At 40.0% G+C, this 72,089-nt stretch overlaps 2 protein-coding genes and 1 pseudogene across 4 annotated transcripts; all 3 read right to left on the reverse strand.

The window, feature by feature from the left end:
• Positions 1-2,831: 2,831 nt before the first annotated feature.
• Positions 2,832-38,657, reverse strand: RPF2 (ribosome production factor 2 homolog). 3 transcript variants are annotated; one of them, XM_067702344.1, is made up of 10 exons: positions 38,505-38,657; positions 36,390-36,522; positions 35,407-35,444; positions 30,074-30,113; positions 26,576-26,657; positions 25,831-25,907; positions 19,986-20,085; positions 9,755-9,857; positions 4,785-4,929; positions 2,832-4,034 (listed from the first exon to the last, which is right to left on the reverse strand). In XM_067702344.1, exons 1-10 carry the CDS (start codon positions 38,525-38,527, stop codon positions 3,855-3,857), a joined length of 921 nt encoding a protein of 306 aa, XP_067558445.1. In that variant the 5' UTR covers positions 38,528-38,657; the 3' UTR covers positions 2,832-3,854. The 3 variants fall into 3 exon arrangements, with proteins under 3 accessions (XP_067558445.1, XP_067558444.1, XP_067558446.1); XM_067702343.1 differs by having other exon boundaries at positions 30,074-30,134; XM_067702345.1 differs by lacking the exon at positions 38,505-38,657 and adding an exon at positions 38,202-38,467 and having other exon boundaries at positions 30,074-30,134.
• Positions 23,288-23,916, reverse strand: LOC137204648 (ubiquitin-conjugating enzyme E2 D3 pseudogene; annotated as a pseudogene).
• A 3,707-nt stretch (positions 38,658-42,364) lies between the features above and the next one.
• On the reverse strand, positions 42,365-51,582 carry GTF3C6 (general transcription factor IIIC subunit 6). The gene is made up of 6 exons (XM_067702346.1): positions 51,302-51,582; positions 50,870-50,950; positions 48,830-48,893; positions 48,681-48,725; positions 47,128-47,241; positions 42,365-43,962 (listed from the first exon to the last, which is right to left on the reverse strand). The coding sequence occupies exons 1-6, from the start codon at positions 51,434-51,436 to the stop codon at positions 43,661-43,663; spliced, it is 741 nt and encodes a 246-aa protein (XP_067558447.1). The 5' UTR covers positions 51,437-51,582; the 3' UTR covers positions 42,365-43,660.
• Between the last annotated feature and the right edge of the window lie 20,507 nt (positions 51,583-72,089).

The following is a 72,089-nucleotide window of genomic DNA, read 5'->3' on the forward strand; positions in this document are numbered from 1 at the left end:
AAGGGATTGAGAAAATAAACTTCTCAAGTTGATGGGTGTGAATCTTCCAAGTCCATTCCAGATGCACCCGTTAAACAGGTTGTGCTCTGCCCTCCAGGAACCTCTTTCTGAGCTAACTTGCAGTGTTTGAGAAGGACAGAGGAGATCCCTGAACACAGTCTCTGCTTAAGCTCAACTCTGACTCTGGTTACAGGTCCTTTCCCCAGATCTGGCATCCAGAACCAGCACCTCTGCAGCTCTGGGTTCCAGCTTAGCCAGAGGGCATGCCTCACAGATCCAACACCTGCTACTCTGCTTCTAGCTGAGCCTGTTTTGAGCTTGAGGAATCAATCCCAATCCAGTAAAAGACTTAAAAGCTCAAGGGCTTTGATCTTTGCTTCGCAAAAGCCTTAACTGCTGAGTTCTAAAGGCTTTGCCATTTCCCTTTTTTTAACCTTCTTTCATATAGGCCTCAAGCCCACTAAGTAGCAGGTGCCTGCCCAGCGCCAGACCTTTCTCCCTGTGTTTAGAACCTATTTTCAGATGCTCAGAATGTGAAGGGTCGGGGTGGGGGGTGAGAATGCGTTGGGGAAAGGAGGAGGGAAGTTGTTTAAAGGACGCAGCAGAACAAGAACAAAATTAAAATGCATGTTGGTTATCTAGAACATGGTTGGCCATGTTCTAAAACTTTTTCCCTAAGGGTTTTGAATTGGAAAAATTGCAAAATGGCTCCAGTTCAAGCAAGGCAGTCAAACTTTCTAACATGGCCTAACATGGTCCACTTACAGGAAACTCAGTGTCATTTTCTCTGATTTTAAACTTCAACCACTCGTGTTGTTGGTATGAGAGGAAAACAACATACATTTAAAAGCAAATTAACTTTCTTCTCACAGCTGGCATAAACCTCACGCCAGCAAGCCTAATTTATCTTCTTGTTTACAGTAGTTTATTTAAAGGGATGTGAATAATAGTCTATATAATTTCATAATGTATATATATACTAGGATATATGTGCCTTTCATGCAATTATGGGATGTTTTGACCATTTCTATGATTAAAAGTGCATTAAGGACATGATAAAGACCCTGTATTTTTGCAGGCTCTTAATTTTATAATGGACAAAGTACCGATACCTGAAATTCCATTAAAAAACAAACCTTCTCTTCTTGGTCAAATTTAGCAGTGGTTTTAGTGATTTTAACTTCTTCCATTTTAAAGCTTCTGTGAATCCTTTCCTGGCCTCACCCTTGGGTAGGGGGGAGGAGAAGTGGCTAAAAATATAAATGAAAGGAAGGAGAGATCAGAAGCAGCTAGATAATCAGATAATTGAAAACTAACTTGGGGTAAGTTCTTTTTTGCCCTCTTTCTTTATTGATTTGGGTAATAACATCTCTACTTTGGATTATGTTCAATACCAAGAAAACAAATAGCAGCATTTAAGTTATTAAAAGGAATCAGATTTCATGAAATCATATATAGCTTGGTATTAGTATTAGCATCCTGAAAAATAGGAAAAATACAAAGGGAACGAAAGACGCCCACCAAACTGAGACAGGATCTTGAAACCGAAAAATGAGGCAGGCCACTCCATATAATCAGTGGATCAGCTTATTATAAGGCAGTTTGCTCACAGGGTGGGATAGGGTGGATGACATCCAGAAGCATCCATAACTGCCACTGGGAGAATTTTATAGTTAACCCAGGGTATGGGGGTACGTGCTTGGAAACAGGAAGTGAATTCCAAAGTCCAGATTTATGAACGGGTAACTAGTCTCATGGGCACCGGGAATACGTCAGCGAAGCTCTTCATTATTGTTTGGAGACTAACAGCACAGGGGCCACCTGGACCTAATGGTCATTAAACAACATCTATTAACTACAAAGCCCCTGACAACAGAGATTTACTACACAGTACAGCCCTAGGTAGGGTCAGCTGAAGGACGGGAGGAACTGGACAGGCCCAAGATGGCATCAGTTATGCTAACAGCCATACAGTGTGGCAGGGTCCTTCCTGTAAGTGGCTGGTGAAAAGGACCCATGGCTCTGCCTCCTGAATCTGCCTACCTTCATTATTGTTAGCTGGACCAGCCAGGGGTCACACATTGGGTAAGGGCTATGCATCCATCATTTCCTTTTTTTTTTTTTTTTTTGTCTGCGTTGGATCTTTGTTGCTGTGCACGGCTTTCTCTAGCTGTGGTCAGTGGGGGCTACTCTTCGTTGCACTGTGTGGGCTTCTCGTTACAGTGGCTTCTCTTGTTGCGAAGCACGGGCTCAAGGTGCGTGGGCTTCAGTACTTGTGGCTCACACGCTGTAGAGAGCAGGCTCAGTAGTTGTGGCGCATGGGCTTAATTTCTCCGCGGCATGTGGGATCTTCCTGGACCAGGGCTCGAACCCGTGTCCCCTGCATTGGCAGACGGGTTCTTAACAATTGCGCCACCAGAGAAGTCCTGCATCCATCATTTCTGATGCCCCTTTCATGACGCCCCTTCTCCCCAACTATTGTCCATTGTCCATCTACTTGCAGATGGCAGGATATGAATCATTTTAATTTCGCCCTCTCTCCCCATTTAGACATATAATGCAAATGCCTACTTCCGATCTAAAACCGTGTAGTCTTTGGTTAAATGTATAATCAAGTAACAAGTGTAAATGAGTGATACCAGCTCCCTCTTTTTTAAGAGACTATTAGCCAGGAAAGGGCTGGGGAGAAGGAAGGCTAAGGAATGGGTTTAAAAGAAAAGGGAAAGGATAAAAAAACTAAAATTGAGGTTCTAGCTTTTAGCAAACTCACATAAATGCATGCACACATAGACATGGAGGAGCTCCTTGACATGGAAATGAAAACAATAGCATTTCTACTTTACATAACACATCATGGTTTATGTATGTTTGTACTTTTACAGCATAATTGGCTTGTGCTTGTATAAAGGAGCCTCTTTGCCAGGGACTCAGTCAAGGAAACTAAATTGTACATTTAGGGAACGCAAGTTTGCAGTACGAGAAGCAGGAAGCAGAAAGCTTTCCCCCACTTTCCTAGGCACAGGGCCAGTCTTCAAGAAATTTCAAAATAAGCTGTTTGGCTTTGGCTTACTCCTACTCTGTATGCAAACACCCAGGGCCTTCATGTGACCTTTAGCTACCTACGGCTACCCAGTACCCTAAAATGTCGTGTGTCTTAACTTATCTAATCTCTCCTTTCTCACTTCAACCCTTATCAAAACTTTCTTTCTCCCAAAGAAGAGGAACAGGGCTCCTTTATTAGCAGAATCTCTTAAACTAATCAATAGTAAGGTAGCATGTCAATGATCAGGTAGTGGACATCTCAGAGATCTGTTTTAAGACACAGAGCTTAAAATCTCAAAATTAATCTCTAACTGGTAGAATTTCAGGTAAAACAACAGGAAAGTAAAAAAATAAAAGTCAGGTTATATGTATATGCTGGGAGATGGGGTCAACTTTCCAGGTAGCTCATACTGAGCATGTATACAGTTACTTTGGAGCATTGCTACTTTCCATAACTTCCTCCCTTTATCTAAAGCTTAACCCAAAATTCTCTAAAATACCAATGACTGTTCTGGAGATCCCTCCTCACTCACCCACCCAACGAGATAGGAGACTTTGTATGGGGTAGGCAGAGGGAAATGTCACATCACAGAGAGAAAACGGCATACCAGGGTGTAATGTCTCCAGTAAGAGCCTAACTTTCAACCTAATACTAGTATGTTACTGTTCACAATGTATATAATATATAATTTAGGTAAATTATCAAGTTATAAAAATATACAATAAAACCTTACAAGAAACTCTGAAATAACTGATGCTTGATAAGTCTAAGTAAAGACTACAATAAAAATGCAGTTACTGGCTATATTCCATCAATCCTTTTTAATTCTCTTTGATTTTTTCTCCTGGTCTTCTGCTTTCCTTTCTACAGGTCGCTTCTTCAACCCCTTCATTTTCCTGGTTTGTAGTTTGCTTAGGTCTTGCTTCTGCATATGAATTCTTCCATAAGTTGTACCAAAAGTATCATGAGAGACATTTTTCTTCTTCTTTGGCTATGAAACAAGAATATATTATATTTAGTTGGGTCTACTACCATGAACTGGTAAAAATCTAGTGTACAACAACTATCGTATCAACAATCTCCATTAATGAGCACACCTTTAATGATATAGAGTCTATAGCCCTACAGCCCTTTCTCCTCCAACTTAGGTATAAACAGATCACTCAGAGCTTGTTAAAATGCCAATTCTAATTCAGTAGGACTCCGGTGGGATCTGCAAATTCAGCATTTCTAACAATTCTCAGGTAAACTGTCAGACCATACTTTGAGAAGCAACACAACAGACTAATCACTGTCATGCACTGAGAGAATTTCCTGTGTTTAGCTTAAGGATTATAACTATCATTTCAATCTTTATTGGCATTCCAGAGATGCCATGTCTACTTGCTTTTTAAAACCATTCAAAAGTCAAAACACATTTTATGCAAGTATGGGTTACACATACTATGCTTGAAATTACATTTTCACAATGCCTAAAATGAGCCCCATTTTTGCTGAAAACTGGCAGTCTTGACTACTAGGAAGCTCTCAGCAACACCTGATGCCTGGTTTCTACAATTTTATTATCAATTATGGTTGGCTTATTTGCTTCTTCCTCCTTTCTTTGGCTCTGAGAGTCTAATTTTATCTATTTTATTGACCTCTTTATGTATGCTCTTCAATATAATATGCCACAAATCCTTTTTTGGAAAGAAGAATGGAATATACAAATAAACATGGCACCAAGCTACAAGCCATGTACCTTGAGGGCTTTGGGCATTTTCATAGATAACTTATAAAGGTCATCTGATGCTAGGTGTGTCCTCCTCAGAACCAGATCCAATGAGGGTCCCATCTCCTCCAATTCAATCCGAGGTGTTCTGCAGCCAGATTTCTTCAACAGCAACCTTTATGAAATAGCAAAAAAGAAATGTTGCTTTGACTTTGATAAAAGTCCTGCCACCCTCCCCACAAATATTTTTGTTCTAGGAGATTACAGTTCCATAAAATATCATAAAATGTTTAGAAAGGCTAAGCTTAGAGACTTCCCTGGCAGTCCAGTGGTTAAGGCTCTGCGCTCCCAATGCAGGGGGAATGGGTTTTATCCCTAGTCAGGGAACTAATATCCCAGATACCACATAGCATGGCCAAAAAGATTTAAAAAAAAAAGGAAAGGCTAAGCTTAATACTTTATATATTTAGACCAAGTGTTTTCTTTTTATTTTTTTTAAATAAATTTATTTATTTTATTTATTTATTTTTGGCTGCACTGGGCCTTCGTTGCTGCTTGCGGGCTTTCTCTAGTTGCAGCGAGCAGGGGCTACTCTTTGTTGCGCTGCGTGGCTTCTCGTTGCGGTGGCTTCTCTTGTTTCGGAGCACAGGCTCTAGGTGCATGGGCTTCAGTAGTTGTGGCATGTGGGCTCAATAGTTGTGGCTCGCAGGCTCAGTAGCTGTGGTACATGGGCTTAGTTGCTCTGCGGCATGTGGGATCTTCCCGCACCAGGGCTCGAACCCGTGTCCCCTGCATTGGCAGGCGGATTCTTAACCACTGAACCACCAGGGAAGCCCCAAGACCAAGTATTTTCTTTAGTCTACTTATTTTCAAAATAAAACATAAGAGTATGCAATACTGTTGAGAAACAGCAGGTGATATAGTTCTAAGAAGTGAAGTGGAATCCTTTTATTTGACTTCTTCATCTTACGCAAAATTTACATGATCATAAAAAAATCTTAATTGGGTTTTTGAAACATTATATTACATGATTGATTAACAAATTCTTATTTCTCTAAGACCTATTCAGAATCAACTTTTGTCCATAGCATAGACATTTACTGATCTCTATAGATTGGAATGAACTTAATATAACAAAACCACAACTTTCTAGATACCATATGTCCAAATAGCTCTGGATTTGAAAGCATATGAAGGATACAATGGGGAGGAAGGGAGAGTCACAAATTCTTTTTTTGTGAGAGATACAACAAGAACTGCTCAAAGACCTGAAGGTTTTTTGAGTTAAAAGACTCAATTTGTTACTGTGGCCAGATCTCCATACAGGGGAAAAAAAGGACTAAATAATAATGTTTTTAAAAGATCAGCCTTGGGCTTCCCTGGGGGCACAGTGGTTGAAAATCTGCCTGCTAATGCAGGTCACACGGGTTCGAGCCCCGGTCTGGGAAGATCCCATATGCCACGGAGCAACTAGGCCCGTGAGCCACAACTACTGAGCCTGCGCGTTTGGAGCCTGTGCTCCACAACAAGAGAGGCCGCGAGAGTGAGAGGCCCGCACACCGCGATGAAGAGTGGCCCCCGCTTGCCACAACTAGAGAAAGCCCTCGCACAGAAAGTTAAGAACTATTGCCCAGAACCTTTACACCCATGTAAATCTCCATTTCAGATCTTAACCTCAAGCTTTGTTTGTTTTGTTTCCCTATAAGCTCTAAATCAAAAGTGACATTCGGGCTTCCCTGGTGGCGCAGTGGTTGAGAGTCCGCCTGCCGATGCAGGGGGCGCAGGTTCGTGCCCTGGACCGGAAGGATCCCACGTGCCGCAGAGCGGCTGGGCCTGTGAGCCATGGCCGCTGGGCCTGCGCGTCCGGAGACTGTGCTTGCCTATTTCTTGAGAAAGACTGGCATTACCACTCTTGTTTAAATTGCGATTTCCTTATTTTTCTCCCTTCCATATCCCTCTCTTCTGTTGACATTCTGTGTTCATTACTTAACTCCTTGCCTAGAATGTTGTGTTTGCTTTTTAAGGTATGCTAATACTTCCTGTTTTGCATATTTCTCCCCATAAAACCTACCCAATGCCATGGCAAAGGCATACGTGGCAGTTACTAAAGATCTTCAGTTTCATATTAATAGCTCTGGCCCTATAGTGAATAAAATTCTCCAAGGAATTAATTATTATAGGATATACAGGAAGGTGCCAGTAACACTATGATTTATTTCCCCCAAACAGGAAAGGTCAAAGGTTCTATTAATGTAATTCCATGCTCAGAGTTCCTTTCATACAAGAAGCTCAAAACCATTTTATAAGCCTTACTGATCTTCACAAATTAATAAGTGTCAATATTAACTACCTTTAACCAACTGCCTAAGGGCTGGTTGGAAGAGGGCAGGACACCCAAGAGCAGCCTGTGAGAATGCCTGAGGAGCCACAGTAGGTCAGACACACTTCTATGGCACATTCCCACCTCTATCTGCACCCCTCTCCCTCTCATAAAGGAGAATTATCAGTCTCAGAGGGACCTCAGAATTACCTATATGATATTACTACACTTTGCAAAGGAAAAACAGGGGCCCTGAGAAGTGACTTGCCCATGTCATGTGGCAAAGCCTGGCAAAGAGCCAGGTCACTAGGCTCAGAGGTGATGCTCATTCCCGGGACCACCTCTTCCTTCCCCTCCCAAGCAGAGCACAGCCCTTGGAGGCTAAGCTAATCCACATCTAGGGATTTTCCCCAGTAGCAGCTTGCTCTCAATCACACTGTCCACTTTCTATTTCAAATCAATAGCTAGCAGGTATTACAGGATATAGATATGAAAAGCTGGGATTAAAATTTTACACTAGAAAAAAAAAAAAAAAAATTTTACACTAGGGGGGCTTCCCTAGTGGCGCAGTGGTTGAGAGTCCGCCTGCCGATGCAGGGGACACGGGTTCGTGCCCCGGTCCGTGAAGATCCCACATGCCGTGGAGCAGCTGGGCCCGTGAGCCATGGCAGCTGAGCCTGCGCGTCTGGAGCCTGTGCTCCGCAAGGGGAGAGGCCACAACACTGAGAGGCCCGCGTACAGCAAAAAAAAAAAAAAAAAAAATTTTACAATAGGGTTTCTGATCTTAAAAATTCAGATCTTGGGACTTCCCTGGTGGTCCGGTGGTTAAGAACCTGCCTTCCAATGCAGGGGACGTAGGTTCAATCCCTGGTCAGGGGAACTAAGATCCCACATGCCACAGGGCAACTAAGCCCTGTCACAACTACTAAGCCCATGGGCCTCAACTAGAGAGCCCATGTGCCACAAACTACAGAGCCCACGCACTCTGGAGCCCATGCAAAACTAGCGAAGCCTGCGTGCTGCAACTGAAAGATCCTGCATGGTGCAAAGAAGACCCTGAGTGCCGCAGCTAAGTCCCAATGCAGCCAAAAATAAATACATAAATACATAAATAAATAAAATAATTTCGTAAAAATTTCAAATCTTTTTTTTTCATTATGGCAGATGCCATGCTAACCTAACAGTGATTCCAGCAATTACATACTTCTTAAAGTAAGTGGACGGACGAATATGTGTAGTTACACTGCCAATTTATCCTTGTTCTTAAGACTGATTTGCTAATTTTCTGTCCATTTTGCTTTATTTCTCTGTATTTTCTTTCTTTCTTTACAAATTTATCTTTCTTTTCACTAAATACAAGTTCTGATACAAGAGAATACTTCCTTTGAAATTGTTCACCATGAGTTTTAGATTATTATTATTCATTTCTCATTCTCAAAGACTTTTATCTTTATTTTTTAGCTCCTTTGTATCCCAGGGTCTCCTTGTTTAACATAAGTTTTCAAAAAGATTTTTTTTTATGTTAGTGATTTTTCATGTTTTATCTCTTGCTCTATAAATAGGAGTCACCTACTTCATAATATTCTTAGCTGCCCCAAAATCAAGTTTGGAAATGAAAACAACAGATTATAGGGACTTTCAATCTCAACTAGTTAAAAATGATTATAAAATCCTTTGCCTGTTATTATTTAAATGAGAAAAAAATAGAAAAATAGAAATGGTGGTACCACTCATGTGGTGAAAAGAACCGAGCATCTCTGACTCCATACAGTTGAGACAAAGATGGACATTACTAACAAAAAAGAGGTGATTACTTAGTTCATTTGGATGTTCACTGGACACAAGCTGGTCAACCATGTATTCCATTATGATAAAAAAACAAAATTAAAACCATGGATGAAATGCTGAAGTCCACGAATGGTTGCACAAACAGCACCACTGCACGAAGACACTGTCAACACTGGGCTGCCGGTGCTCAGGCCGCACTGCCACGCCACAGCGCAAAGCAGATGTCAGGCTGAATTCAATGTACCAAGGGAGGCAGTTAGTGGGAGTCAATGTATTCTCTAGGAAAGTGTGTGCTCCATCAATCAGCGCTAACACTTTATTTTAAATAAGGGAAAAAACAAGTCATGCTTACCTCAAAAGGCAGTTGCAGCACGTCATTAAGGTTTTTATGAAAACAGAATGTGCTTGTTAGGATTTATATTTATATTGTGGTGGGGGTATGGGTAGAGGCCTGGGCTGGAGAAAGAAGGTAAAATGAATCTAGCCACTGAATCTTATTACTTTCAGACTCCATTTTTTAGACTCAGGACTTTGAGATTTGCTTTGGCTGGGCTAAGACTTGTGGCTTGGCGCTCTAAATTTAGTCAAGAAAAACAGGGAGATACTGCATAAAAGTATGGCAAGTTAGGACTGAATAAGCGTTCTAAGCTCAGAGGGAGTATACTGTTTGATGCCCCAGGGCCCTGGAAAAGCAGGGTTTCCGGGAGGCAGAAGTTAGCAGGGGAGTGACAGACCTGAGGATCAGCACAGAGCTACTTTGTCACTGCTATTCTGAAAACTCTCCAAATAAACTTTTGGCCAGACACCAATTCTAAGTCTGAGCTCTATAAAACAGTCACACTAAAATGCTAACCCTGAGGATTAACAAAAACATGCTAAGAAATGCACTTACTTATAGCTTCGAAAGTAAATCTTCCCATTCAGTGCAGTGAAGTGCAGAACATACTCTAAACCAGCCAGACGGACATTTGATACTGTGGGGCCTCTGAAGAAATCTAAAAGCACACATCAGGTTGTTTGGGGGAAAAAAAAAAGATTAATTAAGATTAATTAAAAGATCAATTAAAAATAATTAAAATAATTAATTAATTAAAAATTTTAAAAGATTAAGATTAATTAAAAGACTAATTAAAATTAACTAACTTTAATTAATTAAAAGATTAATTAAAATCTTAATTAAAAGACTAATTAAGATTAATTGTTACAAATCAGCTGCACTCTAAACGCAACTCTCTGTATCTCATCTAAAAAGCAGCACAAAAACTCATGCCTGAAAAATCTGATGGTCCCGCCCCTCTACCATTTAATCTCATGACTGTATTTCTGTTTAATTCACTGAGCCATGTAATTTTTCAGTTTTGCAGTTCTCCCTCTAAGCCAATGCTCAGCACCAGAGTATAACAGGTTTATTGTGAACAGTAATTTTTTAGAAAATGTAAAACAAGGTATACAATTTTAATCAACTAAGACAGACAGGTTAAGATGGCAAAAGTCTATAAAAATGGCTGTTCAAACTTTGACTATTAAATTGAACTAGTGTTTGTCATATGGCAGACGCCAACAAACAAGAAAATTCTAACAAGGTATCTCAATTATATGAGCAAAGAAAAGCTATCTAGTGTCAAAGCCAGAAAAGAACCATCAAGATCAATGAGTAGACTGTTTTCCCACAGAGTGGTAATAATACCCAAGTGGCACATATGAGATAATTTTAAATGATACACAGGCAGATACAATCTACAATGCATTATTTATGTTATCATACACCATTTTGCACTGAGAGTAGGGACATAGGGTTTCCTTTTAAAAAGAGGAGTCAGGGGCTTCCCTGGTGGCGCAGTGGTTGAGAGTCCGCCCGCCAATGCAGGGGACACGGGTTCGTGCCCCGGTCCGGGAAGATCCCACATGCCGCGGAGCGGCTGGGTGAGCCTGTGCGTCCGGAGCCTGTGCTCTGCAACGGGAGAGGCCACGGCGGTGAGAGGCCCACGTACCGCAAAAAAAATAAATAAAAATAAAAAATAAAAAGAGGAGTCAATTTAAAGAAAAATCTCCAGTGAACAATGCTATGGATACTACACAGACATGGCTAACGTTATGAAGGTGGCACATGAATGAAAAGAGTTTGGAAAACAGCAAACAAGTTTGGTCACCTCATTTTTACAGATAAAAAGACTGAACTTGGGGGGAGGCTAAATGGGAATACATGAATAACATCTAGCTAAGAAAAAGTTAGGCATAAAAGGGTCATCCAAATTAATTACTTAGGAAGAGGTGCCCTAAGACAGGTGATGTCATAAACAGGAAATATCTCATTCTGTCCCAATCTGTAGCCACTCAGCACTTGCTTCCCTCCTCCCATTAGCTCATAAGATGGGAATTATCTCCATGTGCATGGACATATACATCTTTTACAGTTTGCTTTTTCCTTCTTACAGATAACTAAAAGAAAATCACATCACTAACATACATAAAGCAGACGTTAAGTGTGCATACCCTTGTACACACCACCCTTCCTTACTACCACAAATAAAAATCCCTTGGGGGTACTTTTATAAACCAAATATGTACGTTTTCAAGGTATTTTGATCTAAAAATTGATTTTAATTAATGAAGAACTTTCCCATAGTTTTGCCAAAACCTGACTCTCCTTCAGTGGCCAAGTTAATAAAGCCCCACTCACGGTTGTGGCAGCATTATTGAAGTCAGAGTCATTCTGGGGAACAAGATATGTACATTCCAGTCTCCCCTGAAACAGTTTTTGTAATGCAAACCTTATAGGCATGTGCTTTTTCCATAAGCTTTTAAGAAAGAAAAAAAAAACAAAAAATGAAATGAGGTAGAAAGTTTTAAGAACATTGACCCTTACCTCACACCATATACAAAAATTAACTCAAAATGGATCATAAACCTAAATGTAAGATCTAAAGTTATAAGACTTCAAAAAAATATTTATAAGAGAAAAAAATCTTTGCAATCTTGGGATAAGCAAAGGTTTCTTAAACAAAACACTGTATGAACAACCATTAAAGAAAAAAATTGGATAAAGTACACTTCACAAAAATTTAAAATTTCTGCTCTTTAAAAGACATCACTGTTTGCAGATTACATGATACTATACACAGAAAATCCTAAATATGCCACCAAAAAACTACTAGAGTGCATCAATGAATACAGTAAAGTTGCAGGATATAAAATTAATACACAGAAATTTGTTGCATTTCTATACACTAACAGCACACTGTCAGAGAAATACCTAGGAATAAACCTACCTAGGGAGTTAAAAGACCTATACTTGGAAACCTGTAAGACATGGATGAAAGAAATTGAAGACAACACAAACACATGGAAAGATATACTGTGTTCATGGATTGGAAGAATTAATATTGTTAAAATGACCATAATACTCTATAGATTCAATGCAACCCCTATCAAAATACCAATGCCATAGAACTAGAATAATTTTAAAATGTGTATGGAAACACAAAAGACCCAAATAGTCAAAACAATCTTGAGAAAAAACAGAGCTGGAGGAATCATGCTCCCTGACTTCAGACAGACAGAAAAACAGTTACATGGATCAATGGAACAGAATAGAGAGCCCAGAAATAAACTCACATACTTAAGGTCAATTAATCTATGACAAAGGAAGCAAGCATATACAATGTTGAAAAATCTCTTTGGTAAATGGTGCTGGGAAAACTGGACAGCTACACGTAAAAGAATGAAATCAGAACATTTTCTCACACAATATATAAAAATAAACTCAAAATGCATTAAAGATCTAAATGTACGACCAGAAACTACAAAACTCCTAGAAGAAAACATAGGCAGAACACTCTTTGACATAAATCGTAGCAATATTTTTTTTTGAACCTGTCTCCTAAGGCAAAGGAAACACAAGCAAAAATAAACAAATGGGACCTACTTAAACCTAAAAGCAGAAGACCTGACTAGACATTTTTCCAAAGAACACATACTGATGGCCAACAGGCACATGAAAAGATGATCAACACTGCTAATCATCAGAAAAATGCTAATCAAAAGCATAATGAAATATCACCTTACACCAGTCAGAATGGCTATCATCAAAAAGACCACTAATAACAAATGTTAGTGAGGATGTAGAGAAAATGGAGTCCTTGTAGGAATGTAAGTTCTACAGCCACTGAGGAAAACAATATGGAGGTTCCTAAAAAACTAAAAATAAAACTATCATATCCAGCAATTCCACTCCTGGGTACATAACCAAAGAAAACAACACACTAATTTGAAAGGATACATGTACTACTTCAATGTTCACAGCAGCATTATTTACAATAGCCAAGATATGGAAGCAACCTAAGTGTCCATACACACACACACACACACACGTGTGTGTGTGTATATATATATACACACACGCACACACATACATACAATGAAATACTACTCAGCCATCAAAAGAATGAAATTTTGCCATTTGCAGCAACATGGATGGACTTGGAGAGCATCATGCTAAGTGAAATTAGAGGAAGACAATGTATGATATCACTTGTATGTGGAATCTAAAAAATACAACAAACTAGTGCACATATCTGACTCACAGATATAGAGAACCAGTGGTTACCAGCAGGGAGAGGGAAAGGCGAGGGGCAAGAGAGGGACACGGGCTTAAAGGTACAAACTACTATGCATAAAATAAATAAGCTACAAGGATATACTGTACAGCACAGGGAATATAGCCAACAATTTATAATAACTGTAAGTGTAGCATAATCTTTAAAAATTGTGAATTGGGCTTCCCTGGTGGCGCAGTGGTTGAGAGTCTGCCTGCCGATGCAGGGGACACAGGTTCGTGCCCCGGTCTGGGAAGATCCCACATGCCACAGAGCAGCTGGGCCCGTGAGCCATGGCAGCTGAGCCTGCGCGTCCGGAGCCTGTGCTCCGCAACGGGAGAGGCCACAACAGTGAGAGGCCCATGTACAGCAAAAAAAAAAAAAAAAAAAAAAAAAATTGTGAATCACTATGTTGTACACCTGAAACTTACATAATATTATAAATCAGCTATATCTCGATAAAAATTTTTTTTTTAAAAAAGACATCATTAAAAACAAAAAGGCAAGGGACTTCCCTGGTGGCGCAGTGGTTAAAGACTCCGTGCTTCCACTGCAGGGGGAGCGAGTTCAATCCCTGGTTGGGGAACTAAGATCCCACATGCTGCATGGTGTGGCCAATAAATAAATACATAAATCAATAAAACAAAAAGGCAAGCCACAGTCCAGGAGAGAATATTCAAAGATATATGTCAGACAGACAAAAGACTTCTCTCTCTCTCTCTCTCTCTCTCTCTCTCTCTCTCACACACACACACACACACACACACACACACACACACACACACACACACACACACTCTTCCACATTAGTACCCAATAAAAAGACAAATAACCAAATAAAAAAATCAGGCAAAGATCTGAACACACACTTTACCAAAGATATACAAATGGCCAATAAGCACATGAAAAGATGTTCAACCTTATAAGTCACCAGAAAATGCAAATTAAAACTGCAACACTACCACTCCTTTATTTTGTAGATTTGACTTTGGAAACATATTACTGTCAGTATTCAACACCTATTAGAGTAACTAAAATTAAAAAGAACGGCCTACCAAGTATTGACAAGGAGATGGAGCCCCTACAGTTAGTGGGAATGCAAAATAGTGCAACCATGTTAAACAGTTTGGCAGTTTCTTAAAAATGTTTAACATAGGGCTTCCCTGGTGGCACAGTGGTTGAGAATCTGCCTGCCAATGCGGGGGACACGGGTTCGAGCCCTGGTCTGGGAGGATCCCACATGCCGCGGAGCAGCTGGGCCCATGAGCCACAACTATTGAGCCCGTGCGTCTGGAGCCTGTGCTCCGCAACAAGAGAGGCCACGACAGTGAGAGGCCCACGCAAAAAAAAAAAAAATGTTTAACATACGCTATTCAAATGATCCAACCATTTTATTCCTAGGTATTCACCCAAAGGAAATGAAAACATAGGTCCTCACAAAAATTTGTATATAAATGTTCACAGCAGTTCTACTGGTAATAATTAAAAGCTGGAATCAATCTAAATGTCCATCAACAGATGAAGGTATAAACAAACTGCAGAATAGCTATAAATGGAATACTGCTCAGTTATAAAAAGAAATGGAGGATTGATACATACAACAACATGAATGAATCTCAAAACAAACTGAGTGAAAGAAGTCAGGCCAAGAAAAGTACATACTCTATGATTCCATTTACCTAAATTCTGGAAAATGCAAAAATGACAGAAAGCAGATCAACGTTTGCTTAGAATAGAGAAAAATAATGGATTACCAAAGGGCACAGGGAAATTCTGGGGGGTGGTGGAAAGGTTCTATATCTTGATTGCAGTGGTGTTTTTAGAGGTATATAAATATGTCAAAATCCATTAAATTTTAAAACTTTAAATATGTGCATTTGGACTTCCCTGGTGGCGCAATGGTTAAGAATCCATCTGCCAATGCAGGGTTCGATCCCTGGTGCAGGAAGATCCCACATGCCGCGGAGCAACTAAGCCTGTGCGCCACAACTACTGAGCCTGTGCGCTAGAGCCCGCGTGCCACAACTACTGCAGCCCGCGCGCCTAGAGCCCGTGATCCGCAACAAGAGAAGCCACCGCCTGCGCACCGCATCGAAGAGTTGGCCCCACTTGCTGCAACTAGAGAAAGCCCGTGCGCAGCAACAAAAACCCAATGCAGCCAAAAAATAAAACTTTAAAAAAAAGAATTAAAAAAAGAATTTAAAAATAAATACGTGCACTTGATTGTATGTAAATCATACCCCAAAAAATAATTTATAATGAAAAAACTTAATAAAGTTATCCCTAAAAATTGAAAACAAAATGAAATGAACCTGTGTATTGGGCTGAAGGCATAATCATACAGAAAAGGACTGTTTCAAATGACTTCAAAACACAGTAATTTGACCATATTCCTAATAGGATATATAGACATACAGAACTGCAAAAAAAAAAACCACACACACAAAAGAAACCAAACACCATTCAGTTGCACTCAATATTCATACTACCAGTAGTAATAACAGTATTTTATTCTGAGACTGTTGTATGTGTAGTACAGTATAAAGTAAATGCATCATTATGTTGGAGTCATTGAGAACCTGGATTTTTGTCATGGATGAAAGAAGGTATGTACGTGTACATATCCTTCTGTCCTAAATTTGAGTTAGAAGTTTCAGTATGAACTCAGGATATATTTTATCTTAACAAATAAATCTCATAGTTCTGTCCACTGAAAAAGCCTAGAAACAATGACCAACCCAGAAATACTCCCTAGCACACAAAATGTGATTTCTAAAATAATCTCACTTAAAAAAAACCCAGGATCCTTACAGAAATAGCTGATTCCAGGACTGGAGCAATTAAAGTACAAGAGGAGTCTAAAACATCAAGGGGGTGATGGATTAAAATGTGTTGAAACTCAGAGCACTGTCAAAAAGGCTGACCCTAAACTGGGCAGGAATGATGGTTGAGGTAAAAAGGGAGATATTATGAGAATAGGGATAAGGAGAAAAACCTGGTTAAACAGAAATAAGGGGGTAGCAGATAAATTGGTTATAATTAGAAAGAAAGCCCCAGTTTGGACATTTTTTCAATGGATCAATTCCAAGCAAAAATAACACCTTTAGTGTGACTGTGTCCATGAGTAAAAACACTGGGAAAGGGCACAGGAGGATGACCAGTGTGTTGACGGTAAAGACTAGGGGATGTGGACTCAGAGAATGGATAAGATCCTGATTCTGACACTTACTAACTCTTCACTCTGGACATCAGTGAACTGGTCTCAATTTCTTCATCCACAACATGGGAATATTATTACCATAATGAACTGAATGTTTGTTTAACCTCTAGTGTGACTATATTTGGAAATGAGGCTTCTAAGGAAGTACTTAAGGTTAAATGAGGTATGTCATAAGGGTAGGGTCTGCTCCCATAGGATAAGAGTCCATATAAGAAGAGACACCAGAAAACTTAAACCCCTCTTTCCTCTGTCTATCTCCCTCCTTCCCTTCCTCCCCAAGGAAAAGCCTTGTAAACACAAAGCAAGAAGCCAGCAAGAGAGTCCTCACCAGAAACCTGGACTTCTAGAACTGTGAAAAAATACATTTCTGTTGCTTATGAGCCACCCAGTCTATGGTCTTTTGCATGGCACCCTGAGCAGACTAATACAATTATCTCTGTAGAGCTGTAGAAAGGATTAAATTTAATAAATTACCTGACCTAATCTATGGCAGTTATTTTCATTATTATATGTATTAAAGTGGAATAAGAATTAGGAAATGAGAAAGGTTAAAAAAATTAAAACAATGACCACAGATGTAGATATGACCACTAATATAGACAAAGGCAATGAAGAAAAAAAAATAAAACCCAGTTAGGTAGTTAAGTTAAAGGTAGGCTTTAAAGGAACACTTAATAAAACTAACCTATTACTTGATTCATTATCACCTTTATATACGAGTAGTAGTCATACTAAAAAATAACCATAAAAAGTAGGATGGACTGGGAGTTCCATGGTGATCTAGTGGTTAGGATTTGGCGCTTTCACTACTGTGGCCTGGGTTCAATCCCTGGTCCTTTTTGGGGAACTGAGATCCCACAAGCCACACGGCACAACCAGAATTTAAAAAAAAAAAATTAGGATGGACTGAATCAAAAAACAGGCACTGGTTTTCTGTAAAGAAAAGCAGGACCTGCTAAGATTAACTACAAATCTATATAATATTTAAAGCAAAAGAGAAGCAAAATTCGAATGAACAAAATGGGTATCTGGCATGAAAATACTGAAGTTAACTTTTCTTTCTGGCCAATTACAAAAAGAAAACAAAAACACAACTTCCAAACAGGAAAAAAGCCCTTGATAAAATTCTCTTTACCTACTGCTCTACATTATTTCATTTGAACACACAACACAAACCAAGAAGTCTGCAACTTTCTTACTTCTTATTTATATTAAAAACTCAACTTTGCTTAGTGCCAGAAAATGTCACTCCATCCTGCTACCTGTCTTTCTTCTTTCTTAATTCCTTTTTGGTTTTCACTCCCTCCCTCTCATTACTGCATCATGTGGTTATTCCTGCCATCTAGTGGAAGCACAAAATAGTAAGATAAAATCATTTAAACAGAAGCAACAAAGCTCTGTTATAACAAATTATAAGTACTTCCCTCACTAATAATAATTATACAGAAGAACAAGGGGAAAAAAGCAGGAAATCTGAGCCAACGCAGTACAACTACTAGGAATCTTGGCTAAAAAAACTCCCTTGATGTTTCGGGCTATGTAATATTCAAAGAAGTGTTGGTCGCTGTCTTCCATGTATGATTTTTTTTTAATTAATTTATTTTTTTGGCTACGTTGGGTCTTTGTTGCTGCGTGCGGGCTTTCTCTAGTTGAGGTGAGTGGGGGCTACTCTTCGTTGCGGTGCAACGTGCAATGCAGGCTTCTCATTGCAGTGGCTTCTCTTGTGGAGCACGGGCTCTAGGTGCGTGGATTTCAGTAGCTGTGGCACGCAGGCTCAGTAGTTGTGGCTCACAGGCTCTAGAGCGCGGGCTCAGCAGTTGTGGTGCACGGGCTTAGTTGCTCCGTGGCATGTGGGATCTTCCCGGACCAGGGATCAAACCCGTGTCCCCTGCATTGGCAGGCAGATTCTTAACCACTGCGTCACCAGGGAAGTCCCTTTTCTTTTTTTTTTTTTAATTCATGGAAAACAGAGGTAAGAACCTATAGCAAAGACTCTGCGAAGGAATTATTCACCATGGGCAGGATGAAGAGCAGAAGAAGAAAAGCACAGGCTTTGGGTTTTGATTCTGCTTCACCTACTTAATGGCTCTTAACCTCTCTGAGCCTCCAACTTCCCATCTGTAAAATGAAATGTTACCAAACTCAAGAGTTTTAGTAAGGATTAAATAGGTTAACAGTGATACTTAGTTTTTCAAAAATAGCCATTATGAACAAGAGAAATGAGAAGTCCCGAAAACTGTATTCCTAACAATAAGAGCATAACTAATCCCAATAAGGAAAACTGAAATCAATGTGTCTGCCCACAAACATTCTTTGGTTGGCTCAGATTTGTAAAGAGCATGTATATAATTTATAATATATCCCCCACCAACTTTTCAAAAGTCATCTAGGGCAAAGTATATAAAAATCCAAAAGAAGGGCAACCAAAAAAGTTAAGCCATAGCTTGTAAGAATGGTGCAAGAAAAGCTCAAATAGAATAAATTATTTAAACTTCAGAAAATGCCACTAAGTATAAGAAGAGTTCATATCTCTAGGGACGAACTAAATTACCTTCCAGAGTAAGAACAGAGCTGGCAGATGTGATCACACAATATTAAGTATTAGTAACCGTTAAGAAACCATGAAGAACAATAATGTCAGCTTTTCAAAAAAGGAGAGAAAAAGTGGTTTAAAATTGGTAAATTTAACATCAATCTCAGACAATAACTATATATTGTATATTGGATTTTAAGAAGGTGGCTTGTGAACACATAAAAAGTAATGCAGTCATTAGATAAAACATTAGGAATGAGCAGAGTTCACTGAGAACCAATCACCTTTAAAACAACCTTACAAGGTTTTTTTTGTTTTTTTTAAAATGGAAAAGGGAGGAATGAAATTGGTGGAGATTAAGAAAGCAAGTTATACGGGGTTATAGTGTGAAAAGCCTTGTATATCAGACTAAGAAAAACTAATAGAGGTTTTTGAATTGGAAGTGGATGATGTATAATAATCTCGAAAATTTAACTTTTCAATTTTCTAAATTTAATTTAATAATGCCAATAATGACAGGAGATGGGTGCAAGCATTAAACAGGTTGCTACCAAAGTTACTATACCATCAAAAAGTAATAATGATCTATAGAGTATAGCATCCTTTTAACTCTCTCCTGCTTCTAGTGGGGAATAAACAAAATAATGAAAAGGAGAAAAAGAGATCAAAGAGAAAAAGCTGTGTATCTAGAGTGAAGTTGCAAACTGCCACGACCAATGGCAACTCTTAGAATGCCTACCTGACCTATCCTGCAGATATGTATTAAAATACTTACCAATAAGAAGGCTTTTTAGCCTTCTGTAGTCTTCTGTTACATCAAAATCATCACCTGCAAATATTAACATGGGTTTTGTTCCCTCCGGACATTTACTATTCTAGGAAATAAAAAAAAGTAATTACATAATTATCAAGTCTAAATTGTTTATATGCTGATTTTAAAGCAGTCAATATTTATATATAGCAGGGGTCCCCAATCCCTGGACTGGCATCAGTCCTCGGCCTGTTAGGAACCGGGCCTTACAGCAAGAGGTGAGCGGCAGGCGAGCAAGTGAAGCTTCATCTGCTGCTCCCCATCGCTCGCATTACTGCCTGAACCATTCCCCATCCCCCCATCCATCTGTGGAAAACTTGTCTTCCATCAAACTGGTCCCAGATGCCAAAAAGGTTGGGGACCGCTGATATACAGTGACTCATTTTCACATTTTCTTAACTGTCCTAAAACTATGTCTATGAATGCTGATTTTATTTATTTATTTAGTTTGGCCACACGGTACAGCATGCAGAATCTTAGTTCCCCAACCAGGAATTGAACCCGTGCCCCCTGCAGTGGAAGCGCGGAGCCTTAACCACTGGACCACCAAGGATGTCCCTATGAACACTGATTTTAGACTTAAAACCAGAGTGGGGATTTTTTAATTTACAGATTTTTACACTAAAAAATGATTTTTCATTCCACTCCCTCTTAGTGCCAAATTAATAAGTGATTAAAGAATGATGTAAGCTACTTTTTATCACTTTCTATGCAAAGAATAAAATAAAAAGCTAAACTTGCGGCAAAACAAACACAGCCCTCCAACAGCCAACATCTCAGAGTCAAAATAAATTTAATTTCTTTGAATTATTTGTAACAATGTGTCTTTCCTACTATGTCACACCAGCAGTATTTTTAAATGAAAGCTAAACTGAACTACCAACTAAACATTAACATGGGAAGCAATATAATGTTATACAAGCTACAGAAAATACGGGCAATCCTCACTCAGCAGGATCGAAGCTCTACTCTAAAAGATATTTTGTCTCGCTCTGGATTTTCTTTTCTTTCTTTTTTTTGGCTGCACCACACAGCTTGTGGGATCTTAGCTTCCACACCAGGGAATGAACCCGAGCCCTCGAGAGTGAAAGTGTGCAGTCCTAACACGGGACCGCCAGGGAACTCCCTAGTTCTGGATTTCCTATACCAAAAAGAATGTGAATTTTTGTTTTACCAAAGTGAAAGAAAAAATCAAATAGAAAAAATTCTTTAACTGAAGGGTTAATTTATGGAGGAAGAAGAATCGGTCTGAGCTTCCCACTGATTCTAATATCTCTGCTCTGACACTAATCAAGGATTATCCAAGTGGAGGGGGTAGGGGGAGACAGGACAACAAACAAACAAACATCCTCTGCCCTTGGACCAGAGGTCACGTGTTGCTTCGCTGTTCACCATGACCACTCTTGTTGACATTCTCTGCTTCCAACACGAACCTGAATGGTCTAAACTTAGGAGATGGGCCTAAAATCTGTCTGTCTGATTGTGGGCCTGAATAGACCTTCCAGACCCAATGACTCTTCTGTGTTCCACCTGTGCCCAGCTAACCTTTAATTTTAAATCATCTCATTTCTTAGACTTATTTTATGCAGAATAACCACCCCTAGAATTTTGGCCATCTTAGAAAACAGGCTTCTTGAATAATCACTCTATTTCCTGGTAGCGTCTAATCACCTGTTGCTTAAGAGTTAATAGAGGGATGAGGCTTGGCAATAAAAGTGGGCAAGTAAGAAAAGAAGTACCTGGTAAAGATGTCTTAAAAACGAGGAGGGAGAAATAAAGAAGAAATAAATATGGAAGGAAAGTACAACAAAACATGCAACTCCAGAACAAACTAAAACTACGAGGTTGTAGCCACATAACGGGGTCAAAGTGAAGGGGACTGGCTAATAGTCTATGTAGGAATTGCCAATGTAAGCACATTCTCATCAATTAATGAATTTTATAGTTATGGATATGCTCCATGAGTGAAAATTTAGTACTCAATTTATTTTTATTTTTTTCCCCACACCAAAACAGTACTTTTGTAAATTTTGACCCATTATTACTCCCATGTTATGGTTTTTTCAGCTGTCAAGTGTACATGGTGAAGAAAAAATTTAGTTAGATGGGGGTTGCACCTGGAAAATAAATTTCTTAAACTCCATATACACATTTGAAAACTGCTGGGTCCCAAGTCCATCTATGAACCCCCGGGCTGCCAGTATCATGTGCAGCATACTAAAGCTACACTATCTGAATAGCTTATTAATTCTGCATAAATCAGGTCAATCAATGTGTCAACCTGTAACAGACTATACACTTTTAACTGAACATGGCAAAATATTCACTCTCTAGAACTTTACATCATCATTTGATGTCAAACAATGAAGCAAATCCCAACAGTATATACAAAAAACAGCTTTGCATTTACAAAAGATTGCTCCCATACTGATTAATCCAGGCAGCTAACTCATTGGTTTATGCAACTTCATTGAAGAAAAATAAATCAATTACTAGCAGAGCTATTAGTTGATCACTCATCCATTGACAACTTGCATCATTTATTCAGTGCTATATTAAACAGTGTACTGGAAGATAGATTAACTAATAGCTCCAAGCCTCCTAATAATTTAAATGAAAATTACAAAATGTTTGAGACCCTATTTTGGAATACAAAGGGTGTTTGACTTCCAATTTCCATTCTCTGTAAAACAGGTCATTCCTTTGTTGACATGCATAAAATACATCACATTTTCTGTCCTGCTGATGCTATAAATTCAATACCAATTTTCCAGCCACGTCAGTTACAAGCATAAAGTATATCATGTAACCTCAAATCTCTAACAGTGGAAGGCTTACACATGAATGGGTGCTGCTAGAATAATGCTGCTTCCTTTGATGTGATAACTCAGCATCCACCTCCCTCCCCCTCAGATGATTCTTCAGCATGTTAGAGCAGTGAGGAATGGTTTTAGTCTCATAACCAAGTTAGAGTGAAGACACTGGCCACATAATACACATGCTCCATTTTTTTAAAAATTCTGAATCTTGGGCAATTGTTCTCTTGTAACTACTTTACAGTTTCTAAAAGCAGTTATTGTCCAAAACTGGAAGGACTTAAGTCTTCACAGATGAGCATGTGAATGAATGGAGGGAGGTAAACAAAAAATAAAATTAAAGAAAATGAGTTCTGATACGGGAGCAGCCGGGTAAGAAAATCAAAAAAGGAACAGTAATTTAAAGTTTATTCCAGCTATAATGCAGGTTATTCTGACTTTAAGGTAGCATCACATGGCATACTTCTGAGTCTATTCCCGAGATATTCTGTTGTACTTATCTCTGTTTCATAGATCCGTGCAATCTCTGGCACTAGAGGGTCACGTGGGTTTGGATCACATAGCAGTGAACAAATGGATAAAAGAACTTTAGAAATAGTTAAAGCAGGAGAACACTGTGATCTTAGAATATCGAGACAAATGCTGCCATTACTGTTAATATTTGGATGATAAATTCTTGTTGTAAATGCAACCTTAGGTGGTTTGAAGGGGTAGTCTGTAGGAAAATGAACTGTCAAAAGGAATACACTGCCTTGATATGGGCTGTCATTAGGTCCCATAATTGTGGCTTGCCAATGAAACATATCATCCCCAACTGGACCTGCAAAACATTGTGCTGGAGGGTCACGGGCCAAATCACTAAGTTCCTTATTAATCCGTTTCAGCACCATCATCTGTGCTTTTCACCTGGCTCCTCACTATTTCGGTGTGTGCTCAAAGTTCCGGCCAAAACTCTTGATGATCCCGGCGGCTGGGAAGGACTGTCTCTTGGTCTCACACCAGCTCTGCCATACACAGGTGCAGAGGGACCAGGGCCTCCCTCAAGCTGCAGCCTCAGCCTCCTCCCTGCGCGGCAGCTGGTGCCTCCCTGACCCTACGGGGCTCAACGCGCACGACATAGCCATGAGATCTAGTACTCAATTTAAATGGTTCTTGTTAAGAATACGCCTGCCAAACGATACTGATTTTGTGGTTCAGTTTAGAAGCTGCACAGTGACGGGGTATTTCTTTGCTTTGGAAGGGAAGTGGAAAGAGCAGAGGGATTGGCATGCAGGCATCAGCCACTGCTCACACCCACTAACTGGTAACCATGCTAACAGCAGTGGTACTGCTCATCTCCAGGGATTCACACACAGCCCCAAAGACAACCTGTAATAAACTGTAATAAAATGATGGCATCCATAATAAAGTATCACAGTTTATACAGTTTTCAAAATACCTTTCAATATATTAAATTCACTGATAAGCATTTTCACATATATTATCTCGTTTGATGTTGTTATACCTGTTTAATACTTGATTGCAATTGTGGGTCAGGGAAGTAACTGAATGTCAGGTCACAAATGCTATCTAACTGACCAAGAAAGGCCTCAAACCCACGTGTTCTGCCTCCAAATCCAATCTCACTGCTCTGCCCTGTACCTGAGGAAGGTGGTATAGCTAACCAAGTAGGGATCTGGTAAGAGCCTTTTTTCAAACACACAGGAAACCTAGAAGGCATGTCCTCTTCTTAGGGGAGGCTGGGAAAAGGAGTGATTATTATATATTTGCTATAATTCTTTCAACTATACAAAGACCCACAGACTGAGAACAATTATGTAACTTTCCATTACAAACTTCAATATCCTTTCTTTCAAAGCCCTTCAGTCTTAATCTTCATTATACCATTTACTGTATGTATGACTCCAGGTCACCAGTGGAATTCCCCTGGGCCTCAGTCACCAAATCTATATAATAGGGAAAATAATTTCAGCCTTAGAGGGTAGCTAAGAGGTCTTAAGTGAAATAATGTATTTGATGGACTAGATTAAGCCAGGAGCAGAGGTCTGAGGGAGCAGAAGCCCAATTTGGATCCAGGAACTGCATTAGGACAGTTTTCTTGCCTTTCTGTTTCATAATTCCATTCAAACAAAGGAGACACAAAGATGCAAGTCCTCAAGGGGAAAAGTGAGCTAGCAATTTGGTTCCCAGCAGCCAAAATACTGTAGGATCAGCCAAAGCTTCCTAGGTTTAAAACAAGGCTCACTTTGAAAACTGTGGGGACTTCCCTGGTGGCGCAATGGTTAAGAATCCGCCTGCCAATTCACGGCATATGGGTTCGAGCCCTGGTCCGGGAGGATCCCACATGCCATGGAGCAACTAAGCCCGTGCACCACAACTACTGAGCCTGTGCTCTAGATCCTGCGAGCCACAACTACTGAGCCCACATGCCACAACTAATGAAGCTCACGCACCTAGAGCTCATGCTCCACAACAAGAGAAGCCACCGCAATGAGAAGCCGTGCACTGCAATGAAGAGCAGAACCCCTGCTCGCTGCAATTAGAGAAAGCCTGTGTGCAGCAATGAAGACCCAACATGGCCATAAATAAATAAATAAATACAATTAAGAAGGAAGGAAGGAAGGAGGAAAGGAAGGAAGGAAGGAAGGAAGGAAGGAAGGAAGGAAGGAAGAAAAAGAAAATTGTGGTATTTCTGAGGTTACATAAAATGGGTGCTGTGATAATTCAGAGGGAGAGGAGAGCATCTCAACTATGGGCCTAGACAAGAAGTTAGTAATGACTCTAAGTCTAACTGCCTATATATGTGTTATATGCTGTAAACATCTCCCTCTTTTTAAAGGTAAAATGAAATTGTGCTTTTTAGTTTAGAGCACACTAGAATAAAACCAAAGTTCTTTCTTATTTAAGTCTGTATCTTTACTCTTCACCACAAGATGTCACTATTGCCCAAGAGCAACGTTATAAAATACTTATTTTTATGATCAGTATCTTACCTTAATATCTTTAAGGGAGACAAACTTCTCGATACCTACTTCAATCATATCCAGCACATGGTAGTCATACATACGACCTAGAAGGAAAATACATTTTCTTTTAACCATTTATTTTTTCCCAAACAGCTGCCTTATATTTACCTACTTATCTGCGTGTTCAAAATGTCCTAATAGCTGCCTCTTTTCTTTCTCCTTAAACCTCCCAAACATGTTTCTTCTTTCTTAAATTTTCAACTCTACCTAGAATGTACTGTTGCAACTTTGGACCTGGAAAGGATCTTAAAAGATCACTTAGCCAAACTCCCTTACTTTACAGAAGAGTAAATAAAGGCCCACAGAGGGTAAAGGGCTTTACCTAAGCCAGTGAGCATGTCAGCCCAAGCCTCAATACACAATACAGGGCAAGGGTTTATTTTCAAATGTATTCATTATACAGGTATTTATTAGGGAAGGGTTAATTTGTGTGTGTGAGTATGCTACTTCTTTTTTTCTAACTCTAATACTGATTTAGGATATATGTTTTATATTTGAAAAACTTCCACAACTTGAGGTAGGGTGATATTTACATGCCCCTTCTTTACCTGAAGACTGGTAAGTAAAAATAAATTTTATTCACACTCACAAGGAAAATAAAAAACTAGTTTAGTGCTAATTGGCTACTCCTGAATCCTCAATACCATCAATTAATCTGAGTCACAGAACTGACTCTATAAAATAAAAGTATTAAAAAGTAAATGATATTTACCTATTACTAGATTATTTGGCCGCTTCTTATTATGGGAGCCAAACATGAATAAAGAACAATCTGACTTCTTTGAAAAAAATTCCTGTAAAACCAAAGAAATCTCCTTCAATCAATGCATAAATATAAGAACCTTAAGAATTGTACCTCTTTGAAATAAAAGGTATCCAAATTGTATTTTTAGTTTATTTTAGGAAGAGGTAAAACTGTCATTATATGCAGATGACACAATACTATATATAGAAAACCCTGAAGATTCCACACAAAAACTACTAGAACTGATCAACATAAATAAAACAAAAAGACAACCTACGGACTTCGAGAAAATATTTGCAAACAATGAGACTGACAAGGGCTTAATTTCCAAAACATGCAAACAGCTCATGCAAGTCAATAACAAAAAAACCAACCTGATCAAACAATGGGCAGAAGGCCTAAATAGACATTTCTCCAAAGAAGACATACAAATGGCCAAGAGGCACATGAGAAGATGCTCAACATCACTAACTATTAGAGAAACGCAAATTAAAACTACAATGAGATACCACCTCACATCAGTCCGAATGGCCATCATTAAAAAGTCTACAAGTGGGCTTCCCTGGTGGCGCAGTGGTTGAGAGTCTGCCTGCCGATGCAGGGGACACGGGTTCGTGCCCCGGTCGGGGAAGATCCCACATGCCGCGGAGCAGCTCGTCCCGTGAGCCATGGCCGCTAAGCCTGTGCGTCCGGAGCCTGTGCTCCGCAATGGGAGAGGCCACAACAGTGAGAGGCCCGCGTACCGCAAAAAAAAAAAAAAAAAAAAAAAAAGTCTACAAGTAACAAATGCTGGAGAGGGTGTGGAGAAAAGGGAACCCTCTTACCTACACTGTTGGTGGGAATCTAAGTTAGTGCAGCCACTATGGAAAACAGTATGGAGGTTTCTTAAAAAATAAAAATAGGGTTGCCATATGAACCAGCAATCCCACTCCTGGGCATATACCCAGACAAAACTATAATTCAAATGCACCCCAATGTTCACTGCAGCCCTGTTTACAATAGCCAAGACATGGAAGCAACTTAAAGGTCCATCAACAGATGAATGAATAAAAAAGATGTGAGGGCTCCCCTGGTGGCGCAGTGGTTGAGAGTCCACCTGCCAATGCAGGGGACACAGGTTCGTGCCCCGGTCCGGGAAGATCCCACATGCCGCGGAGCGGCTGGGCCCGTGAGCCATGGCCGCTGAGCCTGCACATCCGGAGCCTGTACTCCGCAACGGGAGAGGCCACAACAGTGAGAGGCCCGCATACCGCAAAAAAAAAGAAAAAAAAAAAATTGACTTCTATTACAGATTTGAGAGGGATGGAAACACAATTACGGGGTTTCAATCCTGGACAGCTCCTTCTACACTAGTGCCTATACTTTATATCCTACATACTTTGATTCGGTTTATTGAGATTCCCAATCTTAGCACAAAAATTAGATTGAACGTGTTCTTGTCTAGTTCTAGCATAGTTGGAAAAGCTTCCTAAATTAATGACAAAAATGTTAAAGAACATTTGAAGCAACCACGGTCCTCAACTTTTCTTTATTGAGTGCAAGACCCCCTGAGGTATGGGCCCCTCGTTTGGTTATCATTCATTCCAGTGTTTAAGCAGAAGCAAATAGGAACAAACAACTACCTACTTGCCTATCCACTCCCTATGTAGAGGATACAGAGTCAGAAAGTCCAAGAATTCTGGCTTTGCCATTTGCTATGGGATCTGGTCAGCCTTTCTGAGAATTAGTTTTATCATGTGTAAATCAAAGACAATAACACTTCCTGAAAAAATCTGCAAGGGCCACGTGACACGTCATATGGGAAAGCAACTTACACTGTGTCTGGCACAAAGCAGGTGTTCAGAAATGTTTTATAAATGTCCAAATCAATGAAAATCCTTTCTTAAAAAATTTTTTTTTTACATTCTCATGTTAACAGCCCAAAGCTTTCCATAAACTACCTTTCACATATATATAGTACTCATCTGTCATCCTTCTCCATAAAGTCCGCTTTTTGTTAAAATTCTACAGCAAGAGTAGACAAATTATCTTCAAAAGACTAGACAGTATATATTTTAGACTTTTTATATGGTGTAAAAAAAAAAAACTTTAAAAATGTAAAAACCATTCTTAGCTTGTGGTCCTCACAGAAACAGGGATTTAGCCCACAGGAGGTATATTTGCTAACTCTTATGCTAAAGCACAGTTCCAAGATTACAGCCTAAGAAATGTGCTATTGGGGGATGGGCAGTCAGGAGGAGGAATTCAACCAAATTTCCAACATGATCACTGTTTCCACAGTCATTTTGAGCTCTAGTGGTCTGAGATTTATTACAGCCAATGAAATATCTCCTGTCTCTGGAAGTGGGAGATCAAAGAGAGGAAATGCCACAATTTTAAGTATAAGAAAAGCTGTCATATTGACACTGGATTGAAAAAAAAGTACAGAATGCTACAGATTCTACAACATAACACTTCTACAAAGTGGTCACTCAACTGAAAGCACCATGGTGTCACAAAACAAAATCAGCCCTGGATAAGTCACGTGTAGAAGAGAGAGATTTCTGGGTTAGACCCTCCATTTTTACTTTCATGATCTCTTCAAAAATGACGGTGAAAAAAAAAAAAAAAAAAAAGACGGTGAAAAACCCAAGACTATGATAAAAGCAATTTTATTAAAAAAAACTATTTATTCTGACAATATTTTCTTAATATAATTTTCACTGCAGTTAGTTGCCAAATTAGGATAAGATGCTCAATTTCAGTTTTCTAATTAGTTATTGAGATTCTTTTCAAACATTTTTTCTTTTAAATTCACTAACTAAAAGAACAAGCAAATGGCGGTCCTGTCAAGAGAACATAATCACGTTCTGATTTTTTTTAAGTCAACTTAAATAGTTTAATCCACGTATTCCCTTAAGATTTTCTTTAGTAAGAAACTAATATCATCACATACTCAAAGTCCACTCATCATTCTCCATTTATTATATACCACCTTTTATCTTCTGATTTCATTCACTAGACTTTTTCATTTAGTTTTGATTGCCAATACACTCAAACGGGAATTTGATTAACTCTAGTAAAGCAACTGACAATTGTTAGTAATCATTTGGGTAGTGTTTCTTGTTCTAAAAACACAAAAAAAGAAAAGTAAAATTTTTTTAAATCAAACTTGCTCTATAAAAAGATCCATAACAAGCTTCCTTTTGACAATCCATTAATTATGCACTTAAAAGGTAATTCAAGTTTTAAAAATTCTATCAATATACTTGCAAGCAGTGAATACGTAACATTCAGTGAAATGTAAGCTCTACAGTCATCTTTTTGAAAGTATAAAAGTCTTATTTCCCCTGCATTCTGCATTAAAATTCCCTCACATAGGATGATTTCTAATTCAAAATCATAAATTAGGAGTACTATTAAATTAAATGAATTAGTTTGAATAATCACTTATATGCCTTCTTAAATCAGAAAGATTCTACTTACCAATGATGTCTGATCCTCAAACGGTCTTGTAATATTTTTCCTAATATTAAAAAAAGTAACCCTAATTTTAATAATTCATCCATAACAATAAATATTAAGATAATTTTATATTCAGATGATCAAAAAAAAGAAGTTAGAAGAATATTTATTCATTCAAATATTTATTTAGTGCCTATTATGTGCCAGGCACTGTTCTAGGAGCTAGGGATACCATAATACCATGTCAAACAAGATCCTTGCTTTCACGGAGCTTACATTTTAGAGGAAAAATGAACAATTTCAAAAAGTAATATCTGTTGTGACAAAAATAAAACAGGGCACTGTGTTAGTGTGAAGAATGGAAAATGATTATTTGAGCTGAGACCTGATAAATGAGGAGTTAGCCATGGAAAAGTTTTGAGGTTAAGAGTATTCCAGGAAAAGGAAACAGAATAAGAAAAGATTCTGAGATGGAAACAAGCTTAGACTATTCAAGAAACAGACGACAAATGTCACTGGAGCTTAGTGAACAAAGGGTTAACGGTGGGGTACGAGGTCAAAGATGTAGACTCGGCCCAGAATATGTAGAGCCTTGTTGGTCAAGGTAAGGAATGTAAGTTATTAAAAGAGTAACAGGAAGCACTGGAGGGTTTTAGGCAAGACAGTGATATGATTGGATTCAAGTGTTCTTTTTTTTTTTTTTTTAATTTACTTATTTTATTTATTTATTTTTGGCTGCGTTGGGTCTTTGTTGCTTTCCCCAGGCTTTCTCTAGTTGCGGTGAGCGGGGGCTACTCTTCGTTGTAGTGCGCGGGCTTCTCATTGCGGTGGCTTTTCTTGTTGCAGAGCACGGGCTCTAGGTGTGCAGGCTTCAGTAGCTCTGGAGCGTGGGCTCAGTAGTTGTGGCTCACGGGCTCCAGAGTGCAGGCTCAGTAGCTGTGGCATACGGGCCCAGCTGCTCTGTGGCATGTGGGATCCTCCCGGACCAGGGCTCGAACCCATGTCCCCTGCATTGGCAGGCGTATTCTTAACCACGGTGCCACCAGGGAAGCCCCAAATGTTCTTTTTTTTTTGCGGTACACAGGCCTCTCACTGTTGTGGCCTCTCCCACTGCGGAGCACAGGCTCCGGACGCCCAGGCTCAGTGGCCATGGCTCACGGGCCCAGCCGCTCTGCGGCATGTGGGATCTTCCCAGACCGGGGCACGAACCCGTATCCCCTGCATCAGCAGGCGGACTCTCAACAACTGCGCCACCAGGGAAGCCCCAAATGTTCTTTTTAAAGGACTGCTCTGTCTGCTATGTAAGGATGGAATGTACCACAGCAAGAGTGAAGGGGTTAGTTAAGGAGCTATCACAGTAATCCAGGAGAGAAAGAAAAAAATGGTGGGTTGGACCAGGAATAGTAGTAGTGAAGATGGAGAAACAGTGGGTAGAGAAACGCAGAATGCTATCTTTCATGCAAAAGGGAGAAAAATAAGATTATGTATTTTTATTTGCTTAAATATGCATAAAGAAATTCTGTTAAGACATACAAGAAACTAATGATAGTGGCTGTTCTGGGAAGAGTGTGTGTTTATATTTTCACTGTATATTTTTGGATTTTTAGTCATGTAAGTAAAGTATAAAACAGTTCATAATTTTTATGAATTTAAAGAGAAATAAAATCATATACACATGATCTCAATTTTGTTCAAAGAAAAAGATATATAGATATAAAACTGCATGAGGAGAAAATATACATAGTGCTTATCTATGGGTGATTATTTACTCTTATCCCAATTATCTAAGATAAATATATATTACTTTTTTAATCAGTAAAAACAAAAAACGTATTTAAAAAAATGATGCAACACAAACAAATCAGGAAAAATTACTGCAGCATTTATGATTAACAGCTAACGGCAATTCACAAATAGGCAAATATGACCTGTTGGAAACAGGGAAAATGCAAGTTTAAACAAAATGTCATTTTCACTTCTTAATTTTAAAAAACAAACCGAAAGTAGGTAGTGACCCATGAAACTCATACATTTTACTCTGCCAAACTTCTCAAAAAGCACTACTGTTAATATGCTAGATTGGGCATGAAGCTATACCCAGTAATCTCACGTCTAGAAATCTCATGTAGGAACCAATACAAAAGAAGAACTCATTTGTGTAAAAATGGCCATTTTAGCATTATTTATAAGAACAACAACAACAAAAAAGAAAATCAAAATTTCCACAAGTTAAGGAACAGTTAAGTAAATTTTAGTATAACCATTTAATAGGCATTATACTAGCATTAAAAATAATATCTAAAGGACACCTATCAGTAGAAAAATGCTTACAAGACAAATGAAAAAGGCACAAAAGAATTGTCAGAATAATGAAACTGTTTCTGTACCATGACTGCAGTGGCAGACACAACTCAATGTATTTGTCAAAACCCATGAAAGTATACACCACAAACAGTAAATTTTACATACATAAATTAAAAAAACCACCGGGGGCTTCCCTGGTGGTGCAGTGGTTGAGAGTCCGCCTGCAGATGCAGGGGACGCGGGTTCGTGCCCCGGTCCGGGAGGATCCTGCGTGCCGCGGAGCGGCTGGGCCTGTGAGCCATGGCTACTGGGCCTGCGTGTCCGGAGCCTGTGCTCCGCAACGAGAGAGGCCGCAGCGGTGGGAGGCCCTCGTACCGCAAAAAAAAAAAAAAAAACACCAGGAAGTGATAGAAAACCCAAAATAGAATACAGACTGTAATAAATGACCTTAACTATAGTATAAATGAATAACACAATCACACTGAAGGGGCAAAAATAACCTAACCTGACTTACACTGGAAAACAATATTTTTACTGCATATTGTGATGTTAAAGACAAAAAGAACTGCACATAAATTCCATACTCTAGTTAGTAAAATTGTTTCTTATAAGGTTAGAAATTCTGAAACTACTAGAATTACACAAATAAGTAAATATAACATAACAAAAACAAGGTTTCATACTGTCAGAAGATAGAAGATACAAAGAAGAAAAGGAGAAAGGCTGGAATGAAGTCTCTGGTATTCGACTGGAATTGGAAGCACTAGTATGCACTCATGAATTTTTAGGAAGTATCAGTATCAACTCAGGGTTTTTTAATATATAAATAAATATAAACAAATACAGACATGCATACATGCATAGGTTAATGTACATAATATTTATTTTCAAGCTGTGTCTGCTGAGAGGACCTAGAGACAATGACACTCCAGTAGCAACTGAGCATAGATCTGTTTCTAAATTATCAGTCTCCAATATATGGAACCAGGGCTGATTCCAAGGCTGCGGCAATGAAAACTACAAGATGAACCCAGAGCATCTTGTGGTGCCAGAAAGGAAGTGCTCAAACACAGGGGGCACTTTGAAAAGCCAACCTGACAGAGATCCCAATGGCCAAATGGAGAACAATTTATGCAACAAAATAAATCATGACAGGACTTCCCGGGTGGCACAGTGGTTAAGAATCTGCCTGCCAATGCAGGGGACAAGGGTCGGAGCCCTGGTACGGGAAGATCCCACATGCTGCGGAGCAACTAAGCCCATGTGCCACAACTACTGAGCCTGCGTGCCACAACTACTGAAGCCCACAAGCCTAGAGCCCCTGCTCCGCAACAAAGACAAGCACCGCAATGAGAAGCCCGCGCACCGCAACAAAGGGTAGCCCCTGCTCGCCACAACTAGTGAAAGCCCGCGTGCAGCAACGAAGACCAAACACAGCCAAAAATTAAATAAATAAATAAATCATGACAGCACTGGATTATAACCCCAAAGAACATAATAAATATCTGTAAGTCCACACTGACATAAATAAGTAATTAAACAAATGGAGGAAAAGGGACAGATTTTCCTTACAGAATTCCAATTAATAAACGCAGAGGGAATGAGAGAAATCGAAAACCACTACTAGAACACCACAGTAATCACTGTTGTAGACAAGATCCACTGATGAATGCTAAAATGAATACACAAAAGTTTGAGGAGAAATAGGATTATTTGCATAGTCTCTAAGTATCTCCTCTAAACGTTTGTTAATCACAAAGGGGAAAATAGAAACTTTATAGTGGAGAAACCCAGCAGACACCACTTTAACCAAGGTTAACAACAATAGCAATAAGACATCATGTACTCCCTGGTATGATTTATTGAAAAAGGCACATCACTTTTGTGGTATTCCTGCCCATAATGCATAATCTCAATCCACTCATGAGAAACTTAAGACAAGTGCAAACTGAAGGATATTTTACAAAATAACTGACGAATACTCATCAAATTTTCAAGGTCATCAAAGACAAGGAAAGATTGAGGAACTGTAACAAACTGGAGGAGACTAAGGAGACACGACAACTGAACACAATGTGGGATCCTGGAAGAGAAAAAGGATATTAATGAAAAAACTGGGGCTTCCCTGGTGGCGCGGTGGTTAAGAATCCGTCTGCCAATGCAGGGTACATGGGTTTGAGCCCTGGTCCGGAAAGATCCCACATGCCACGGAGCAACTAAGCCCGTGCGCCACAACTACTGAGCCTGTGCTCTAGAGCCCGTGAGCCACAACTACTGAGCCTGCATGCCGCAACTACTGAAACCCATGCGCCTAGAGCCCGTGCTCCACAGTGAGAGAAGCCACCGTAATAAGAAGCCCACGCACTGCAACGAAGGGTAGCCCCTGCTCACTGCAACTAGAGAAAGCCCGTGCGCAGCAACAAAGACCCAACACAAACAAAAATAAATAAATATATAAAAAAAGAGAAAGGAAAAACTGGTGTAAACCAAATCAAGCCTATGATTTAATTAACATTACTGTACCAATGTCCATTTCTTACTTTTGATAACTGTATTATGGTTATGGAAGTTATAACATTAAGAGATGCTGGGAGAGGGTATATGGGAACTCTACTATTTTTGTAACTTTTCTGTAAGTCTATTACTATTTAAAAATAATACATAATGCTATGATTACAACTCTGAAAGAATATTCAGTACAAATGAAAACACAGACAGGAAACAAACAAATTTTAAATACTCATAGCAGGACTTCCTTGGTGGTTCAGCAGTTAAGACTCCGTGCTCCCAATGCAGGGGGTCGGGGTTCGATCCCTAGTCAGGGAACTAGATCCCGCACGCCGCAACCAAAGACCCAGCGCAGCCAAATAAATAAATATTTTAAAATAAATAAATTAAATAAAAATAAAATACTCATAGCTATATATGTAAGGAACTGTAGTATTTTTTAACCAAAATATTTTTCTAAATCTCCCATAAAGTGGTTGGTTGTTACTTTTATAATGAAACAATATAATTTAATAAGTGAAATAAAAGAAATCATGACTTACTTTTTATACAGAACTCCATATGGTTTCTTCAGTGCATACTGTAAAACATAATTTATAGCTTTCAAAACAAAGCACATTCTGAAAAGCAGAGGTAAAAATCAAGCATGATAACAGTCATTATACAAGATTATCCTGGTCCCTGAATCCTATTCTGCTATCTTCTGCATGGCTCCCTTTTGATCACTTATAACGTGCAACACGAGCTTAGTATTCTTAGCTGGGACTTTCGTAATTAAAAATTTCTATGCCCTTTCAATATTCTATCCAATTTAAATGATTCCCTTCATTTCCTTAAATTCTAGCTTCATCTAGCCCACTCTTCTTTAGCCATCCCCAATTCTACAGTTCCCCAAATGCATCATGCTCATTCACATGCCCTTTTGCACAAGCTTTTTCCTCAGCCTTGGAAGCCCTTCTCTTCCGCTTCCTTTTCTCCTTCTTGTTCCAACTCCTCCTTCAAAATGATGCTTAAGTGTCGTCTCTAGGAAGCCCATCCTGTGTGTGGCAACCCCCGTGGGATTTTAACTCAGCCTCCCATCCTATCCTGTGTGTACCTCCAACACAGCACTTCATTCACAATGCTGTTAACTTTTACTTGTCTGTCTTCCTCACTAAGCTCACTGAAAGGAAAGACTATGTCTTACGTAACTATTAATCCCTAGCACCTAGCACAGTAGTTGGTATTGTTGAAAGAATAGATAGTAATATGCACTTACCTCGTTTTACAAATTAGATATGTTCCTGAAATGTGAGTAAATCAAATGCTAGTAATTGAAATTAGGTGAAATTTACTAAGGGAACTAGCTGCTGTAAGGAAAACCAGTAGTCAGTGCCTTGGTGAGACGTTAGCTTTTCTCTAAGGCTAGCATTTCTTAAAGCAAGCCAAACTTATCTATGTATTTCTCAGGCAGTCCAACTAGTATGCTAAAAATTTCCTAAAATGATTTCAACACCATTTAAAAAGTAAGTATATATATACGTACCACATCTCTAAGTACTTGTGTCACTGTTGAACTTGCATTGCCCCCTTTAATCAGCATAGCATTTTTAATATTTTCACTGAGTTTCGGTTCTCTTTTCTCAAGGAATCTCTTGGCTCTTTTTGTTTTGGGCTTTCTATTCGGAAAAATCACAATTCATAACAACTTAAAACATGTTCCTCATATTACAAAACCATGACTTATGTGCAAATTCTTAAAAATCAACAGAGACATTACATGACATTTATCAGTTACGATTCCACCACTAAACAAAATCTCACTTTTTAGGGGAATATTAGTAAAAGATATTCAGCTCTTACTGTTAAGTAAGTTAATTTTATTAGATATGGTCTTTAAAAAGATTCCCATTTTTATATTCCCAGCATTCTTTTATTACTGTTTTCTAAACCTTTTATTTAAAAAAAGAGATAGAACTTCCCTGGTGGCACAGTGGTTAAGAATCTGCCTGCCAATGCAGGGGACACGGGTAAGAGCCCTGGTCCGGGAAGATCCCACATGCCGCGGAGCAACTAAGCCCGTGCGCCACAACTCCTGAGCATGCGTTCTAGAGCCCACGAGCCACAACTACTGAGCCTGCGTGCCACAACTACTGAAGCCTGCACACCTAGAGCCTGTGCTCTGCAACTAAGAGAAGCCACTGCAACGAGAAGCCCGCGCACTGCAACGAAGAGTAGCCCCCGCTCGCCACAACTAGAGAAAGCCTGCACGCAGCAACGAAGACCCAATGCAGCCAAAAAATTAAAAAATAAATACAAAAGGCATTAAAAAAAAAACTAACCTAGACCAATCACTCTGCAAGATATGAAGGGAAAACAAATCCATTATTCTGATTGTATGATGTTACAGCAGGAGTAGAATGTTTTTATACACTCTGTTCACCTCTGCTTACACTACAGTGAGAATCTTGATTTTCCAACAGTTCTCTGCCATCTACTGAAATAATTCCTCTTCTCTTAAATAACTATGACCCTCCCTCCTTCCAGTCCCACGGACACTTTGTGAAGTAAAAGCAAAACAGAATATGCACAAACTTACTTTACCATGCAGACTTTAAAAATTCACGAGATAAAATGTCAAGCACATTTAAAGCTTCTAATCATTTACTGGTTGATAAAGATACACAGTACTTTTTAAGTCAAACCAGGAGAGATTTAGTGTGTCTATAACCCAATAAAAGTGCTATATGTTCTATATTCCATGTGCTTTATTACTTCTGACTAACCAGCAACTAATGCAAATAACACCTTGTACGTTTTATTAGCTGTTTGTCCCACAATGAGACAGTAAACTAGTCTTACTCATTTTTGCGGTCCCCGCACCTGCAGAGGAATATGCAGCACATGTGCAAAAATCGCTGATTTAATGACCAAAAGAATAATTTGTCCTTTTGATTACATGTTAACCCAGGTAAAACGCAAGAAACCCATAACAAATAACAGCAGAACTATTTATGAGATCGATAAACATTTGCTGGACTAATATAAAGCAGACATTACCCAAGGATAACTCAGAAAAGTGTACAAGTTTGGGAAAAAGAAAAAAAGCTAATGAGCATCTCTACGTGCTGCCGCAAAGCCTTTACATATATTCTCGCAAATATTCCTCACAGTTCTATGAAGTACGACTATTATGAACGCTATTTTACAGAGTAAACTGAGACTTAGGGGGACTAAATGTCCCAGTCGCATAGCTTTACGTGGACGGGCCCGGACTGTCACCTAAATCTGTCACATTCCCAGGCCTGTGCTCAGAGCACCTCACTCAGGTGTTCTGTGCCCAGAACACCTCTCTCACCTTCCTCTCACTTCTGCGGAAGCCGAGACACTTCTTATTGTCTAGGATAAAAGCGGCCAACGCCTCGGTGCCACCTCCACGCCGCGGCTCCCACACACGGCCTTCCCTGCTCTCCGTCTCCCCGCAGGCCGTCCCAACAGACGGAAACCCAAACCAGTGGATACATCCGCACGGAGTCGCAACGGGTGTGAAGAAGGAGCGTGGGCGGCCAGGAGAAACGGGAGGCAGAGGCGCTACTCCTCCGTCCCGCTACAGAGGCCCTTCTCCCCAACGTTACCCGGGGAAAGAACCCACTGCACTTACACAACTCGATCCAAAGCGTCCATGCTACCGCAGCGCCCACGTGGCGCACGCACGTGTACCGCAGGGTTACAGGAGATACGGCAGCACAACGACCGAGGAGGAACCGGAACTTGGGCGTGACGTCACTTCCTGGCACCGCCGCCGACGTGGAGGCTTGGAGGCGCTGGGGGCCGTTTGCGATGAAATAGCGCTCTGTTTCCTTGGTTACCGGTGTTTGTCTTGGCTCTTTTCCGGAAATCAACAGGCTCCTCTTGGAGCTTGATGTACACACCTGTGTGTGATAGACCAGGGTTCTCGGCCTTCCCCAATCAATAGAAATTGGTAAGAGGCCAGCCAAGAAATTCAGACAAGGCTTTTGGGGGGCTTCTGTGGCTGCAGGAAGGAGCAAAACCAAGTAACAGGTTCCCTTGCTAGTTCCCGAAGGTAGGGGGTGGGGCGCAGGTGAGCTGGTTCCTTATATGGGGTGAGGGTAGGGTGTGTCCAGGGGTGGGCTGGAGGGGTAGCTTAGGTGGTTTGCTCATGCATTTGGTGGTGCTGGTTGCAGGGGGCATGCGCAGTACCCTGCTTTTACTCCCTTTGCACCCAGCTCTGCAGAAGTGGCAATGGGGTTTTTCTGATCTTTTTGTTTCTTGCCCATAATTTGCCCCAACTGTGCATGCACATATTTTTAGTCTCTTATAGTTTTTTTGTATTTTGTTACTCCAGGAGACGTTTGTTCAGGTGCAAGCATTGCAGCTCTGCAGGAAATGGTCCCAGGTCCCAGCCTGTCTCATGTGTATACCTGGACTCAGATATTCAGGGACCAGGTGTTATTCATCTGGGAATCCTCCAGGATGCTAGAAAGGTTGGTGGCATGGTAGGTATTCATAGTCACTAAAATTATCAATGTGAAATATGCACTGTTGACAAAACTGTGAGATCAGTGAGGCAGAGTTTATAAACAGAGTTTATAACTGCCACAGTGCCTGGCACATAAAATGTATGCAGAAAATAACACTTCTGATTGTTATTTTCCCCCCAATGTTTAAGTTGTCGTATACGTCACATGCCATAAATTACCCCATAAAGTGTACAATTTCTTGGTTTTTAGTATATTCACAAAGATGTACATCCATCACCACTATCTAATTCCAAAACATTTTTATCACCCTCTCATAACCCAGTAGCACTCTCCACTTTCCACCCTTGTCAACCCCTGGCAACCACTAACCTATGTCTCCGTAGATTTGACTATTGAGAACATACCATATTAATGGATTCATACAATATGTGGCCTTTTGCATCTGGCTTATTTCACTTACTATGTTCATAAGTGTCCATGTTTAAGGTTCACATGTGTTGTAACATGTATCAGTACTTCTTTCTTAGTACATTAATTTCTTTACTTAGGACTGAATAATAGTCCATTCTATGGATATACCATGTTTGTTTATCCATTCAAAAATTTATGAACATTTGTGTTTCCACTTTTATACTATTATGCATTATGCTGCTTTGAACATTTATGTACAAGTTTTTGTGTAGACTTTTGTTTTCAGTTCTCTAGGAGTAGAACTGCATGTGGTAATTCTATGTTTGACATTTTGAGGAACTGCCAAACTATTTTCTGTCTGCACCATTTTACATTTTCATTAGCAATGTAAGAGGGTTTGGAACTGGTTTTTCTATTGGTGCTGTAACAAATTACCACAAATTTACTGTCATAACACAAATGTATTATGTTAGTGTTCTAGAAGCCCGAAGCCTAAAATTAGTTTTACACGTCTAAAATTAAGTTGTCACTAGGGGTACATTCCCCCAGAAGCTCCAGGGAGACTGTTTCTTTGCCTTTCCAGTTTATAGAAGCCGTTTGCATTCCTTAGTATTCCTCCATCTTCAAAAGGCATCACTTGAACTTCTGTTTCTACTGCCACAACTTCTTTTTCTCTCTGACACTTCTGAATCCCTCTTATAAAACCCGTGTGATTACATGTGGCACAACTGGATAATCCACAATAATAACCCCCATCGCAAGATCCTTAACGTAATCATATAGCAAATTCCCTTTGGCCAAATAAGGTAACGTATTCACAGATCCTTGAGTTTAGGCATGGGCATCTTTTGGGGAGAGCATTATTCTATTAATCACAGGTTCCAACTTCTCCATTCCTCTCCAAAATTTGCTATTGTCCATCTTTTTTCATTAAGCCATCCTAGCAGGTGTAAAGTAGTATCTCATTGTAGTTTTCACTTGCATTTCACTGATGACAAACGATTTTGTCGTTTGTCATCAGCCCATTTTTTCCATGGGCTGATTGGCCATTTGTATACCTTTCTTCAGGAAAATGTCTATTCGAATCTTTGCTCATTTTTAAATTGGGTTGTCTTTTTATTGTTGGGTTGTAATAGTTTCCAATATATTCTACATACAAGTCCCTTATCTGATATATAATTTGAAATATTTTCTCCAATTGAATAGGCTTTTTCATTTTCTAGATAGTGTCCTCTGAAGCGAAAACCTTTTCAATTTTTTTTTTTTTTTTTTTGTGGTACGCGGGCCTCTCGCTGTTGTGGCCTCTCCCGTTGCGGAGCACAGGCTCCGGACGCGCAGGTTCAGCGGCCACGGCTCAGGGGCCCAGCCGCTCCGCGGCATGTGGGATCTTCCCGGACCGGGGCACGAACCCGTGTACCCTGCATCGGCAGGCGGACTCTCAACCACTGCGCCACCAGGGAAGCCCAAACTTTTCAATTTTGATGAAGTCCAATGTATCCATTTTTTTTTCGTTGCTTGCAATTTTTGTGTTATATCTAAGAGGACATTTCCTAATCCAACATAATAAACGATTTGTTTTTTTTTTTTTTTGTGGCTGTATTGGGTCTTCGTTGCTGAGCACAGGCTTCCTCTAGTTGCAGCGAGCAAAGGTTACTCTTCGTTGCGGTGCGTGGGCTTCTCATTGCAGTGGCTTCTCTTCCTGGGGAGCACAGGCTCTAGGCATGTGGGCTTCCATAGTTGCAGCCCGCAGACCTTAGAGCGTGCAGGCTTCAGTAATTGTGGCGCATGGGCTTAGTAGTTGTGGCTCACAGGCTCTAGAGCGCAGGCTCAGTTGCTGTGGCACACAGGCTTAGTTGCTCTGCAACATGTGGGATCTTCCCGGACCAGGGACTGAACCCATGTCTCCTGTCTTCAGAGTTTTATCATTTTAAGCTCTTACATTTATTTAGACCTTTGGTCCATTTTGAATAAATCTATATATACATATAGTAGAGATGGGGGGGGTCCCGCTTCATTCTTTTGCATATGGATATTCAGTTGTCCCAGGACCATTTATTGAAAAGACTATGTTTGCTCCATTGTATTGCCTTTGCTCCTTGATCTAAGATCAGTTTACTATATGTATGTCTATTTCTGGGCTCTCTATTCTCTTCCATTGGCCTATTTGTCTATACTTTCAGCAGTTCCCACTGTCTCTATTACTGTAGTTTTACAGTAAGTCGTGAAGTCCTCCTACTGTTCTTCAATATTGTATTGACTATTCTGGGTCTTTCCCTCTCCATATAAACTTTAGAGTTGGTTTGACAATATCCATAAAAACCTTGCTGTGATTTTATTTCAGATTGCATTGAAACTATAGATCAAGCTGGGAAGAACTAACATCTAGATAATACGGCCACTTTCATATACATGAGGAAAGCTGTGCACACTGCTAACCTGAATAAATTCTGGGATTCTGTTACAAAGAAATAAAGGAAGACCAGATGCTGGCTCAAGTAATTAGCAGTCTCTCCACATAGAGACTTCATACCATTTGGTAGAAAAAAATAAGCTTTTGATTAAACAAAAGCTGACACTAAAGTCATATAAAAATTGGGAGGATACACACTTATGATTTGGAAATGCTTTTAATCAGGGTAAGTTGTTTTCCAAATAAACAGTAAAAATTTACAAAACCTACTGAAGGAAAAAATTCCTCGTCCTAGAACATTAGTTCTCTAATCTGTCACAACAGTTACACCTCCAACAGTTGTGAGATATAATTAACGTGAGGAGTGTTTTAACTTATTAGTACCAGGTTAAACCATATAAAATTGCAGAGTTTTATAGTCAGAAACAAATATTGGTAATTTCATATAGTTCAACCTGTATCCAAGTGTGTGACTAATTTACTTAAAAAATACAAGTTAGGGTAGATCTAGGTTATCACCATAATATTGTAGAATGTTACAGCTGAATTCCAACCATCTTTATTCAGTGGGAAAGAAGTGAAATTACAGCTGGAATATCAGAACTGTACCTTCACCCTTAAGCACTTCTGAATTCTTTTTCTGTTCTCAGGAGTAATACTGACATTGGTAGACTGGAAAATGGCCCCCCAAATGTTTTTATGCCATAATTCTCAGTTTTATGCCTGGTTAAATTACATGGCAAAAGGGACTTTGCAGATGGGATTAAGATTATAGACCTTGAAACAGGGAAGTTACCCAGATGTGCCCAGTGTAATCAAATGGACCTTTAAAAGAAGGCAGAAGGGTCCATCATCAATAGGATTATGGAAGAAGCAGGAGAGATTCAAAGACTGAGAGGGACTTGACCATTGCTGGCTTTGAAGAGAAGGGGACCATGAGTGAAGGAATGCAGGCAGCCTCTAGAAGTGGTTTGGCTGGGAATGGCTCTCAGCCAACAGCAAGGAAATGGGACCATGATCCTTCAGCTGCAAAGAACTGAATTCTGCCAACAACTGAATGAACGAGGAAATGGAGTCCCCCATGCCACATCCAGAAGAGAATGAAGCTCTGCAAATACCTTGATTTTAGCCCAGGTGAGACCCATATCAGATGGCTGACCTACAAAACTGTAAGACAATACACTTGTGTAGCTTAATACACTTTAGCCACTAAGTCTGTGGTAATTTGTGATGGCTGCAATAGAAACTCACACTTACCTTAGTAAAACCCCCATTTTAAAGGACTCATCACAGAAGGGTCCCTACAGTCATTGAAACCATATTTTTAAAAACTCGTATCTGGTCCTTAATGATTCTAGTATATTAAACTATATTATAATTGGAAATGTGTATATAGCCAACAAAAATAATAAAATTGTGAACTGAAAACTACAAAGCCAGTTATTTTATATAAAAACTCTAAAAACATCATGACTAGTTTTTATGAGAAACATTTCATCTAGGAGTGATTTCTAAGGCAGTTTCTTGAGTTTCCATAAAAACAGAGCCTTCTGTCTCAGAAGAAGGGATATCAATAAGAGGACCAGAATCCTCTATATCCAAGTTCGGTGGTTTCTCCTGTTCATAACTCAGGTTTGAATTATCTTTCATTTGAATCTCTTGCTCTTCCAACTCCAAAGATTTATCTGGGTCTGGAGCTACAACTTCATCCTCTTCATTTTCATGCAGAAAACTACAAATCATGTTGGGTCTACAGGAGAAATCATTTTCCTTGATTTGCAGCCATTCCACACCACCTAATGGAGGAGGCAGGGGGACAAACCAAGAAACATGAAAAAGGAATTTCAGTTACTTACATATATTTTTAATTTAATTGTTCATATAAATATTTATCAAAATAAAACCCCAACGTAAAGAAAGGAACATGGTGCCTGTACCTACTGATAAATGATCATGTAATTTCCATCTTACATGGAGACCTTGGAATGCCTATAGGGTATGCATCATCAAAATCACTAAAAGTAATCAACTTCAGTTACTATTCCAAGCCCTTTTCCCAGAGTCCAATTCCCAACTCATTCTGAGAGATAACTGAGCTCCCACTGCCATCTTTTGTCTTGAAGAAAATTTTGTCACTTCCCTACAATTTTCTCCCTACCCATTCAGTTTTCATAATACAATGGATGATACCACTCTATCATCTTGAGTCAACATTTATTTGTCATTTTGAGTTGAAAAATCCAATTGTGAAATAAGACACCTCTCCAAAAAAAACCCTTGAAAAAATTTTTTGTTCCTTTCCATACTCACAGTCAAAGCCCTTACCTGTCAATGAACTCCCATAATCGAGAATTGCTCCAGGGACTTCCCTGGTGGTCCAGTGGTAAAGAATCCTCCTTACAATGCAGGGGAAAACGGGTTTGATCCGTGGTGAGGGAACTAAGCTCCCACATGCTGCAGGGCAACTAAGCCCGCATGCCACAACTACTGAGGTCGCGCGCCTCAACTAGAGCCTGCGTATTGCAAACTACAGAACCCACGCACCCTGGAGCCTGTGCACCACAACTAGAGAGAAGCCCGTGCACCACAACGAAGAGCTTATGCGCCGCAACGAAAGATCCCAAATGCCTTAACGAAGATCCCGTGTGCTGCAACTAAGACCTGACACAGCCAAAAATAAACAAAATAAATAAATAATAAATAAATCTGAAAAAAAAATTGCTCCAATAATGCTAGCCATTTTTTTCTTTCATTCTTATGACCCTTTCAGTTAAGTATTTTCAATGGATCCTCAATTCCTATAGCCCAAGCTGTTTACTCTCACCTTCAAAGTTCCATTAGATATCTGTAAGATATACCAACCTATCTTGTCACCCTGTTCATGCATCCATCTGTTCCTATCCCCATTCATAAACTAACTCTTCTGCAGCTGTTTGTTGAAACATCCTTACTGTTGATCCCATATCTTTTCTCATGTATTACTACTATAAAGTCTCCCTCTTTCAAAAATCGATTTGTTCTTTCCCTCCAGTTCAGCTTCAACTATTGACTTCATAGTTTTTTCTTGCTATAACGTCATTCTCCTAGTCACCAAGTTTAAAACCTCAAAGCCATCCTAAAGCCTACTCTGTTATCTAGCATAATACTTGGCACATAACAGATACTTAAAATAAGTTGAATGAAATGGGTGTCGAGTCATAGTCATCCATGTCTGTTTCAATGTGATTTGCTTTAGAGTACAAGTTCCTAGAAAGGACCACATTTCCTGTGTATTTTGTTCTGCCTCCAGCATCTTGCCATGTTTGGCAAACAGCCTCCAAGATGGTCCCCAATGATCCTCACCTTTCTGACAAGCACGCCCGCCCCTGTGTCGTCCCCTCCCACATGGAATAGGATATCACAGAAATGACAGAATGTGACTTCTAAGGATAGTTCATAAAAGACATTGTGGCTTCTACCTTGTTCTTAAGGATCACTTGGTCTGGGAAAGCCAGCCTCCGTGTCAGGAGGGCACTCAAACAGTAGTGTGAGGAGGTGAGGAAGTGAGGCCTCCTGCAACAGGCAGCACAAACTCACCAGCTATGTGAGTGAGCCATCTTACAATTAGATTTTCCAGCCCTACTCAAGCCTTCAGATGACTACAGCCCAGCCAACACAATGACTGCAACCTCATGAGAGACCCCAGCCAGAACAACCTAGCTAAGCTGCTCCCCAATTCCTGATTCACAGAAACGTGTAAGGTGGTGTTCTGTTGTTGTTGTTTTAAGCCTTTAAGTTTAGGGGTAACTTTTTATGCAGCAACAGGTAACCAATACAGCCTTGAATAGTTCGTTACTAATTTATTTGATTGAAAGATACACACAAATCTTCCCAAAGATCTATTAGATTATTAAGAACTATAGGAGAGGAAATTGTATAACTTCCTTTAAAAAGAATATCTAAATGATAGCTAAGCTATCTGGTATGTATCTGCCTTTCGAATTCATTCTAGAACTTCAAGTGCCTACTTCCTATTATTTTTGGAGTGCCTAAAAAAAGGGATAATTGTGGAATATATAAGAACAAAGATTTGTTATATAGTTACGTGTAGCTGGTATAATTAATTTCTAAATGATTAATGTACCTTCAAATGTTTATTCCTTAAAATATAATAAATCAAACCATGAATATTCATCAATAGGGTCTCATTTACTAGAGTTTCAAATATGTCTTTGAGCAATAAGTCTTTTTTTTTTTTGGTGGACAAACACCTTTATTCTGACTGTGTCACAAATTCCCTAGGGCAAGAGAAGGAGGTTGGTGTGGTGAACAATGGGCTTTTAAACCACCAAGTGTTTATTTGCTCATCTCCACAAACATGCGCCTGCTATGCGTGCAAGAAGCACTGGCCTAAGGTCTCTAGTGTGGGATGACGAGCAACTGGAGAAGGCTAAATGGATGCTTATTAAAGAATGAGACCCAGGACTAACAACTCTGGTCCTAGAGTCCCTCCCACATATAAAGCCAGTTTCTTCCAGTTGTGAGCATCTTGGGGAAGGTTACTGCCAAAAGTTCAGGAGATCCTATGGGGTTACTCCTTGGGAATCGAGAACTGCTATCATCATATCTTCTGCACTTACAAAGAAGTTTTAATGAGAGAGAGAGAGAGAGAGAGAGAGAGAGAAGTAGTTGCTGAATTCCCTGGGGTTGAAATCATGTCAAGTTTCTTGACAAACTCCTCACAATCGTTTCCAATGCAAAGAAGATAGAAATTTCTTATATGTCTCCAGTGCCCCCTGCTATGTGAGAATTCAACTCAATTTTAAATCTATGTTTGGTACTTTTCATGGAGTACCCTCAATTTTAATATACTTTACCTATCACATATAGTTATTACTACAAAGTACAAAGAACATCCTGGCAGCAGTGTTTCATAAAGCCAATACTAAATCACCTATTTTCAGAGAACTAAGTGAACTAACCTATGTTTTCTTCTCCTTCCTTCTTTTCTGTCAGAAGAGTTCTTGTCATGCTGAGCTTCTTCATTGTGTGGCATTTATATTTTAGCACTGTTTTATTATTGCCTTCTGCATCCACTAGAATATAAAATGAACACTATTATGCTGCTTGATGCCATCAAATAATCATGTTAAGCCTCAATGATTCCAGTTTCCTCCAGCTCCAAGCACAGAGAAATATCAGATAAAATACATAAGAACAAAAGGCACAGTGAACTCAAAGACAACAAACATCTCTACGGGACAGAAACACAAAGTGAGATTAAAGCTATGGGCCTATTAGGCTCCAGCTCGGAAGCAGGAAAGGGAGGCCAGGAATTTGGCCTTACAGGGTAATGAGGTCGAAAACTCTGCCACTCAAAGTGAAGGACCAAAGGTAGACCTACTGCTTGAAGCCGGACTGGAGTGGAGAACATTACCGATCATGAAAGAAGATGAGAAAAAAACCGCTGTCAACCTGCTGCTGGGGGTCACAGCTTTATAAAAACTGTGGGCGTAGGCAGGAGGGAGGATGCGGCTCTGTGCTAAGGATGTGAAGCACATGGAAAACTTCCACACCCTGCCACTGTGTGGCTGATACTACACTTTAGAAAGCAACACAGTGACATCTATTAAGTTCAACCACATGAAACTGTCGCTATTCGGCCCAAATTGGTAATTTCATATGGTTGAATCTAGTACACACACTCATCAAGACATTTTTACATATATGCAAAAGGAAACATAAAACTATTCATGGCAGCATTTCTGTAGTGAGTTAATAAGCATAATTATGAAAATGGGCTCTGGAGCAGACCACCTGGGTTCAAATCCTGGCTCTGCCTCTTATTTTGTGTATGACCTCGGGAATGTTATTTACCTCTCTGTGCTTCAGTTTCTTCAAATATAAAATGAAAACAATGGCATCTACCTCATAGACTTGTGGTGAGGATTCAATGAGTTAATACTTATAGCACCTAGAACAGTGCCTGACATACAGAAAGCACTCAATAAATTTTAGTAGTTATTAATAATTACTGGTAAAAACGGAAGCAACCTACATGTCCATAAATTGGAGAATAAACTGTGGTATAGTCACAAATAGAATCTTAAGCAACAGGGAAAACAGATATATATCAACACGTATAAATCTCGAAACATCTCTAATTGAAAAAAGACATAGAATAATATGTGTAATATGCTATAACTTATATCAAGTGTGAAAATACACAGAAAGTGCTATTTATTGTGTGCGGATACATACATATGTAATATAAAATCAGGTATAGGAAAGAAAAACACCAAATTCAGGAGAGTGATTAACTCTGAAGACAGAGGAAGGGAGTAGGTTTGGAGAGGGGTATACAAGGGGCTTCAAAGGTATGTGGAATGTTTTTTAACTACCTAACCAAAAGGGAGGATTTGATACAGCTGGACAAGGCGTACATGAGATCTTATAATTTTAATATCCACCATACATAAGTATGTTTGAAATATTTCATAGTAAAAAGAGTTGAGTCAACATAGCAATCACTTACCATGTTCAACATTTTCTTCAAAGATAACACAGGTCCCAAGAGTGTCTGTAGAAAAACATGAAGGCAACTTGTTGAGAAGTAACAGAGCTACTTTCTCTGAAAGGCATATAAAAAAAAAAGGGACTTTCATCTCTCTGACTTCCTCCTACCTTCATACTCTCCAGCAAAGACATAGCTGTCCACTTGCAGAATGGGCTTCTCAGTATCAATTCCCTACAACAGAATATAGGATCATTAAAAAAATCATCATTAGAAAAAGCCTTGGGGGTGGGGGAATGGGTGAAGTGGGGGCTCAAACGATACCAACTTGCAGTTACAAAATAAATAAGTCCTGGGATGTTTAAGAACATCATGGTGACTATAGTTAATAATACTGTACTTTATATTTGAAAATTGCTAAGAGAGTAAACCTTCAAAGCTCTTACCAGAAGAAAAAAAAATTGTAACGATGTGTAGTGATGGGTGTTAACTAGACATTGTGGTGATCATTTCACAATATATGCAAATATTGAAAACGTTGTACAGCTGAAACTAGTATAATGTTATATGTCAATTATTTCTCAATTTAAAAAAGAATGCACAAGGGACTTCCCTGGTGGTACAGCGGTTAAGACTCTGCGCTTCCACTGCACGGGGCACGGGTTCGATCCCTGGTCAGGGAACTAAGATCCCACATCCCGCATGCCGTGTGGCATGGCAAAAAAAGAACAAGACTTTTACATGAAACCTTGCTACCAAGGAGACTGATTTCCAAAGCTGGGGAACCTTTGGATCTTCTTGTCCTAGCAAGTAAAAGATAAGCTAAAACTGCTCTCATCACAGCAGCTACAAACTGAAGACTACTTAATTCATACCCAAGTAGCAAGGTCTATTTCAATCAACATCCTCTTCAACATAAAGTAAGAACAGAGGAAGTTTTGTCAAAAATGCTCAAAAGAGGGCTTCCCTGGTGGCGCAGTGGTTGAGAGTCCGCCTGCCAATGCAGGGGACACGGGTTCATGTCCCGGTCCGGGAAGATCCCACATGCCGCGGAGCAGCTGGGCCCGTGAGCCATGGCCGCTGAGCCTGGGCGTCCGGAGCCTGTGCTCCGCAATGGGAGAGGCCACAACAGTGAGAGGCCCGCGAACTGCAAAAAAAAAAAAAAAATGCTCAAAAGATTTTAAACATAAAACAGACGGTAACTCCCGATACCATAGCTCAAGTAAACAGTACTCGGGCCTCTCACCGCCGTGGCCTCTCCCGTTGCCGAGCACAGGCTCCGGGCGCGCAGGCTCAGCGGCCATGGCTCACGGGCCGCACGAACCCGCGTCCCTGCATCAGCAGGCAGACTCCCAACCACTGCGTCACCAGGGAAGCCCTGAAGTCCTTTCTTAATAGGTATTCTCTCTCCCTTCTCCACACTATTTTTGTTTGTTTTCCATATTTTATTCTTTGAAGTTTTTTAAATTTTATTTTATTATTATTATTTTTGCGGTAGGCGGGCCTCTCACTGTTGTGGCCTCTCCCGTTACGGAGCACAGGCTCCGGACGCGCAGGCTCCGCGGCCCGTGGGATCTTCCCGGACCAGGGCACGAACCCGTGTCCCCTGCATCGGCAGGCGGACTCTCAACCACTGCGCCCCCAGGGAAGCCCCTTTAATTTTGTTTTTTACTTAAGTATAGTTGAAGTACAATGCTGTGTAATCACTGCTGTACAGCAAAGTGACTCAATTGTACATATATACATTTTTTCATATTCTCCATTATCATTTATCACAGGATATTGAAATATAGTTCCCTGTGCTATACAGTAGAACCTTGTTGTTTACCCATTCTATATATACCAGTTTGCATGTTTAACCTCTGTGTGCATATCTAATTATCCTCTCTGCCCTTTGTGTTTTACTCACCCTCCTCACTATATAAAACGGTGTATTTTTTCAAAACCTAATGTTCCATATCAAAATGCTTTAACCCTCCAAATCTTTACCTCTCTCCAGCCACACAGGCAGACACTCAGGCAGAGTTAGGCATTAACTTTCTCCCAGCTGCTCCCACAGTCCCCCTGTACTCCTGTAATTGTCTCCAGTGTTCACTGCTTTGTTCACGTGAAATTAATATATCAATCTTAGGGACGGGTATATTTCACCAGTCATTCTTGTTTTAAATTTAAGAAAATCTACAACAACCCCCCAATTCTACAAGACTCACCAAAATCTTGCATTTATTTTCACATTTTGAGAGAAAGTCTGAATCAATAATTCCTGATAATTCCACCAGAACCAACTGCTCCTGGTGGAAGAAAGAGGGGTTAAAGGCGCTAGCTTGCGAGTGTGCAGGAAGAAGCAGGCATTAACGAGAGAAGCCAAGCCTCGCCAGTGCAACGACCCCACCTTTGTGAAAACTAGGTTCTGCTTTCAACAAGAGGAAGCGCGCGCCGTTACTTAAGGTAACTTCCCTCCTTCCCCCTCGAACTTCCGTGTAGCCCATAAGGCTGGGGCCAGCTGCCCGCCGCTTCGCGCGCCCTGAGGCACAATCCCGCCAGGAGCCCCCGCAAGCCCGCCGCGTCCCGACTCCCTTCCGCGCACACAGCCGAGCAGCCACCCTCTCCACCGCCGCGCGGGCTTCCGCCTTCGCACTCACTGCGTCCTCCTCCTCCTCCTCCTCCTCCTCCTCCTCGTCCCAGTATCCCCGACTTGGCTCCTCGGCCACCGCCGCCATGCCGCCGCTCCTCCGCTCGGTCTCCGAGCCGTGGGCCCCGCCCGCCGGAGCCGCCATCTTGAGTACGGGCAGCAGCTTCCGCCCCGCCGCGGCTCCGACAGCGCCAGTTGCTCCTGCCAGCACGCGAGATGGCGGCTCCCAGGCCCACGTGGAGCCTGTTGTCCCTGTCCCGAGAGCCGGAGCCGGGGCCCTGGCGGGTCGGCCGGCAGGTCCCGCGACCTAGGGAACCCTCGGGTTCCCGGCCCAGCTGGGACGAGAGCACTATGGAAGCCGAGGGGATGAAGTAGGTGCAGGCAAGGAGGCTACGGTGCGCGAGGGAAATGGAGAGGCCTCGTGTGGCCCCAGCCTACAATGCTTGGAAAGAAATTCCTAATGTCGTGTGAGCACTGATCATCAATTCAGGTTCTCCACGAGCTAAGTAAAGGGCAGTCCTCGGTGTTCCACGTATCGGGCGCCCACTGCGCGAGGAAGTGAGCTGGGGTTTCAGGCAGCTAGGAGAGGTAGAATAAGGGACCAACCAATGCTAATCAGATGGCCCTAGGTGCTGTAAGAGACCCAGATTGTCTGGGGAGTATAGTAGACTCCGAGAAGTGAAGTTTTGAACAGGATTTTCTTAAACTAACCTCATGGATTTTTCTGATTATAAAATAAATGATCTTTGTACGTGAGACAGGATGATCTACCTTCAAAGAGCATGAGGTTTGGGGTTTGATACCCTTCCGGTTCTGCTGCGTTACTTAACAGTAAGCCTTTAGGCAAGTTGGTTATTGTGAGGATTAAATGAGATAATCCCACTATTCACATATTAAGCACTAATGTGCATTTAATCTAGTATTAGTAATAATATATAAAAATTTAGAGTATTACAACTTTTAAAAAACGTTTTCCGGGAATTCCCTGGCGGTCCAGTGGGCAGGACTTGGTGCTTTCTCTGCCGTGGCCCTGGGTTCAATCCCTGGTCCCGGAACTAAGATCCTTCAAGTCACGCGGTGCGGCCAAACAAAACAAAACAAAGAAAACAACGAGGGGACTTCCCTGGTGGCCCAGTTGTTAAGTCTCCGAGCTCCCAATGCAGGGGGCACGGGTTTGAACCCTGGTCGGGGAACTAAGATCCTGCGTGCCCTATGGCACGGCCAAAAAATAATAATAAAAAGTAAAAAAAAAAAAAAAAAAAAAAGTTTATTAAAAAAATCAAAAAACCCATTTTCCTACACAATATATCTTTCCAGCTTCTTTCTACGTAAACACATTGTTTAAAAAACCCATTTTCCTACACATATCTTTCCAGCTTCTTTCTACATAAACACATTGTTTATGTGTACATCTGTTTTAAACTTGCTTTTCTCACTATATGTAGTATTATGGATGTTTGTCCATATTTTCCATGATAAATACAGATCTATGTGATGGTATTTATTGTGCAATATTGATATTGCACAACACTTTAGTAAACATCTTTGTGCATTTTTACCCAGTTCCTCCATTAGATGAATAGGATTTCGTAGCTTAAAAAAAGTGGGAAAAATCACTGGACTTGTTAGCAGTTGTAGATTTGAATTATAGCTCTGAAATATAAGAATTGTGACCTGGCACAAGCTGCTGCACTTTCTCATCCCCTGTGTTCTTATTTATTAAATGAGGATAAAATTATTCATCTTCACTGTATATATTTTTTTGTTTGAAGATTAGATCATGTATCTAAAAGTGCTTTGTAGGGGACTTGCCTAGTGGTCCAGTGGTTAGGACTCCCTGCTCCCAATTCAGGGGCCACAGAGTTCCATCCCTGGTTGGGGAATTAATATCCTGCATGCCTTGCAGCGCAGCCAAAAATTTTTTTTTAAAAAGTGCTTTGTAGGGCTTCCCTGGTGGCGCAGTGGTTGAGAGTCCGCCTGCCGATGCAGGGGACACGGGTTCGTGCCCCGGTCCGGGAAGATCCCACATGCCGCGGAGCGGCTGGGCCCGTGAGCCATGGCCGCTGAGCCTGCGCGTCCGGAGCCTGTGCTCCGCAGCGGGAGAGGCCACAACAGTGAGAGGCCCGCGTACCACAAAAAAAAAAAAAAAAAGTGCTTTGTAAATTGAAAAATTATATAAATTGTCAGATTTTATTGAAGGTTCAGGGAAGATAAAGAGGAGAAGGACAATCCAAGCTGAGGGAGCAGCAGACAGTGAAGGAAGGCTTGAGGAATGAAAATATGTTTTACGAGGTCAGTGTAATGACTCAAGATGTCCCTTTCAAATAAACAAACCTCATACTTCTAGTCGAGGTTATTATTGTTTACTATTTAAGACATAATTATTATTTTTATTTTGAATGATTTACGAAAGGATAGAGACTGAAAAGTAAGCCTTCCATCCCTGTCCCCCAGCACCCCTTTCTATAGGCAATTAGTGCTAGCGGTCTAGCCTTTCTAAGCAGACCATAGGTCTTGACACTTCTCCAGGGTGCTGCTAGGGGAATGAGGATGCACCAGTTTACACTCCTTCCCAGCCTAAGGAAATCTCATTTATTTCCCCCAGTGTAAATAAAGGCACCTCTTCCCTTTTACCTCTCAGACATGTAGCATAATTTCCTCAGCTCAGACTCTAACAATAGATGGGAAAAGCCACGGTCTTCAAGTAGCTTCAGCTTTCCATCCTTTAGACATCCAAGACAAAGGAATACAAATGGCCTGGCTGCCCGCTTGGAAGAGATCAAGGGGAAAATGTAGTGTACTAGTATCTCCATAAATTATCCTGCCATATTGATAAAATCTTTTGGAAGAAATCAAACCTGTCTTGTTGATTTTAAGAGTCAAAGGAATCTGTTCACACCCTAAGTCAATATAGCCTAGGGGCTTGAGGGCTCAAAGTGTTCACTGAAAAGAGATTCGGAGGCAGTGGCTCTCCCAGTACCCTGGAGATTTTGTGTGGTTCCCGTGGCATTGCCAGAAAGGTAGCGGTGGTGAGAGGAATAAAGGTAAACACCTGGATGTTGTTGACATTCTGTAAAGGAAGAAAACTCATTTCAGATGTTCTAAGTAATGAATTTCTACTGCTAAGAAGTTGGTAACAAAATGAGGGAAGATTTACAAGTCAGATTAAAAAGAGCCAAGGGGGCTTCCCTGGTGGCGCAGTGGTTGAGAGTCGGCCTGCCAATGCAGGGGACACGGGTTTGTGCCCCGGTCTGGGAGGATCCCACATGCCGCGGAGTGGCTGGGCCCGTGAGCCATGGCCGCTGAGCCTGCGCGTCCCGAGCCTGTGCTCTGCAACGGGAGAGGCCACAGCAGTGAGAGGCCCGCGTACCGCAAAAAAAAAAAAAAAAGAAGAAAAAAAAAGAGCCAAGGAAGAGATAAATTACATGGTTTTCTACAGCCATAGTTGGAGCTAATATAGAAGAATCTATGTAATTTGGTAGGAGGGCCAATTGACTTTAATTGTAGCTAATAAGAGGAATCATGAAAAAAATTCAGAACTATGATTTCTGAGAAACATAAATGAGGTTGTCGTGGTCAATATTTAAAAGCCTGCCACTAGGAGGAGACAAATGAACTAAAAATTGTTTAATCTGGTCTTCCTTTAGAACACATTTTCTAAATTAAGAAGAACCTATATGAAAATTATATTTAGTAGCAGAATTCTAGTAAAAGAGCCTTTAGTGAGTGTTAACATTTTGTCTTAAAAAAAGATTTTGCACTTAAATAATAGTTTATATTCCATTAGGTGGTTCTTTTTTTTTTTGAAATCCATTTCTTACTCCATTTGAAATTCAAAAACTAAATGCTAGACCAGCGGCCCTCAAACTTCAGCTGCATCAGAATCACCGTGGAGGGCTTGCTAGAGCGCAGATTGCTCAGCCAGAGTTTCTGATTCAGCAGGTCTGGTATAGGACAGGACGTAAAATACACATTTCTAACAAGTTCTCAGGTGATGCTGATGTTTCTGGTCTGGGGAACACACTCTGAGAACCACTGTGCTAGCTAAATGGCTATGGAAGTAAGCCACATGCCAACAACCAGATTCAATTAAAATACTGAGAACATACTAATCAAAGCATTTCAGCTTGCAAAAAAGTAACTTAGTATCAGAAATAAAATTGGAGTGATCATTTTTGGAGGGCTTTGAATCAAAAGAAACCAGCTTATACTTAATTTGGTAGCAGCGTGGCACTACTGGAGTGTGTGATGAAGTAAAATGGCACATACACACAGACCGAGGGCAGAGAGACCAGGTGGGGTCTACAGGGATTCTTCTCAAACCAGAACACAGATACGCCATGTGAAGCTCCTGATAAACGTAGAAAATGTTCTCAAAGCATCAGTTTGTCTCACCGACAGCTAACTAGACGCTTCCTAGAATGTTAAAGCGAAAATAGATGGAGGAACCGCAATGAGAAGCCCGCACACCGCAACAAAGAGTAGCCCCCGCTCGCTGGAACTAGAGAAAGCCCGCGTGCAGCAATGACGACCCAGTGGAGACAAAAATAATTTTTAAAAAAAAGAGTAATACAAAGTTTCAGATATTGATTATTGCCCATCATCAGTTTATTCTAAAAGAAGGAGCTAGCATGTCCACATCTGTAGGATCTGAGTACCTTGGATATGTAAATAAGCCTTTTGTATTCTTAAAAAAAAGATGGGGGAGGATGCGAAATCTGCCTAACTTTTTAAAGATAACAGGAGTCTACAAAGAAATTTCTCCAAAGTGGGTATAGAAAGATTTAAAAGCCGCTAAGGGTTACATTCCATAAGGGTACCCTCCTCCCCACCGTTTATATTTTCTCTGCTGTTAGAGGTACTTTTGTAGAAACATTGGAGGAATACTGGTGTAGATCAAAAGTGGTTGATGGCTTAGAACATCATGATGACATTCATAGTTGGAAAGTGCCAGGTTTCAGCAGCACCTGTGATATGTGGTACAATCTGTAGAACTTGGCTTCTCATTAGATGGAGTAGGGTGAGGGGAGTAGAAAGAAGAGGAGCAGATAGAAAAATCGAAATTACTGTGATTAAGAGCCTGGATGACTGGTACAATGGGAGTGTGTGTGTGTGTGTGTGTGTGTGTGTGTGTGTTGTTTATTTTGTTTTGTTTTTAAAGGAATAAGAAAAACTCGAGGAGGAACTTGTATGAGTAGATAAATGTTGAGGTTGGCTTTGGACACCAAGTTTGAGCTTCTCAGAGTAGTTAGGTGGAGCTAGCAGCTAGTAGTTGAAATGTAGTGATGGAACTTGAGAGGGTTTAGAGGTTAAATTCTAGAGTCATCTTTATAAAAAAGAAGTTGAAGTTTTTTTCTAAGTAAATCTGGTCCTAAGAGCTCTCAAATAGGTGGGTTTCTCAAGGGAAAGAGTAGGAGGTCATGATAGAAAGGAAACGTCAGTGTGGGAAAATAAGCATGTAAATATTATTGACTTAAAAGGGAAAAGTTTAGCGGTGTTACAGTGATTAGTTTCATGAGATGGGCAAAGGGAGCCAATGGAAAAAGCATTTTGGGGGCTTCCCTGGTGGTGCAGTGGTTGAGAGTCCGCCTGCCGATGCAGGGGACACGGGTTCGTGCCCCGGTCCGGGAAGATCCCATATGCCATGAAGCGGCTGGGCCTGTGAGCCATGGCCACTGAGCCTACGCGTCTGGAGCCTATGCTCCGCAATGGGAGAGGCCACAACAGTGAGAGGCCCGCGTACCACAAAAAAAAAAAAAAAGAAAGAAAAAGAAAAAGCACTTTGGGACTGTCAGTGGGAAAGGTAGTTTGGTGTGGCTTGGAACAGGACGCTTTTCTGTAGATGTTCAGGTGTGGGGAGATGAGACCCTGGATTAGGGCAGTGACAGAGGAAAATAAAAGGGCAGGTCAGAGACATTCCAGCTGAAAAAGCAATAGGACTTGGGTGACTGCCTAAATGAAGAGGCCATTAAGAGATGGAAGTTTTAAAAAGTCTCCAATTATGAGCCTGAGAGTCAGAAGTATGGTATTTACAACATGAGGTAGAGCCCCATCTGCTCTGTCCAAACAGATACAAGAGGGACTAACCAGACCAGTGGTTCTCAGGTGTGGTCCCCAGACCCGTGTAGTCAGCATCACTTGGGATTCTGCTACAAATGCAAATTCTCAGATCCTACCCCAGGCTACTAAATCAGAAACACTGGGAATGAGGCCCAACAATTAGTGGTTTAACAAACTCTCCAGGTGATTCTGATGCACACTTAAGGTGAAAATGGAGCTAGGCCAGATTTTTTTTCCTTTTAAGAATTTGAAATGGATATACAGAGAGGATCAGTCTGTTGCTTGTGGGGAGAGAAGCTGGAAGTCAGCCATAGATACTATGAGTAAGCTGGAATTATGAGTAAGCAGAGCTATAACTAACTAAATGAGGTGGTTGGCTGGTAGTCACAGGGATACAGGAATGATGACACACTATGGCTGGGGAATACTGCATTCCTGCGGCAGCCAAGAGTGACAAGTTAACCCAGTCTCTAGGTGCACATGGAATTTGTCTAGTTCCATGTTCATTTCAGTTCCCAAGTGAAGCCTAATCATACTGCTATTCTTAGGTACCTATGATATTCTTATCTCTTTTATTGTCATGTGTATCCTTAAAATAGATAGGCTTCCAGTTACTTGAGGTGACCTGTGAGTCTGTGCTCCTAAAACATAAAAAGCTGATATAGCTCCAGAGTAGATGGAGCAAAAGTTTAATAGAAATAATTCCTTTTAAAAAAATTATGCACTTATTTTTTATTCTTTTTTAAAATAAAATTTACCATCTTAACTATTGTTAAGTGTACAGTCCAGTGGTTAAGTATATTCACATTGTTGTGCAACCAATCGCCAGAACTTTTTCTTTCGTGTTTTTTTGGCCTCACCACATGGCTTGCAGGATCTTAATTCCCTGACCAGGGATTGAAACCAGGCCACGGCAGCGAAAGCGTGAGTCCTAACCACTGGACCACCAGGAAACTCCCGGAACTTTTTCATCTTGCAAAGAATTGCTTTTTTTTTTTTTTTTAATTTTGGTGTTTTAGGTATCTATTCTTTTTTTTAATTTTATTTTATTTATTTATTATTTTTGGCTGCATTGGGTCTTTGTTGCTGCACGTGGGCTTTCTCTAGTTGCGGCGAGCGGGGCTACTCTTTGTTGTGTTGCAGTGTGTGGGCTTCTCATTGTGGTGGCTTCTCTTGTTGCAGAGCACGGGCTCTAGGCACACGGGCTTCAGTAGTTGTGGCTGGCGGGCTCTAGAGCGCAGGCTCAGTAGTTGTGGTGCACTGGTTTAGCTGCTCCGCGGCATGTGAGACCTCCCTGGACCAGGGGTCGAACCCGTATCCCCTGCATTGGCAGAAGGATTCTTAACCACTGTGCTACCAGGGAAGCCCAAAGAATTGCTTTTTAAAGAACTAATTTTTGATGAAATCTATATTAATACTATCACCATTCCACCTGGACAACTGAGCAACTTCCAAACTTAACCATCAGGTCTGATGCTCAGGTTCATATTTGCAGTTTTTTGTTTGTTTGTTTTTACTCTCTTATTGGCCTCCTTATTCAGGCAGTCACTCAAAAAAGTATTGGGTTGGCCAAAAAGGTCGTTTGGAAAAACCCAAACAAACTTTTTACTTTTAGTACTTTTAGCTGGAATATCTCTTGACCTCTCCTTCCATTTTCCTCAGCTACTGCCCTAATCCAGGTCTAAACTTCCCACCCTTCAATTTCAACATCTTCTGTGTATGATGTCTTTATCTTTTCTTTTTCAAATTATTTATATGCTTCATATTTTCTGTATTGATCTTCAAATTATAACAATTATGCAGTTCAGGTGGAATTGTAAACATTAAAGATTCCATCAGCTGTTGGTAAATAGGGCAGCAGCCTAACTTGGCACTGTCAATACCTTAGGACCCTAATCTGCCTGGATCCTTGACCCCTCAGCTTATAAAGAGGGGTTACATTAGAAGAGAGAGTCTCTAAATTTTCTCCACCCATGGCATTGCCTAGGCCATTATATTTTTGCTTTATCATCTTGATGGCATTTATTCTATATACAAAATATTACTTATTTAAATAGCTTGGTCTTACAGAATTAACGTTTTATTATCAATACATTTCAAGAGAGGAAGTCAAAGTTTTAAGAACAAAACTGTTATACTTAGGGTGTTACAAATGTTTAATTTGTTATGACAGTTTGGCTTGTATCAGAATGTACCATATGTACCAATGTACCATACCTTATCAAACCTCACACTCTTCCTTTTCACCCATCAACTAACCCTTTTGTTCCAACCAAGCCAATCTGTTGAAACTCTACATCCTGCATTTTTTTTTTTTTTTTCTGTTTGCCACTGGGCCTTTCCTAATGTCATTTGCTCTTCCAGGCTGACCTTTGCTCCTTAGTCTATCTCTGCCTATTACTTCTCATACTCCAGGAAACTTGTCCTGACTAGCCTACTCTAATAGTATATTCATTCATTCAACCCACATTTACTAGCACTTAATATATGCCAGACCCTCCCTCTACTTTTCCTATGAATTTCTCTATGCAGCTGTTAATTAAACAAAAAGGACATTAGACTGAAGTGGTTCTAATTCTGTGGCAGCCTAAGTAAGCAATTGGAGATCTAAGCCTGTACATGCCTCAAGGTTATGAAATTGAAACCTAAGGACAACAAATCACAAAGAGCCAACTAAGCATTAAGCTATAACCAACCAATAAATTCCTTACTTTGCTTCCCTGTCTTCTCTAAAAAAGTCCGTCCCCAGATTCTGTGGATGGAGCACTCCTGACCACTTCCAGTTTGGCACTGCCTAATGGGACCCGATTTTTTTTCAAATAAACTCTTAAAATTTTTAATATGCTTCACTTTATCTTTTAAGACAACTTTATATCATATTGCTCACATCTGTTTTGTATTTGTTAGTTCATGTATGTGTATTTTTTTCTCAACTTGATTTTTTTTTTTTAATTTATTTATTTCTGGCTGTGTTGGGTCTTCGTTTCTGTGCGAGGGCTTTCTCTAGTTGTGGCGAGCGGGGGCCACTCTTCATCACGGTGCGTGGGCCTCTCACTATCGCAGCCTCTCTTGTTGCGGAGCACAGGCTCCAGACGCGCAGGCTCAGTAATTGTGGCTCATGGGCCCAGTTGCTCCGTGGCATGTGGGATCTTCCCAGACCAGGGCTCGAACCCGTGTCCCCGGCATTGGCAGGCAGATTCTCAACCACTGTGCCACCAGGGAAGCCCTCAACTTGATTTTAAGTGCCTTGAGTTAATTTTTTTGGCTTCCTTGCACACTGCTGTGGGTTCATTAAGATCATTAAATGAATGGGTGGATGGATGAATTAAATAATGTGAAACTGGTTTAACTCAGAGGATTTGAGGGGAATACTTAACTAGAATTTAAGTCTTAACTAGATAAAAGTCATTCAAAGGACTTCCCTGGTGGTGCAGTGGTTAAGAATCTGCCTGCCAATGCAGGGGACACAGGTTGGAGCCCTGGTCCGGGAAGATCCCATATGCCACGGAGCAACTAAGCCTGTGCGCCACAAGTACTGAGCCTGCGCTCTAGAGCCCGTGAGCCATAACTACTGAGCCCACATGCCACAACAACTGAAGCCCACGCATCTAGAGCCCATGTTCTGTGACAAGGGAAGCCACCACAATGAGAAGCCCACACACCACATCAAAGGGTAGCCCCCGCTCGCCACAACTAGAGAAAGCCCGCATGCAGCAACCAAAGACCCAATGCAGCCATAAATAAATTAATTAATTTATTTTTTAAAGAAAGTCATTCTAAGTCCAAACAGCTTTGAGGGTTATGTTGTAGATGATTCAGCTGAGTGACCTATCTCTATATACTGTGCAGTCCTCCATAAGCATTTTTTACTGGAATCACTCAATTTTTACCCTTATTCATTCACTGTTTACATTATTTCTTTTCTACAGAAGACTTGACTCAGTGACTGACACATGTTAAGTGTTCAGAAAACACTTATTAATTATTAAAAGGAATTAATGTTGCCTTTGCAATAATGGTACAAGTTCTTTCATTGCAGGGGCCCAATACTTGAAGTAATTTCACACACAAATTTTTAGAATTAATATAATTCTGAATTTACAGTGGATACTTAATAAATGTTTCCGGAGTGGATGAATAAATTGCAAAGAAAAATGTTTTACCCTTAGAAGAAAGAGTCTTCCTTCCCTAAGTCTGTGTTTCTCAGTGTGATACTGGACCCCCTATATTAGAATCACTTGAGATGCTTGTTAAAAATAGAGATTCTTCAGCCACAGACCTACCAGAATCAGAATCTTCTCGGGGTGAGGTTGGGTGGGTAGGTGGGTGTAAAGACCAGAAATATGCGCTTATAACAAATGCCTCAGGTGATTCTGATGCTCCCATAAGTCTGAGCACCATTGCCCTAAGTACAAGGTATTGTAGGATTAATAAACAAGGCCCATGAATGCTCAGCAGTTAAGAGCACAGACCCTGAAGCCAGATTGCCTTAGCTTATCACTAAATGTATGTTCTGGGCATGCTATTTAACCTCTGTGCCTCAGTTTCCTCATCTATAAAATGGGAAGAACAGTCTATCTCAGAAAGTTGTTGTGAGGGTTATATGAGTCAATATACGTTAAGGTGCCTGGAACAGAGCCTGGCGGTGTAAATACTATATTTATACTTCTCATTATCAGAAAAGTATGTACTTTACAACAAAAAGATACATTTCTATATATAGCCTGTCTTATTGTAAGAAGACCTAACCCACAGAGTTTGTTCTTTATTTCCTTTCTCCTTTTCTGTTTTAAAGGAATAGACACTTCAGGATAGGGTATTACCTTATTGCAGAGCAAACCTGCACAAAGAAAGCTTAGATCTTTTGCCACATCCTGCTGAGCCGGAGAGCAGTATTCAGTCTTTTGTACAGCTTACCCATAATTAAAATCAAATAAAAAGGGCAGGGATTCAAATGAGTCTAACATGTTCTCTCACTTACCAGAAAGTGTTTGGATAGCTACAAAGAGTAACAAAACAGCCTATTGTAGCCACAGTCCTACAGCCAAGTCATCTCTTGTCCCAAGTCTCTGTGGAGATCACCTTGACTGTGGGGCCTCTTCTTCCTTCCTACTCTTGTCTCCAGGACACTTGTTAGCCTCTGGTGGATGGAAAACATTCCCAAGACCAAACCAGAGAGTTTATAACTCTCCCTCACAGAGTGAGATGAGCTTTGGCAACTGATGACTCGAGGATGAGTCCTTGACAGCAGGTGTGCCTGGGAAGTTTAGGAAGGTTTTTTGACAATGGGTTTCATGTTGGTGTATGACTCCAGACTGGATATGGTTAATAGACTCTTTTAAAATTAGACTTTTATCATGTGACTTCTAGAAAGTTACTTAGAATTTGTATTTCCCTATTTGTAAAAAGGAACTTAGAATGTTAGTGCTAGAAGGAACATCTAAGAATTTAATACAACTCAGTAAATTTTTATAAAGAAGCTAGGTCCACAGAGGTTGAGGGACTTACTTAAGGTTAAAGAGCAAGTAAGTGGTTGGGTCAGGAATAAAACATGTGGAATTTAGTTAATTTTGCTATTAACAAAGGGATAAAATTGGGGAAATGATGAAATTTTTGCTTGAAGGCCAAAAATTTTAATGCATTGGTATTTTACTTTTTTGGTATTATTTCTGACAATCTAGCTAATGAATAAAAACATAAAGAATTATTTTCTAGTATTTCATCTAATGAGAATATAATAGAAGCTTTGCTGTTAAACATAAGATATAGAATTTTTATGGTTTCTGTGAATACATATTTTTCATAATAATTTGGGATCATAATTTTAATTGATGTTTTAATGAAAAAATTCTTTTTAAAATTATTTCATTATGGTATATATCTCAATTAAAAATGATTCTAATTTTCCATCATTCATCAAAAGTATATTTCAATTCCATGAACTTTAATTATACTTAAAGATTTTTAAATATAATTTCAGATATACAGAAAAGTTGCAAGAATAGTATAAAGAATCTCCTGGCTAGTCTTCACCTTAAAACATTACATACATATAGTATATTTCTTTAGTTTTATTCACGTATCCACTTTTTTTTTTTTTTTTTCTGAGACATTTAAGAGTGAGTTGCATGGGAGGGAGGGAGACGCAAGAGGGAAGACATATGGGAACATATGTTTATGTATGACTGATTCACTTTGTTATAAAGCAGAAACTAACACACCATTGTAAAGCAATTATACCCCAATAAAGATGTTAAAAAAACAAAAATAAATAAATAAAAAGAGTGAGTTGCAGGCATGATGCCCTTCTAACCTTAATTCTTAACTGGAAAAAGTGTACCACACCCAGTAACTCTAGAGTAATCCAGTATCGGTCTTTTCAGCAACACCCACTCAGGCAGATAATAATCATTGTTGATAGCATCATTTTCAAATTGTAGCATCTTCTGACTTGAACAATGGTAGATAAAAATCTAGCTGTAAGAATTATTAATACAGTCTTTTCGCTCAATAGGTATTTACTAAAGAGTATTTTGGTGCCCTAAATGAATGAAAGAATAAAACATGTTCATAGTTTGCTCATTTGAGAGTTGCTGAGCTCAACAAAGACTTCTCTGTATTTTCCCCTATTTTCCCCTAATACACTGAAGCATTTTCTTTCAGAGTGAGAAGAGAATTTAAAATAAAATTGCATTTGCTTAGGGATGAACGATCAAAGTATCAAATCAGAGATCTAAAACGACCAGTTCTGAACTCTCTAAGGATTCAGTTTTGCTTTCTGCAGTTTCATTATTGAGTTAGCTGTTTCCTTTTTGCTGAAGTTGCACTGAAATTGGATGGTGTCAAACAGATCTTTAAGAAGTTTCTCTTACTTGCTTCTATTGCATTGTCTTTCAAATGATGTTAACATTCACTGGATGCTTGCAGTACTTAAGGAAACCCTTTCCCTTGTCAGCCTTGAATACACATTCAGTCCAGATCTCCACATGAATCCTGATTACCTTGGCATCAATAGCAATAGAGTTTGTGAGATCATATAAGGGTATAGTGGACAATTAACACAGGAGCCCTTAGATTAAAATTGCCACAGGAGCTCTGAGGGGCAAAAGAGGACAGAGGGTCAGTAATAATACTTGGCATTTATTTAAGCATTTAAATTTCCAGTGCTGTCTTTTCCAAACAAAGCACCCTTGGGTAGAAAGTTAGTTATCATCACTATATAGATCAGCGTAAATAATCAGAGCACAAAATGGCCAAGCTCATGTCTATGAGCAAGAAGGTTCTATAGCAACAAATTAGACCCTTGTTCCTGGTTTTAAGCAAAGCCTTTAGAACACAATTGTTTCTCATATTTAAGAGGACACATTTGTGAAAGATGTCTAAACCTTAGTTATAACCTCATCATTCTGTGCTCCCTGATGTGAAACTGGCCTCTTACCAGATGAATAGAACATGACCTACTGTTTTAGCAGCATCAGATATTGCGAGGGTATTGCCATCTTTCTGGTGCCAATGTGTCTTTGGTTATTTAAGGTCTGAAGAAAAATACTTTATAATATGAACACAAGTAAAATACACCTTATTTTTGTTGTGTTGATAGTCCAAAGGCTACTGGTAAAAAAAAAATCCCAGCTATCCTTATTGCCTTTTGTAGAAATGTAGTGTCAGTGAATATTTATCAAGCTCCCTTGCTACACGAGATACTCTTTTACATATTCGTGAAATGTGGAAATAAATTTAAAAGTTGATGATGCAATTTGATTAGTCTGCACTATGATTTATGAGGCTGTGATTTTTTCCACGAAGATAATGTTTCTTTTCATGCTTTGAGTGAAACAGGATAGCAACTAGTTAAGGATAAGAGCTTCCAACATTAAACAGAAAATTCCCAGTGTTTTAAAAAAAGAACCTGATTAAGTAGCTGTCATTGGATCTTCCTCTTATTTTGTTTCACCTCATTCTTTGTTTAAAATGACATCTTGACTGTAAGCAATGAGCACTACTAAGTTTCATCTTGACTGGATTCCCTCATGTTCTGTTTTTTGTTTATATGTATTTTCTCAGGTGTTAATTCATACACCTGCTTTTTGTGTGTGGGGGGGAGAGTTGGGGTTGTTTTTCCCTTGGAGGGAGGTGCTTGCTTCAGTGTCACAGAATTCCTATAATGATTCATCACATAATTTTCTATATGGAAGTCACTCTGGTATGTTCGGAACACAAATGGGTATCACCCGTGGCTTTTCATAAGCCTCTGATAACTTTAGATACACTTTAGGAAAAAGAAGAAATATCTTACTCACATTATGCTAAATTAACAGCAGCTATTTATCTCTCATGAACTTGTGTTGCATGAAACACTGCCCAGTATCTGATAAGCAACTGGATAGTAGAGGACTATGTGTTACTTATTACTGTGTCCTTCAGTGTCAAGCATAAAACAGTACACATTGTAGGAAATTGATACATATTTGATGAATTGGAACAATTCATTGCAAAAGTCCAGTTTGCAGATAAAAATTCAGTACATAAGGGCAAAAAAGGATTGACTTGGGGGAACAAAGCAACCTCAGTTCTTCTAATGTTCCTAACATTAAAACCACATAGATTTCTATTCAGAAGTATATTACCAAATCCAATTGGGTGTCATTTAAAGCTTGGGGGAAAAAATATGTACTAATAAAAAGTAATTTTAAATTTCTTATGTATTATTGTGTTTGATAGTTTTCTTTGGAGAGGTACCAAAGGTTCTTTTTTAACTGTCACGGAAAGAAAGTGTTGCATCACTAGTGGGGAGATGGGGATGGGCAGCAGAAGCTTCTCAGAGCACTTAATTATATCAGTCTAACTTACTGTCACCAGTGTCACATCCTGGATTAGTCATGAGATAAGTTTAAGAAGTGTCTAAAAATGGCAAATTATAACATAAAACTTAAATGTAAGTGCCGTTATCATTAAAGAAATGAATTAAAGAAAAAGCCTCATGACCTTTAAGCAAGTTCTGTAACAGACATCAGCTGTTTCATTTATAAAATGAGAAGAATGGATTGGATAATACTAAGGTCCCTTCCACACAGCTTGCTTAATGCTTTTTCAGGAACAAAAAGGTCTCGTGGCTGAGACAAGGAATTGACAAAAAACAGTTCCTATGAGAATAGTGAAAAGGATGATGATAGAAAAATACATAGTATCACCATTCTGTAGCTCTGTACCAGACCCTCTTGTTATTTACCTGATGTCATCCACAATTAGAGCATTTTGCCAGAGTTTGCCCTTAAAGGGGTTTACTGTGTTCTGGAAATGGACTACACAACAGTGTGGCAGTCAGGAGATTTTTGCTTCTGTCCTGGACCAACTTTCTGAGCTTCCTTTACTCTGCAAGCTGTTAGTCCGGGATTTAAATGTTGGCGTTCTCCACTATATTGTAATCTCTTACAGGGCAGGGATCACACCCCATTTAGGTCTGTATCCCATTCTACCTTGCATACTGCTTTGCAGATAGTCGGTACTCAATAAATGTCATTGGAATGATCTCTTTGTTAATGAAATAATAATGGAACTGAACTCTTTTTTTTTTTTTTCCCCTCTTTTATTTTCCTTTTTGGCCACTGTGTGTGGCTGGCGGAACTTCCTCGACCAGGGGTCAAACCCGTGCCCCCTGCAGTGGAAGCGCAGAATCTTAACCACTGTACCACCAGGGAAGCCCTTGTTTTTTTTTTGAAACCGAACTCTTAAATAGAGGTTCACATAAAGGAATATAATATTCAAATAGTACCTACCACCTAAAATGTATGCTTTTCCTTATGCTCATTAAACGTTTGACCCTTTCTTCAGAATCAGATCAGGTTCAGCCTTCTCCGTGAAGCACTAATTGGTTGTCACAGCCTTTGATGATGGCTTATTTTTTTGTACCACTCAGGTGGCTGAGCATATTGGGTCTCTATCACATTAGATTTTCAGTTTATCATAGGGAAGAGGAGTTCAATGTCTCCTTGTATCCTATAAACATGGCGCCTTCACAATTTAGCACCTAATTATTTAGGTGCTAAATAATTTCTTGATGATGATCTCAGTGATCGTAATGATCAATAATAAGTGATTTACTGTTGAGGGTTCAGATCAGTTGCTTATAGCAAACCCCAAATACTTCACTTACATGTTTTCTAGGAGGCAAGTGCTTTGGGAGTGACAGCTTTGCTCCTGTGTTCCTCAGTACAGGCCTCCCTTCCAAATCCCTGCACCCTGACTCAGCTTGTACCCAGCCATAGCCTTCTCTATATTTTATTGTCATAGTTTTTCTGGAAGCCAGGGGATTTGGAGAAAGATAAAATGTTAAAAAAAAAAGTCAAAATGTTTTTCCAAGGGTTAATCATGAACATACTGTACAAAGGGTAACAAAAGAATAGACATTATAGACACTGCAGTTCAGTATAATCTAATGGGATACTCTGGATACACACAATTGAAAATATGTAAGAATGTATAACATAGAAATACAAATGTATATATGATATATGAACAATTCTATCTCTATATCAGAGCCAGAAGTAATCAAAGAAGGCCTGAGGGAAGGAGAGAGGCAAGAAGAGGGGAGAAGGAAGGAAGGAAAGAAGGAAGGAAGGAAGGAAGGAAGGGGAGGTGAGATTAGATGAGATGAGAATGGGTCCTAGGAAGAAGGGATGGTGCTGTGTGAAGCTTTGGGGTGAGTGGGGATGATGTCTGTGTGGTATATTTAAACGACTGGGTTGCTGGAGTGGCGCTCACGTGCCGCAGCAGGTTAAGAGACTGGTAGAGTAAGGAGGAAGAGGTAAACTGAAAAGGGAGCAGAAGGCGCAGTGTAAATTATGGACAGTGTCTATGAGGAGCTGCTTACAGATGTGTGATGTATTCAAAACAGCACTTGAAAAAAAAAACAGCACTTGAGGAAGATGAATTGCACTATAACAATAATAGCTAACATTTATTGAACACTTACTATGTGCCAGATGCATATATGTAAGTGATTTATGTATTAGCCCATTTCATCTTACAACAGCCCTATGAGGAAGACACTGACATCTCTATTGTACAGGCAAGGAAACTGAGGCGAAGATCTGTTAAAGTGCTTCTGATATAGCAGACCTATAATGTGAACTTGGGCTGTCTGACTCTAAACCTGGTGTTCCTACCCCTATGTGACGTGGCCTCTCTTTTCATAGAGCTCTTTTTTTGTTGTTTTAATTTATTCATTTTATTTATTTTTGGCTGCATTGGGTCTTTGTTGCTGTGTGTGGCTTTCTCTAGTTGCTGCGAGTGGGGGCTACTCTTTGTTGCGGTGCACGGGCTTCTCATTGCAGTGGCTTCTCCTGTTGCGGAGCACGGGCTCTAGGCACGCGGGCTTCAGTAGTTGTGGCACGTGGGCTCAGTAGTTGTGGCCTATGGGCTTAGTTGCTCCGCGGCATGTGGGATCTTCCCGGACCAGGGCTCGAACCCGTGTCCCCTGCATTAGCAGGTGAATTCTTAACCACTGCGCCACCAGGGAAGCCCTCCATAGAGCTCTTTACCTACGTGATAGAGACCTAGGAGATTCTTGAGGAGGTTGTGGTAGTCTGAGGCATACAGTGATTAGACCCTGAGCATGGACTGTGATCACAGAAAAAAGTGAGGAAGGGATGAAATTCTCCCATTGGAGAATCAATCAGACTTGCTAGATATATTTGAAAATGCAGAAGAGAGAGATTAGGAAGGTAAGGATGTTTGTGTCTAGATGACTTAATTCCAAAAATATTTATTGAGCACTTACTATATGCCAGGAACTGTGTTCCATGCTGGGGCAGGAAGAGTGACCCAAGTAGGCCACGTCCCTGCATTTATGGAGCAAGATTGTGTTATTAGTTTAAAAAAAAACACACAGAAAAACAGTTATATGCATAGACTAAGTCTAGAAGGAATCCAGCAAACTGGTAACACTGGTTGTTTAGGAGGAGAAGAAGATGGAAACGGGCATGGGTAGAAGGGGAACCAGTGTTATGCCTACTGGATTTTAACACATCATGTGTAATCTATTCAAAAGTCATAATTGTTTTTTAAAAACTGAGATAATAAGACTGTGTACTAAGACATATATGTGTATGTGTGTGTGTTTGTGTATATTTGCCTCTGTATGCATAGACTTTCTGGCATTTCATAAGAAGAACTAGCAAAACTGGATGCTCTTGGAGAGGGGAATTGGGCAGGTGGGGAATAGAGGTAGGAGGGTGACCTTTCACTCTACACTCTTTTGTATCATTTGCACTTTTATGAATTCAGTTACTGAATACATTATATATATAAGTATTAATTTAAAAATTGAGGTTTGAAAATAGTAAGCAGAAACCTAGGAATAGAGGTTTTATATACAAAGAAAGTCGCTCAAATTTTTGACACGCTTTATAGACTAGCGAGCTTTCTCTAAGTTGTAACATTCAAAGAATGTTACAAACTTAACAGTCAAAGAAATAGTATGTGTGTGTGCATATTTGGTGCAGGGAAACAAGCAAAAACGTTGGTGTTTGTGAAAATAAGGGAACTGGAGTATTCTGGCCTTTGGCTAATGTAGGAAAAACTTCTCAGCAATCAAAATTCTCTAGATAAGGTTTCAAAAGACGCCTGAGGCAGTTTCACTTCATACAATAGACACACTGTTGAATAGGTTCAGCTGGTGGCCAACCTCCACCCAAGGCTTCAGGGGTTTTGTGCTTTCTTGTACAACTAACCCCAACAGAACAGCTTGTACTGGGCTTTTAATCTGAATTGATCCACTCAGTCCCAAACAAAGTTTAGATCATGAAACCCCTTATTCTTTCACAGAACTAGGAGGGCCAAATTTGGTGAAATCATGATTACAAAATTTAGTTTTGTTGCAGATATTTTAACTTTCAGAGTTTTAAACAGCTTTACTGAAGTATAATTGATGTACAAAAATTGCGCATGTTTTGGTATGGGTACAGCTATCACCACGGTCAAGATAACAGACATTTCCATCGCCTGTAAAAATTGTGCCTTTTTGTAATCCCTCCCTCCTGTCACTCCAGGCCCTCTCCCCTCCCTAGGCAACCACTGACGGCTTTCTATCACTATAGAATAGTTTGCATTTTCTAGAATTTTATATAAATGGAATCATTCAGTATGTACTCTTTTGTCTTCTTACACTCAGCATAATTATTTAGAGGTTTATCTATGTTGTAAGTACGAAGAATTTTTTTTCATTAAAATATTTGAGATTATAGGTCCACATACAGTTGTAAGAAATAATACAGGGGCTTCCCTGGTGGCGCAGTTGTTGAGAATCTGCCTGCTAATGCAGGGGACACGGGTTCGGGCCCTGGTCTGGGAGGATCCCACATGCCGCGGAGCAACTAGGCCCGTGAGCCACAACTACTGAGCCTGCGCATCTGGAGCCTGTGCTCCGCAACAAGAGAGGCCGCGATAGTGAGAGGCCCGCGCACCGCGATGAAGAGTGGCCCCTGCTTGCCACAACTAGAGAAAGCCCTCGCAAAGAAACGAAGACCCAACACAGCAAAAATAAATAAATAAACTAATAAACTCCTACCCCCAACATCTAAAAAAAAAAAACAGAAACCCCTTTGCTTGCAACTTCCCTGGTGGTCCAGTGGTTAAGACTCCTCGCTTCCACTGCAGGATGGGTTCAATCCCTGGTGGGGGAACTAAGATCTCATATGCTGCATGGCGCAGCCAAAAAAAAAAAAAAAAAGAAATACAATGAGATCTTGTATACTCTTTACCCAGTTTCCCCCAGTGGTAACATCTTATAAAACTATAGTACAATATGACAACCAGGATATTGGCATTGATACAATCTACTAATCTTATAGTCTTTTGTGTGGGTACATTTAGTTCTATAGTTTTTTTTAAATTTAAGAGTAATTTATTTGTTATTCATTCTTTTTTAATTTAATTTTTATTTTATATTGGAGTATAGTTGATTTACAATGTTGTGTTAGTTTTAGCAAAGTGATTCAATTATACATATATCCATTCTTTTTCAGATTCTTTTTGCATATAGGTTATTACAGAATATTGAGTTTCCTGTGCTGTGTAGTAGGTCCTTGTTGATTATCTGTTTTATATAAACTAGTGTGTATATGTTAATCTCAAACTCCTAATTTGTCCTCCCCCCCACACCAGTTCTATACAGTTTATCACAAGTAGGTTCATGTATCCACCACCCCCTTCAAGATACAGAAGAGTTTTATCACTGCAAAGTTCTCATTTTGCCCTCCTATAACCTCACCAACCTCCCAACCATACCCCTCACATCAGTTTATTCCTTTTCGTTGCTGAGTAGTATTCCATTGTGTGAATATACCATAATTTGTTTTTTCATTTACCTATTGCTGGACATTTGGGTTGTTTCCAGATTTTGACTGTTACAAATAAGGCTACTATAAACATTGCATTACATGTACAAGTCTTTGAATGAACATATGCTTTCACTTCTCTTGTGTAAATATATAAGAATGGAATGGCTGATTCATGTGGTAGTTGTATTCTTAACTTTTTAAGTAACTGACAAACTTTTTCAAAGTGATTGTACCCACTAGCAGTACATGGGAGTTCTAGTGGCTACACATTCTCTTCAACACTCCAACCTTTTTTAAAAATCAGCTTTGAGGGACTTCCCTGGTGGCGCAGTGGTTAAGAATCTGCCTGCCAATGCAGGGGACACGGGTTTGAACCCTGGTCCAGGAATATCCCATATG

The sequence above is a fragment of the Pseudorca crassidens genome, chromosome 13, assembly GCF_039906515.1.
Source record: "Pseudorca crassidens isolate mPseCra1 chromosome 13, mPseCra1.hap1, whole genome shotgun sequence".
Lineage (NCBI taxonomy): Eukaryota > Metazoa > Chordata > Mammalia > Artiodactyla > Delphinidae > Pseudorca > Pseudorca crassidens.

What these genes read in the sequence shown, in the direction of transcription:
- RPF2 (XM_067702343.1), bottom strand. Translation starts at nt 38,527, where the DNA reads ATGGACGCTTTGGATCGAGTTGT. An exon ending in TTGAGGATCAGACATCATTG is followed by an intron (nt 26,658 to 30,073) that starts GTAAGTAGAATC and finishes TTGGTTTTACAG; the next exon opens with GAATTTTTTTCAAAGAAGTC. An exon ending in ATTTACTTTCGAAGCTATAA is followed by an intron (nt 4,930 to 9,754) that starts GTAAGTGCATTT and finishes TATTTCATAAAG; the next exon opens with GTTGCTGTTGAAGAAATCTG.
- GTF3C6 (XM_067702346.1), bottom strand. Translation starts at nt 51,436, where the DNA reads ATGGCGGCTCCGGCGGGCGGGGCCCACGGCTCGGAGACCGAGCGGAGG. An exon ending in AGGAGGAGGAGGAGGACGCA is followed by an intron (nt 50,951 to 51,301) that starts GTGAGTGCGAAG and finishes TTCTTCCACCAG; the next exon opens with GAGCAGTTGGTTCTGGTGGA. An exon ending in TGAAGAAAATGTTGAACATG is followed by an intron (nt 47,242 to 48,680) that starts GTAAGTGATTGC and finishes TTTATATTCTAG; the next exon opens with TGGATGCAGAAGGCAATAAT.